The following is a 72,089-nucleotide window of genomic DNA, read 5'->3' as shown; positions in this document are numbered from 1 at the left end:
TATAACTTTTTTCTTATAAAAACAAGCTACTAACATGTTTTCAGGTCAAATCACACTGTTAAACAGATTAAACTCAAACTATGTAATAAATAAATAAGCCAGATCCAGACTTATACTAAAGCTAATAATAATAATAATAATAATAATTAATTCATAATGTTTCTTCCCTATTCACACTCTTTATAATGAAAAGTCTTCTGGACAAAGAAAGGAAGCACATAAAAATTAGGTTGTCTCTGACCATCAACCGCTGTACATTTTGCATAAATTGTGTATGAAAAGTGAGTTAGTGACAATGATAAGCACTCATCCAAACTATACCCTTTTTTTCAAAATGAACTCAAGAAAGTCAAAAGGTAACGCGTCAATGGTTGTATATTTTGAACAGTGTTCAATTATTAATAAATCTTACAAATATAATGTATATTCTTAATTCAAGTCTCTCATAAATTTAATTTATGTATATTTAGTTAAACTTGTATTAATTTTATTTATTTATTAAATACTTAAAAGTTATAATTTTTAATTAAATATTTATTATTTAACTGTGTTTGTTAAATAGATAATATAAGTGTTATTTTGTTTCACAATCTTATTTATTTATTTTTGAACATTAAAAAATGTAAAATTTTATAATTAATATAAAATGATAATATAATTAATGTAAAATAATAAATCTATTTTATTGTTTTTATTGTAAATATGTGGAATAAAAAGGATATATCATCTCACATGCATTAACGATATTATAATAACGTAAAAATCATAAAAATTACTTTATTAATTAACGATACTATTATTTTATATTAACTATTAAAAAAATTAAATAAAATAATAAGATAAGATAATAGTCACATAACTTAATTAAAAAAATAATAAAGATTTATTTAAAAAAATTATATTTTTTAAATACTTAATATAATAAAATAAATCAAGCTTAAAATATAAGCAAAATCCGTATATAATAAGCTTAAAATATATTTTTGTTTTTCTTTAATATTTTATTTAAATTGAATGAGGATATGTGAGAGTGGAAAATTATGGAGAAAACAAAAGAAAGAAACTGATATTATTTGGATTAAAAATAAAGTGAAAAGTGATGCACAGGCTCTTACATCCCACATTTTTATTTTCGAACAGAATATTGAACCAATCACAGTGGACAAATTTCAAAGTGGTCCAAGTTTAAGTTCAACTATTGTAGCCTAATTCTTGGTCTTATATGTTATGCAATGTCTTTTAGCATATCTCAGTTTTCTTCCCACTCATAGTGGGCTTACTGAATTACTTCACCCACTTGGGTAAAACCATTGAAGCCCGAGAGGAACATTCCAAGTTTTTATAACATGAGAATTGAATTCGAACAAACAAGCACATTTCCAAATCAGACAACAGATATATGTTTTCATTTCATAATCTTAAAGAGGTGCCTAACATTGTTTTTCCTTTACACTTGTAGTTCATTTCTATGATTATGGAGGATGGATCTTCCAATACTATAACATCTTTTCATTATGTCTACTTTACAGTAAAATTGCATTTATTTTGTGTTAAAATGTTTATATACATTACAAATATACTTTCGTGCTTTTGTTATTTTAAGATACCAATGGTATTTTCCCCCTTATTGTATTGAAGATAAAAAATACAACAAAAATATACTTTTAAAATATAACATGATAGTCAACGTATTGTAACATTCTCCATAACTTGATATTCTTAATATATATCACTACAAGAAAATTATCAAATAAAAACTAATTTTAAAGACAAAAAATAATTAGTCACTAAATTAACTAAATTAGATACTATTTTAAAGATTTTAAAAATATTGGTATTTAAAATAGTTTATATTATTAATAAATAGTTTCTAAATTGATATCTAATTAGTTACCAGAATTTTAGTTAACATGTGAAGAGAGAGCTAAACCCTACAAAATTCACAAAATTAGCTAGGATCAAACCCTAGCTTAAACTTGTCAACATGAGACGATCTAACCCTTGCTAAACCCTCATAAACTCACAAAATTAGTGATGACCAAGCCATAGGTTACACTTAATTAACAACATGAGATGGTCTAGTCCATGCTAAACCTACCAAACTCACAAAATTAGCGAGGACCAAACCTTAACTTAAACCTGTCAACATGAGATGGTCTAGTCCACTCTAAACCCTACCAAACTCACAAAATTAGTAAGGGCCAAGTTCTAGCTTTTCTTTTTCTTGGAGCTAGCTTCTCCACCCTTTAAGGTAGTGTCAACCTGACTCTAGCTTTCCTCTTCACATGTTGCATGTTGTCAAATTAAGGTTGTCTTGACCGAATCTTTTAGTTATCGCTCCCTCTTGGTCTCTAATATTGTGTTTCCTTATAGTGCTTGAACAATTCTTTTTAACAAGATGTAATGTATAATACTCAAAGAAAACTTTTATTTAGAAAGTTACCAAGTTCTTTTCAAAAGTATTGATATGTGTTCTTATGAGAAAACTTGAAGACTTTTCTTTTTATAACGATTTGAAATAGTTTTATGGTTACTTATTAATATAGTTGATTATGTTTAAATTTAATCGATTATTATGTCATTCATGTCACCCATAAACAATTTTAAATCAAGATAATTGATTATTTGTGAAAATATTTTTCACATAACATAATCAATTATTTGCGAAACTTTTGAATTTTTTTTTACTAGAAGAGTAGATTTTTATTTGGGATAATCGATTATAAAATAGTTTATGAAGTTAATCGATTATTATATTAAAAAGGATAAAAAAATAGCTTTTCAATGCAAATTTAATTTTAAGATTATTTTAAAAATTGATTAATACTTTATATTTTGATCATACTAAGATAAGAAATAAGAAATAATAGAATAATAAAAAAAATGAATGCATAATCAAAATCATCATTAAATAAACACATTGATTTACTATCACTTTTAACTTAAACACTTGTCAAAAACACATATTAAACACCTCTACTAGACTCAAAATCAAATATACTCACTCCCATAATATTACACAAGAAAACATTATATCTCCTTAGATAATAGTTCACAACAAAACAAAACCAGGCAACTTCTTATACTTACTATATAGCAAGTTGTAGTGTAGAAACATGAAAAGTAATGAAATATATATATCTCATTTACTTAAGGATTCTACTATTTAATATACACTATATATCTCTTCTAGATTTATTACTACCTATATAATTCTCTTTCCTCATTAATCACATTTAATAAAATTTTAAATAACAAATTTGACCATTTAAAAATCCATTCAATAATATCATTATATACCTTTTTATAAAATTAATGCATGTAATATGAAAAGGTAAAAATAAATTAGTATATAGATTGTCACAACTATTTTACTGTAGTATTTACTACATATTTATCTCTTATAGTTTGAAATATGCTATAGAATTTGTTATTAGGAATATCTAGAATCGAATAAATTTAACAAAAAAAATAAAAGTTTAATTTTCTTTGAATTTAGTTTTTCTTAAGGTTATTTTATAATTTTATAGTTTACTTACAATATATTTATACCTATTAAAAAAATATAACAAATTTATTTGTATTTTAATTTTCAACTATAAGATTAGGTAATTTCTTTAAAAATACGAGAAAAAAAATTGAAATTATGATTATAACAAAATCATAAAAAAATAATTCATAATATGTGTCTCTACTTGACAATTGTTTTATTATAAAATATTTAACAATTTATGATGACACAAATTGTGATTCTAATACTATAAGAAAATCATCAAATAAAAACCAATACTTAGAGATCAAAATAATTAATTGCAATAGTAACTAAATTAGAAACTATTTTATAAACTAAAAAAAAAAGTTTCTAAATTAGTTTATATTATTGTGAAATAGTTTATAAATTAGTATCTAATTAGCTACCAAGGTTTTAACTACCAATTATTTAGATTCTAAATTTGCTAGTATAAATCTTAATTGTTAATTAGATACCAATTTAGAAACTATTACACAATAATATAAACTAATTTAAAAACAAAAAAAATAATTTAAAATGGTCTCTAATTTAATTACTTTTGCAACTAATTATTGTAGTATATTTAAATATTGGTTTATTGGCTTGTAGTGTAAATCAAAAACATAAAACATTAGTTTGGTTTGATCTATATTTTATATTAAACTTAAACTGAAGCCAACTGAATCGCATTTTATTTTTATATTCAGTTAGAAAGAGTATTTAATAAAAAAAATCCAAACTTTATCTTTTAAATAAAAACCTATATAGAAACACACAATTAACTAAAAGTATTGAAAACACAACATTTTTTCCTTAAGAACTTAAAAGTTCAATCTGTACGATTAGAGGGTATTTGATCTTTATCACAAAATATTGGTGTAAAATACAGTAATCTTTTCATTAATAATTTTTATTGTTTTATTATAATTTGTTCATTTGACTTCCTTAACAAGACAAGTAATGCAATGTAATAAAGCTAACTACTATGTGTTACCTCTAAACTTCATAACAAAAAGTTTTATGAGAGTTTGTAATAAAACAAATGTCTGTGAATTAAGAAAAATGTTGAATATTTGTGTATATAAGTACAACTGTTCCAGGTTCAACATTCATGATGTAATGAGTGTTTATTAAGTGATGAGTAATTATGTTGTTATTGAGGTTTTGCGAAACTAAATATTTTATTATTATTTTTTTATTCTTAAGTAACACAGCTTAATTGTTTGAAAAACAATATCTCATAGACTTTTTTTTATATATTATACTGATCTCCTTTCATTGTTTGAGAAATATTAGACTGAATTGTTGTAAATGTGGAAAAAAAAGTGTGTAATTTTGTGCAACCTCGAAAATGTTAGTGTAGTTTACTAAGCAAGGTAAAGAGTAAGACAGTCATATCTATGATTTAAAGTTACTTAAATGTTTATTATATTCAAAATAAGATACTCGATTTTATTTTAAAGTATGCAATGTATTTCAAAACTATTTTTTGATATAAATATATTTTTTAATGTTATTAATTTTGTAACATCCCTAATTTTACCTATACATAATAAAATAACAATAAAATAAGAAATATTTAATTAACATATGAATATATATAACTATTTCATAACTATATCTTAAAAATATATCATTCTTCATAGGGATTTTAATATTTACACAAAAGTTTACAAACAAAACATTCAACATAAAACATATGTTCCTCTGGCACTGAAGAGCTCTATCACCTGCAACTTCATCTCCTCCTATATAAATTAACACTCATCACAGATTATAGAAAACAAACACAAGACAAAGCACATGGTAAGCTAGCTATTTTTAAAATTTCAAATATAACACTTTAAATATCAACATAAACCATCAATATTCACACATTTTCACAAGTTCATCAAGGTTTTATCACGTTCATCATCCACATTACTCATGTCATATTTCTACTGATTCACATACTCAGACACTTGACTCTACTTTCGAAAGACTCGTGTATTGAAATTAGCATCCAGAGACCTGCACATGTTATACTACTGCTGTGAAACCCACACAACCATGCACATAATTATCTCAATATCTCATCATCTTCATATGTCAGGGTAAATCCATTTGATATGCTCTGATAAATTCTTTCAAATCTCAGACTCAGCCAAATGGACCTCCTTCGACTCTCACCAACTGAATAACTTCATCTATGTGATTTCATTCTATCTGTAGAATAGGATCGTCTCATTCACAGGAGACTCACAAATTAATACACCATAATAATAATCTCAACATGGTATGAAATACTACGTCTTGATCACACTTTAACCTCATTACATGCATCATTTAACATATCAATGCACCACTCAATCACATCATATTTAAACTTTCTAAACAATCCAAATATATCTCAAACTTTACTTAAACACATAATTAATTCCAAAGATAAGCTCTTTAAATCAATCATCATCTACAATCACACAACCACTTCTCATCAAACATCTCACTTAAGTAATTCAACAAAATATTAAAAAAAACAGTTCAACTCATTTATATTATCATTCAAACACTTTCAATTCTCAATCACAAACACTTTCAACAAATTATTCACCTTAAAATCAATATAAAAGATTCAAAATCAACCATTCCAGTCAATATATTACTTTACTGTTCAAAAGAGACAATCCTACCAGCAAAAACAATTGGAATTGGTAACCACGTCATCCCCACATCCAGAATCTTCTAACCTAGGGTTTCATTGAAAATAATAAGACTAGTTTCCCTTACCTCACTAAGAGCTTCAAAAGCTTAAAGGTAATTAACCTGCACCACAGATTCCTAATCAAAATCTAACTATATAACTAGGACCGTTAACAGAGATTAACCTTAAAGCTGACAAAAATGAACTTACTCTGTTTAAAATTTTGATCGGACAATCTTGTAGAGTATTGCCAGGAGTCCCAGACTCCGATCGTCAAACTGATAACTGAGGTTTAGAATCATAGAGAGAAAGAGAGAAAAGGAAAAGGGTACAAAAAGAGGTCAGAATCTTGGGAAGAAGGGAGAGGAAAGGAAAAGAAAACTTTTAGAGGGATGGTGGTTCTTTTAAAATGAAACCTGAATAACTGAATTTTCTATTTATATACTCTTTTTATTTTTTTATTTTAATAATAAAGATGTCACTTAAAATGTACCCCTGCTACTTTAAAGTTATTTTCTATATCCTTACAAATTTCGTGTTTTATTTCTAAAAAATATTTAAATTTTAGAAAATATCTTGTAAAGACTTCTAAAATTGGAGAATATTTGTTTAAGCAAATTTTGTCCCACACTTCTTTTTCATTTATAGTCAAGAGATAAATGATTATAAATAAACATCTTACTAAAATTGAACTTGGATTTTTTAAAGTTATTTTCTATTGTATTTTTAGTATAATTTTCATTAGAAAATAAAAAGATCAATTTTTAGAAATGATACAAATTAAACACTTACTATGACTTCTTAAATTAAAGGTGTCTAGAATTTTCAGACTCCAACCTTTTTTTTCAAAACCTCTAATTTTGGTTATACCTCTAAGATACGTAACCTAGAATTTTAATTAAACTCTGAACCCTAAATTTTAATTAGAATTTGTAAATAATGAAAAAAAACTGTAATTCCGTAAAGCTATAACACCAAGACATTTTTTTAAATAAAAGTGGGCCCTAAGGCCCAGATATCTTTGATCTGATAAAACCCAAACTCTTGATGAGGTTATTCCAAAAGATAACAGACAAGGGTTTAAAAGTGATGATAAAATCCAAATTATAAATAAGGGCTAAAGTACAGGTTCCAGTTCCAAAATTCCTAAAATATTAAATACGTTTCTAATTCCTTTTTATATAATTTTTTGCTTTTAGAAATTAAAATATAATTTTAAATTTCATCTAAAGTTTAAAAATATTTTTAAAAATATGGCTAGTAATAATAATAAATAACAAACTTATGTGAATAAATTAATTTAAAAGCATTATTATTTTTTCAAAATCTGATCTTTAACTCATACATAAAATAATTATATTTGTAATATAAGCTATGCATATTAAATTTACATCTATTTCTTGTTATAGATTAAAATTAAAGTAATATAATTTCTTTGAAATACACTCATGTTTAGGTCTTACAAAACAAAAACAGTAAAGATAATATAAATTTATAATTTAATGATTAAATTGATAAAATATGGAGATATTAATGGTATAATAGTTGGTAAAAATGATACTGTATAATTTGATAATTCAAAAAATTTATTTAGAAGTTAATTAAAAATTTCAAATATAGCAGATCATATATTTTTTCTATATGTTTTCAATAATATTCGAACGCTCAATAAATATTAATTTGACATTTTTTTCCTTTTACCTTTTTATCTATATCATGAATTTCAAGTAATTTCTTTTTGCCCTCCCCTCTTGATGATTATTCTTGTATAGGTTTTATGATGAAGGGATAGTTTGACCAACGAACCACTGTAACGTTTCTCGAAAACATCATCAGTTCACTTTATAATATCATCAATTCTTAAAGTCTATGCAGGCAATGATTTATGCTCTTCCTGTCCTCTTCAATTTTGCCACTGTTGTCAAACCAATAATATATATATATATATATATTATGACATTTTCTGTTGTTTTGACAGAAAATGAATACTCAAATTAAAATTTTAATTTTTTGATAATATATAAAATTAGAATATTTGAATGTTATTTCAATTCGTATATAAAATTTCTTTTAGGCTGATTTGTCTCTCACCTCCTATGTAGATTCCTACACCTTGTAAAGGTTTTATAAAATTAAGTAGTAATTATTTATATATTAATAAAAATAATTAAATATAAATTAAATTTATTAAAAAATAATTATTAATTATTATATTAATTAAATTAATATTATTTTAGAAATTAAAAAAATATTAATATTTAAAATATTTTTTATAATAATAAATAATTTTTAAATTAATATTTAATTAATTAATAATGTTTTAGTTACTAAATTGTAGATTTTAAAACTAGTAGTTAAAATTTAGTAGTAGGAAATTAGATATCAATTTAAAATTTATTTATTAATAATAAAAACTATTCTATATTAATAATATTTTAATTTTTAAAATAATATTTAATTTAGTTAATATAATAATTAATTAATTTTTATTTAATAATTTTTGGTAAGTCACATTTGTAGTTGGGATAGTACTTAAACCATCTCATTTTATAGTGCTATTGGTAACTGGTTTGTTCCATTGTTGCACTGTTTCAGAAGCTGGTTTGAGGTTATATTTCTCTCCATTGAGATATTTGAATACAGTGTTAACACACATAAGCTGTTCTTAATTGCGAATTTACCGAAAATGATTAGACAGACATAAGAGTCAGCAGAATATAATAAAATGTGAGATTAGCTGATATCCATTGAGCTAGTGGGAGGTTGATTACATACATGCAATATTCATCACTATATATCAAGTTCACTCTGCCTACACTAATCATGTTAGTATAGAACTATATCTTTTTATTTCCCTTCTTAAATGCCTTCTAAGAATCGGTAGGTAAGATGTCATTCTATTCAACACAATAACATCATACTACTTTAATATCTTTACACTATTAATATACATATCACTCTATTATTCAGTCACAAAGTATATATACGTACTCTGAATGTATAAATATTTTTTGTCTAAATAATTTTACAATACTGTTTCTGTTTATTTTATCATATCACCTATCTTACCATTTATTTTCTATTTCTTTTATCTCTCTCCTGAATTTTAGTGCAAGAATAATTTTTCAATGAATTTTTCTGGGCCAAGTTGACGGGAAGAAAAGGCATTAAGCATGCCTGGTGTACACAGCACAACTAGTCACATGATCTGTTTGTAGCAACCAACGAATACTAAAAAAATGTTGAATGAAATGATAAAGTAGTATCCTTAGTTCTACACAATGACGGCAAATAGTACAAGTCTTCACCGACTTTGATTTGAACATCCCATCACGTGGATTAGGTTCCCAACAGAGAACGGATAACTAATGGTCCGTTTGTCTCTAAAGATAACAAAGACAAAGAAAGTGATAAAGGAAAGTATTAAAGAGAAAGTCGAAAAAACAGAAGAAAAAAATATAGAAAATTATAAAAAACGATGCATTTACATTCTTTTAAATTTTCTTTTATAATGTGAAGAGATTTGTGAAAAAAAGTTAGCTTTTTTAAAATTAATTATGTATAAATTGATTATATATAAAAAAATATATTTTCATATAAATATAAAGATAATGCTTAATATATATTTTTATATTATAATACAATAATAAATAAAAAATAATTTAAAATTCAATTATTAATATGTATCTTTATTATTATTTATCAATTTTTAATTTATTTTAATTTTAATTTTAAATTTTTTACATTAAATTTTTTATAATTATTTTAAATTTATTATATCTATCAAGTCACTTACAAACTTTCACACAACCATCACATTACTCACAAATTTCAATAAACTTTATTCACAAATCTACACTAAGATACTCCCATCCAAACAACCTCATTTTTCTATCAAATTACTTCAAATCCACTATTTCAAATCTCCTCTCTAATTCAAACACACTATAACAGAAAAAAAAAACAAACACATCTCTACCCAATTTATATAACTTTATCACATGATTACAAGATAAGATATTTGATATAATTAATAAAGAGATAAAATAGTTATAAAAATGAGTAAAAATAATTAAAACGTGATAAAATAGGGTGAATGGTAGTGTGCTTTGGTAGGTTCTAAACTAACACAGTAATGGTGGCGTTTTTGTTTATGGGCTTGTAGTTGCTAATGCAAGCCCATTGGGAAGTTGCAGAAATATTGTTTGAGGAATTGACTCTAAGCACGTTGGACTAAACATTAGTTGATAATTAGTTTAAGGAATTTAAGCGTTGATAAAGTAAAAACGGACCACGAACAGGGTAGCTGTGTAGGTAGGTGAAGTGTCACTGTCTGATGCCACTAACTATACCATTTTGGAGGTTTATCACAGCGCAGAATGGGGATGTCGCTTTTGGCTGAAACTGCGAGACAAGGAACAAAGAAAACTACTCATTTGCCAACGAACCCTACCTGAGTGGGCCTATTATAATAGAATAAAATTCCACACTCAATACTTATAATAATAATATATATTGTATGCCTAGGAGAGCAAGCAAGGAACTGAAGTCCATCACACAAGTACATTCTTGTGGGTTACTTCACTCTCCTCGGATTACACAAAGTGTTCCATGAATCTGTTGATGTAGCTGCAGGAGTGAATTTAGATTCAACCAACTATTTCTTCATGCAAGAAAGCATGTAAAAACATCACGATAGGTCCAAGAGAAGAGGAGAAAAAAAATATAATTGGAGTTTGGTATGGTTATTAAGGGTATGGTTTTCACTCTACCTTCTTCAGTCTGTAAAAAGTCCAATCGGGGGTTTGCTGAACTTTGGAATACTACTTTTGCAACATTTGAATTAATGAAGCTAGCGTGGTTGTAACAGAATATATTTAATGAGAATGACCAAAAGGGGAAGCTGAGGAAAGTTAGGGTCTGCAAGCTGCACAAAAATGCGTCTATCTATATATATATGTATGATGATATATATACGTTATTATACAGAGAAAGAGAGAGTGGTGTGTGATATCCATATATATATAAATGCGTACAAAAAATAGTTGGATGGGAAGAGTCAAAAGTAGTTTGTTGAGGATTTTGAGGGACTGTTGATGTCAAATTTAGGGTGTGGGTTATGATGATGAAAATGGTGGGTTGCTTAGGTTACGTGGAAGGTGAATGAGAGAGAAAAGGTGTTGTGGTTTTCATATATAGACAGTTGAAGGAAATGGATGTTTGGCTGTGCAAGTTTGCATTCACTGTTTGAAAGCTATTTCAAACCCTTCTATTCCTGCTTCTCCCCACACTCGCACCACGCATAAGAGATAGATGATGTAGAACTGCTACCATCATTTTAACGGTCTATTTCTCTGTTGTTGTGGCACATATTTTGCTTTGAATCAAGCAACAATATAATATATTACCTTCTTATGATTCCTTTAACAAACAGCTTCTGTGAAAGACGTGGTGCATAAATTAAAGTTAACTTTTACAACATGTCGCACGATAGTACGTTCTACCTTATTAACATGACATTTACAACATTCAACCAGAAAGTTTATTTGATTGAATGGTTGTCGGATTAATTATTCGAGTTGTGCTATAATTAAGTAATAGCTAAAAATATTAGTGTACGATATAAATAAATAGTTTTGCAGTGTAAATTGGAATGACAGCTAACAAAGTATCACGAGAAATCCTCCTATACTATATCTGTTAAATCATCACTGCGATGTGGAATAAATACACAACAGGAGTAAATATTAATTAAGACTATTTGGGGAAACCAAGCTTTGTCGCGTTATCATCTTTAATTAACTCCATGCCCTTTTTATGGTTGTTTAAGAATGCATTTCATTCATGAGAGTTCAACCTTCTAGGGCTCTATTGTAGTCATTTCAAATCTGAGAGACCACCTCAACTTCATTTCCAATTTCTTCTTTATTAAAACTTTGCTTAGCTATAATATACAGTTCACACCCTTTAATTTAGACGGGTCATCTTTACATATGCAATTGGTTTGATCTGATTATCTTCGCTGAGCAGCAAAATAAGAAAAAAATCTACTTATTCAAGATTGCATACACCAAGAAATGTTTTTGAGTTGAAGAGTCTTCAGGTGGTATGCAAGAATGCTATTGGTGAAACGGGTCAATTTTTTTTGCTTTGACAGAATGATCTTCATGAAAAGTCGCGTAAGGCTACAAAAAGGATTAATTTATGATTACAATTAAGAGTTTGCAGGATTAATACTGTATGACTGGGATAATTAATACTGCTGGACTTGTTCTTACTTGTGACCAGGCATAAGCTTTTACTAGTTAGTTATGTGCAGCATTTCAATTCGTAATAATGACAGCAAGACCAAAATCATTTTTCTCCGATTTTTTTATTGAAAACAATTGCCTGTAGCTAGGATTTCTATTAAATATTTATTTTCCCTTTACAGTTACCATTTTTCTTCGTCAAAATCAACTGCTAATTTTCATACCAGACACGTCCAAACAATAGTTTTTATTATGAGGGAATTACAACCATCCCTTCCAACATGTAGTAAAGTTTTAGTAGCAACTGTGTAGTCCTCAACTTAGTAATTTTATTATTAATGAAAATCTTTAGCTTAAATAACATACACTTTTTTTTTATCAACAAAGAATAGATTAAACTGATAATCAAAATTATATGCTGGGGAAAATGGTGAATGGCCTTTCCGAAACTCAAACCTGATATGTAAGACAATCTGAAAAGTGCATTTATTCGGCTCTATATCATATCCTTTGAGGGTTGAACTAATCCCTGAGTGTTTGAGATGAAACCTATATGTTGCTATTGAAGTGTTCCATTGTTTATACTTAGTTGAATTATTAGAAAGAAGACAATTTGGTTTTAAGATACCATTCATCAGTTGGATGGATAGACCTACCAATTTCAACTCTGTGTGGTAATTTTATCTTCAAAACACAAACATGATGTTCACAGACAAACTGTATTCATATTTTGATGGGAAGATAAGTGTTTGATTTCGTGGGGTATGAAATCTCAATCGGTTAAGAAACACATTAGAATAATAGTTACTTCACTATATGTTTCAATGTTTTATTTGACTTGCCATCTGCATGGAATTGGAGAATGAAAAACTAAGGCAGACGGTTTGGAAGTACTTTTCTTGATGCTATACTTACACGCCATTTCAATTAATCCTTAGGATTAAAAACTGATTTTGACACCTCTCTCACTCTCTCTCACTGATTAAAATCACTACTAATTAATAACAGACATTTTCACAAAATTGTAGTCCTGTTTACCAGGTTTTGCTGTATCTTTGATATAATCAATTAATTAAATAATTAGAGTATCGTTAAACTAGTTAACCTCGCGTGTTTTGCTTTCAAAACAATTTTTTCAAATAATCTTACATCATAGGGAGATTAATTCTCTTCGAGATAGCTATTTGGACTTGAAACGATTATTAGACATTGTCTTAATAACCTAAGTATTTTGCAGATAATAAGGAATCCAATTAATGTGCGGATTTAAATCAACTACGCAAAGCATTCCATTTCCCTCTTCTTCTTTTCGTTGGCCTTCACGTGCGTTTTTAATTACGGGACTACTTTATTGATAAGTCCTCTCTGCAACTCAAAAAAATGGAAACATATTCTTTCCATTTATGGCTGTACTTTAGAGAATGAAAAAAGAGAATTAATGGACGCATCAGAATAGGTTTTAATCTCTCAACTTGCTTGTTCTCCTACAACATAAAAATGGTTACCAAAATTAATTTACTCCTCCAAGATCAGATTTATTGAGGTTAATTACAAGAATTTAATATCAGTTTGTGAAACCTAACGGTGAAAAACTTGAACCAACTCAAAAAGAAACCTAGTGAATAGCCTTCTTAATGTAAAATTCCTGCAATACTATATATGAGCATAAGCAACGCCCCTCTCTCAAAATGGTTGCTGTCACACCTCTTCCATTTTTTTCCAATATTTGGATTGAAATTTTTTAATGTTCTTATACGACACGGCGTGCAGAATTCATATTAAGAGACCCTTTGAACAATTAATCGTGAAGAAAGACGAGAAAAATGAAAATTTATATATTACAGTGTAATGTTAAGGGAATTTTGGAGAACGAATCAACTATATATATATATTAGGCAGAACGAATTTAAATATTACAGGGAAGACCAAAGTTAAATTTTTTCTACGGGTTCACATGCAAAATCGTATCATAACTTCATCTTTTTGGATGTTTTTATAAAACGTGTTTTATTTTACATAATTGATTATCTTTGCTTGAAGAAAATTGCTTACTTACCAATATGACGAAAGAGGTATTTTAAAGAGTTTGGTTGAACTTATATAACATACACTCATTTTAAGTTATTTTTTTTATTTTATTTGATTAAAATTTGGTTAAATGATTTATATAAGATTTTGCTTGCTTACGTGGTACTTGTCTCTTTTTTTACATGTATAAAAATGGCTTATTATACACAGAATGAATTTAAATATTATATTCTTATCTAAATATTATAGAGGAACAATTATGTTAAATCTTTTTAGGGGTTCATATATACAACATAACTTTTTATATGAGGTCAAACCAAATTCGTGATTAGAAACATACAAAAACAAAACAAAATAAAGATACTTAAAATCTATTATAAAAAAACTCTAAACTAATAAAAAATAAAATAATGAAATCACTTAAAATCTAGTCTTTCATCAATTTCAAAATAAGTATTCTTATCTCTATAATAATTTCTTTCATGATTGAGAAACTTCAAACTTCATATCTTCACATTATATCTTCACAGCTCTTCATGTATTTTCTCTATCTTCTTCCAAGAGACCATGAAACAATTTGATGAGAAGAAAATTCTTTTAATTTTTGTATAATGTGTATGAGTTTTATCCTGCCAGATTGATTGCATATTTACTAAGTATATATTAAAAGAAAATTGCTCACCTACCAATATGAGGTATTTAAAAGAGTTTAATTCAACCTATTATTACCGTACACATGTTGTGATTTTTTTATTTTATTTTATTAAACTTTGTTTACCTTAATTCAATAAATTTCATTATTTAATTTATAAGTATACTCTTGTTTAATATAAACTTCTCAACTAAACATCTAAATTCTAACCACCCTAAATAAGCATGTGTGTGTCTTTTTCGATGTTAATTTTTAGACTAAAAGTTAAATAATATTTTTAGTTTTACCTTACATTTAAAAAGTTTCATTGAGTCTTCTGTAATATCTCTTAGAAAAAAAATTAGTTCTTCTGTTACTTTTAAAACTAGTTATCAATCCATTGACTTGGTATTTCTTATCATATACCATTAAATTGGTCAAATTAGTGTAAGAAAAACCTAACGGACTCGTATAATTTTATTCCAACATAGAAATTTAAAGGCGTTAAAGTATTTTAATTTAAAATACTAAATTAAAACTTAAAATATAAATAAGAGGAAAAAAATATATTTAACATAAGTTTTCAGAACTTTTCTTTTCAATTGATAGTTTAAATTTTAATGCGTCTTAATTGATAGTTAAACTTTACTTCATTTTATAAATATCTTACTTAAACTATTTTTTCAATTAATTTTACATTTTATCTCTCCTTTTACAAATAAATACATTAATTATAATTTTATCTCATGTAATCCTTAAAATTTATCCTTTACAAATTGTATCTCATTAATTGGGACCAAACCACATATATATATATATAGTAAAGAAAAAATTTCAATCTTTTATTTATTAAATCCCTAGAATTGATTTGTTTTATATTTATATTAGATCACTTTCCCAAACATTATTAGAATATACTAGATTCAGAAATAAGGAAACAAAGACCTTTTTTTCTGAACTCATATTTGGTATATTCAAGATATGAGAAAATAAACTGTAACAAAAAAAGGATTAAAGAGTGATAGGTTTATAATGCAAATAATTTGATTCTAACACAATAAAATAATATTTATAGATTTTTTTTTTAAGAACCATTAGAATGTAGTTTAAGTTCAAGTTATTTATTATAAAAAAAAATATGAAATGTAATAAGGATTAACTAAAAAGAATTTGAAGTTCATAATTCTATTATGAAAATGAGGTAAAATTTAATAATAAAAATAAAGTTTTAGATATCTATTTATAAAAAAAATTAAGAGATTAGAATACTCTTTTCTTTTTTATATTTTTTAATAGAAGTACAAAATCAACATATTAGTAACAATAAGTGGATAATATTTTAGGATAGACACAGATATTGAAGTGATCCGGTTGAAGACACAAAAAAGGCTGTGTTGTTTGTATCACCATTTATGATAGAAAGAATTTTTTTGGAAGGATTTTATTTTGCATTATAATATATAATTTGTTTAAGAATGATAAATTGTCCAACAACTTAGTGTATCGATATTGCTTAGAAACTGCTTCATTTTATGAAGGTCGCAATTACCTGATGTGGGAAATCAACCACAGTCTTCGATCGAGGAGAGACGTCCCTTTAATAAGAACTATACGATAACCAAACAAGTGGATTTGATTATTAACGTGGTGCGATGGTTTATATAATAATTGAGGGAATTCGAAAAGGATCGAACGGCAATAGGCATTTCATTTCTTTCTTTTTTTTCTTTTTGTTTTCTTTTTCTTGTTAAAAGCAAAGAGGAATTTGATAAGGTCTCTATTTAAGTACATGTTCACAGGGCACAATCTGTCGTGTGAAGACAACAAAAGTGACTTACCATCCACAACCCTAAACCAACCCCTCCCTCCTCCACTTATATATCTTCTTTCAGACTTCTCTTTTCTGTGCTTGATGTTCAAGATTTCTCGCCGCTAGCTGCTGCACCACAATATCTCTACCCTCAACCTCCATCCACAGTAACAGTATCTCTTCCTCATTCCATGGAGGATTCTTCAGCAGGTGAAGACCCTAAGACTTGTCCCCGTGGCCACTGGAGACCTGCTGAGGATGAAAAGCTTAGACAACTTGTTGAACAATATGGTGCTCAAAACTGGAATTCAATTGCTGAGAAGCTCCAAGGAAGATCAGGTATATATATATATATATATATATATATATATATATATATATATATATATATATATATATATAAACATATATCTTTATGATTCATGTGTATATATCAATCTCTCGTAGGTCGGATTAATTCTTAGCAAGTTAATCAAAAATCTTAGTGGAACAGTGGAAGATCTAATTCAAGGGTTTCTTATTAATTATAGCTTGAATTAATACTATTGCACCGAGCTAGAGCCAACTAGATTAACTCCTTAAGCACTTTATATTAACATCTATATACATATTTATAGATAAAAATTGTTAATTCTCTGCTTAAAAATTGTGCATGTCTCTGTGTCAGCTGTGATTAATAAACCTTAATTATATGATCATATTTTGGTTCCTTAGGGAAAAGTTGCAGATTAAGGTGGTTCAATCAGCTTGACCCAAGAATCAACAGAAGACCGTTCACAGAAGAGGAAGAAGAGAGGTTACTCGCAGCTCATCGAATTCACGGGAACAAGTGGGCCCTCATAGCGAGGCTTTTTCCTGGTCGAACTGATAATGCTGTGAAGAACCACTGGCACGTTATAATGGCAAGAAAGCAGAGGGAACAATCGAAGTTATGTGGGAAAAGAAGTTTCCAAGATGTTTACAACGATTCCAACACGTTCCTCGAGAAGAGGACACCACAATCTCATCAAGACCTATTGTTTAGTACGAGATTTGGATTGGAGAATGGAAGATTCTTTGACTTTCGGAGCCTCGATAATAATAAGGATAATAACAATAATAATAATAGGATAGTTGCAGATACTACTCCCTCTAGTTCTCTGGCGTCTTGGAATTTTGCTTCTGTGCCAACAACCACAAACGGTTCTGCAGTAGTGGATAGGAAAGGAGGGAGAGACTATTTCAACGGTTCTTCTTGCTCTTCTAGTGTTTATCTCTCAGAATGTTCCAGAAGCTCAGATAGATCGTTTCTCAGAATTTATCCAAATCCTGCCTTCTCTCTTCCCAACTACAAGAGGGTTGTTCCAACAAGTCCTTTTAGTTTCCTTGGTTCTGATAATGATGGAAGGATAAAGAGGGACCTTTTGATGAGTTTTTGCGATAATAACTCATCCACATTCACCAAGTTGAAGGCTTCCACAGAGAAAGATCACCAACAACAAACAACTGAAGATGAGACCATTATCGAACCCAAAGAAGTTCCTTTCATTGATTTTCTTGGTGTGGGTGTCTCTTCATCATAATGACCAATCAAGGGTTTAATTATTTAACTTGGTATGATACTTTTATGATTGTAGTTTAATTAGCTTTCTAGTTTTCACCCTTCATTATGAATTCTAGCATTTAGCAAATAGCAATTCTAGTTTATAGTTTTGCAGAAGGCCATCGTAATTATGATGAGGCCTATCATCATCAGGTTGTGTTTAGAGTGAAAATTTTCCAACTTTTTTTGTTTATAAAACTTTAATGTTATTTCCTTGTCCCCGTCTGAAAAATAAAGCTTTGAGTGTTGATGTGATCTGGTTAAGGGCAGTGATTAGTGTGAGGCACACGTTTGCTGCGCGTGGTTTGGGGTTGAGCTCTATGAATAGACATAGTAAGCGCATAAGGTATTCAAAATTTGCAGAGATTGATCACTGCAATGTCTTGTCTCTTTTTATGTAATGGCAACTTCGATTCAAAGCTCACGAAGAATAAAAGTAGTGGCAGATGCAGCTATCTTTTATGCCACACACATACATACATTTATATATATATATATATATATATATATATATATATATGCTAATTGCAAGATTGTGATCAAGTGTAGGTGTATCTTCTTAATGAATACAATGCATGCATTAACTCTTCCTTGGTCAACAATTCACGAGATTGATGATGATACCTGAATCTTAGTCATTGCTGCTTGTGTTTATTGTAGAATCTTATATAGGAAAGTAAGTTGGTAATGAGATTAAATTTTGTGTATCAAAAGCTCTTTTATGCTTTATTTGTAATTCTGTTTTCTTTTTTTATGATAACCACTGATAATAGTTAGGATAATTATAACTACATTAAATTAATGGTTTTAAATTATATCACTATTTATTTATTTATTTATTTATTATGACTTATAAACATGCAATAGTTGAAAATTAATTCATAAATAACTCATTATATTTTGAATATACATTGCTGCTAGATAAATTCATATATATATATATATATATATTTTGAATATACATTGCTGTACATAAATTGTTTTTATAGATATTTATGGAAGATTTATTTATTGGAGATTCTATATTTTTTATCAGCATCTAGATTCTATAAATCAAATCGATTTATTAGATTTAAACTCATTTTATATAATATGATGTTAGAGTTACTATTTAATCATCACAAGTATCTAATTTCATGAAAGATATTAATGTTTATAGGCTAAAAAAATTAAGATAACATCTATCATATTTATTACAAGATTATTATGCATTACTATTGTCTAGTTTTTCTTCTCATGAGATAAAGAATAAAACTTATCTAATATTCATGATTCAATAGTTGATTAAGAATGTGGCTATTTAAGAATTTTAATAAATTTGAATAAAAATAAAAATATAAGTATAAATGGTTGTTAATTTGGTGGACAGCAAATAAGTGATACAATGTGTCCTCAGGACATGCAACAACCCAAATATTTTTTTCCTATTCTTGACATTCTTATTCTGACGTAAAATGGTCACTGAAATCAAACAATGACGTCATAACTATAAATTTGGACACACGCCAATAAAATATAAGGCAGAGGAGGAGTATGAATTGAAAAATGATGTGTTTAGGCCATGAATAATGCATAAAATATGTTTTTAGTGTGTGTATTATTAAGAGGTTTAAATCAAATTATTTCAAAATGTCAATAAATTTTTGCTTTATTGCAAAACGTGCAAGCTATATATTGATATCCATTTCACTACTAAATTGGTGCAAAATAATACATAGAAGGAAAATGGTGTGTGCCAGAATATGTTATTTCGTTTGTTACATACCTTTATATAAGGTAATTCTTGAACTAACAAATTGGTTAACTATGTTTTTATTTACGATTAAAATTTTATTTGGTGGGACTCACTTCCTATACTTTCATAAGAATTGAATTCTTAAAAGTAATTTCTGAGTTTCATTTTTTCTTCATCTTTGTATTTTTTTTATTTCATTATGAGTTTAGTTTTAATCTCCGCATAATTTTTATTTATTTTTTTATTTATAATATTGATTTACCTTTCCTCATCAGTCTTAAAAAAATGCACAGGTGTGACATATATCAGCAAAAATAAACATCCTTGCTAATGTCAACAATAAATCATTATATAACAAATTGAAAATAATGAAAGATAGGAAAACTTAAATTAGAAGGTTTGGAAACTAAAGAAAATGCTGTAGAGCTGGTAAATTTAAATGATACAGCTTTCAGAAAAATATAGCAAACTAATAACTTCACTCAATTTCAACATGAATTCATATGCGTTTTAATTAATGTTATTTCTTTAAATGATAATAACTGTAATTTTGATCACCCCTTGTGCCATGAGTGAATTGTATAATAACAAAATTAAAATATTTAATGCATAAACAAAATGGATACATTTTGTATGATATATAAATATAAGAAAATATAGGTATATTTTAATTTAATTATACATCATCATATATGATAAGTGTTGGGTTTTATTATAATTACTTGATATAAACGATCACTTTTAGTACATATTTTTAACAGTACATAATTATTAAATTTTATAAGTATAAAATTACATACTTTGATGTAAGAGAGTATATATATATATGATCATTCAATTTAATCAAAGTTATTCATTTAATCTCTACTCTTTTACCCAATTTTTTTAAATAGTTCATATACTATATATAAGAACGTGGATATAAATTATAGGCAAGGGTGATAAGTTGTGGCAAGGAGGGGAGTGAAATAGTAATTTGCAGTGGGTATGGAAGATAGGATGGAGGAGGAGCTTGTTCGATCAGGAAAAATACCAAGAACAAGATATGAGAAGGTTGATGGGAAGCAAGAGTATCAACGAGGAAGAGGAGGATCAGTGGGTGTAGAAGGTTAGTGATATAACAAAGTGTACAGTCAAATCAACATATATCATAAAAGACGATGAGCAGGGGGAGGAGTATTTGTGTATGAGGGGTTTTGGAGGATAAAGGCTCAATCATCAGCTCATTTGACTGCATGAAGGGTGTTGGAGGATAAAATAGCAACTAAAGCAAATTTGGCGAAGAGAGATATTTTAGTGGAGAATAGCATATGTTGTTTGTGTAGGGAGGAAGAGGAAACAATGTCACATATTTTTGTACTTGTAGGGTAGTTTGGCTGGTGTGGGCGAAATGCTATGAATGGGTGGGGGTGGTCTCGATCGTTCATGATGATTCTAAAAAGCACTCACCAAGTTTAGGTTGACCAAGGAAAGTGAACTCGTCAATAACATATGATTTTGTGTATGGATAACAGTCGTTGAAGAATTTTGGAAACAAAGGAATGAGAAGATTTTTAGAAATGGTACTATAGATCATGGTGAAATCTTCATGATAGTTCAGCTGAAAGTTTGGTCATGGATAATTGCAAAAGTTAGACTAGCATGTGTTTTTTTTATTCTGATTGGTGTCTCGAACCACTAGTGTGCATAAGGTCTGTTGTTAAAAAATTAGGTTAGTAAGTATCTGATGATATTTTTCAGGCTGTGTGAGTGGTTTAGAAGATTTTGTATCAGGATTGAGGTATTCCTGAAATATCTCAATTTTCTTTTTCTAATAAAAAAAGAAGAACGTGAATATAAATGAACATGAATAGTATACGTATTTTTATAAGTGTTTTGATAGCATTGAGGACACGATCTAACTTTGATGAAATTATGAAACCCAAATTATCTAAAACCTTTTTCTTTATAAAAAAAAATATAGTTTCAGCTAAATCATAAATAAAAATACTATGAGGCATTTTTTTTGGATGATCCAGTTCTATTACAAAAGAGAAATTATAGGTTGTGTTCTCTCTCCATAAGATATATTAATCAGTATTTTCTTTTCTTATTTCATGTAGCCATTACCGAAAAAGAATTCCCCTTACCATCAATTACTCGCTTTTTATTTTTATTTATATTCCTGATTTTCTTAGCCTTATATATTAATTTTTAAATTAATTTTTTATCATAAGTTTAAAATAAAATTTACATATTAAAATATATCCGTTTTTAATAAATTTTAATTATAATATAATTTATATATTAAAAAAATTATTTCTTATGATTTTAATTATATAAAAGTAAAAAAAAATATTTGTATAATGTACAAGCTAAAATACGAGCAACAGTATATTCTCAAACTCAAATGAAAAATCACTAAGCCCCTAAAAAGTAACGTTTAAATTAATATTATTAACGAATCTTAAAGGAAAAAAAAAGACAAGCCAGTCATACGCAATCCCACTGATCCATTTTTTTTTTCCTTGTGATGAAGGTAGGGTTGAACTTGTAACTAACATTCTTAATATTAACTCATTTAAAATGTGAGGAATTGAATATGTGTCCATTATTAACCAACTACGAGTAAGACCGCTGCAAATTTAGTTTGTTCGTAGCTCACATCTATAAATGCAAGAGATCATTCAATCTACTTCATATTGTTCTTATGCCCAACAAAATCCTTCTCAATTTAAATTTTTCAAAAATATGAAGTCGAGTTAGAACACGTGACATAATATATTAGATCAAATATATTTTTAATTCCTTTAAATGTATAAATTTACTTTTACTTTTTCTTTTAAATATTGGTTTTATCTATATATGTCCCATCTCACCTTTGTATAGTTGTTGATGTAACATGTTACTTTAGTAGTAAACAATGACAGCGACCACATTTAAAAAAATATAAATTTTAACAATCTCTTTTTGAAAAAAAATCAAATAAAATTGAACTCTAGGTTTAAGGAAAAAAAAGTTAAAATATATTATAGATGGTATTACATTTTTGAAATATTTATTCTTGCATAAAAAGTGTGTCATTGTTCTAGAAGTGTAGAAGAACATGAAGTAAAAGAGGTCCTGAATTTCAGTTAAAGGTTAAAATAGGTAGTGGCGGTAGTTGGGAAGTGCAAAATTAAATAAAGGTTGGTTTGTATGAATGAGGTAGAATTCAGCGTCAAAATCAAAGTATCACACGTGTACACTAATGTAATTCCAATCCCAGCTTTTTCCTTCTGCTTTAACCTATAATTAAATGTTTTTTTTTATCAACAACCTATAATTAAATGTATAAATAAGTTTTATAGTATTAACGTTTTTCTTTAAATTGCAGCATTGGTTACATCATAGCTTCTAGTCACACCCACTATCTTAGACATATTTACCTATATAATTTGTCAATTTGGAAACACATCCAATCTTCAATCTTACAACACTTACAAAAATTAATTTTTTAAACTACTTTTAGCACACTCAAGTTATAATATATGTTAAATTCATTTGATGGTAGATAAACATTTATTTTTTTATAAACTTGTTAACTATTATTATGCAACTTGACATATGATATATGATGATACTTCAAGTAAAAATAATCATTTGTCATTACGGGAAAAGATATTATTAAAAAAAAATACAGAAAAATATGGAGGGTTAAACCAAAATCCATATATTAAAAAAAAGGATATGTAGATAGCCTATACCTATTTATAAAGAATTCTAAGAACAAACTAGATGAAAGTCTATTATACCAATGAAAAAATTTCCTATGAATAGATCCTAAACTAGTCAGTTTATTCGTACACGCATTCCCTTCACGAAAAATATGATTAACCCTAAACCTGATTTTCCTACAATAATTAAGACTAGTGTTCCATTAAAGCATCAATGGAACATTAGTCATGGTAGCAAAAGCAGCACAAACCAAGGTATAATCACATTCAAGCTATACATTAGTAAGACCCATTTTTTGAGCTTCATCCATAGTATAACTCCATAAAAACTCATTAATCAAAGAAGTCTGCACTTCTTGAAAATCAGAGAAACCACCAATAAAGTCTCTAATACTCCCACGAAAAATACCTCCACAAGTAGAAAGACTCAGATAACCCCTAGCAGCCCCATCAATGTTAATTTTAACCCAGCCTGACGAAGGGAACTTCCATCTAACGGGAAGAGGAAGAATAACTTTACCATTCCAAGAATTAATACCAAAAAACTTAATGACATTGAAATCTACCATATCATTTCTCATTGAAGCTTTTGATGAATTTCCCACTAGACAAGTTAAATCTTTAATGAATGAAATAGCCGTAGAAAAATCAATCTTATCGTGAAATCTAACATAATTCCTCATACGCCATATCATCCAAATAGAAAAAGTTACTACAACAAGCTTAATCAATTTAACCAAAGGACTACCATCACTCTTAATAAAAGCAAAAAGATCATCCTTATTAGAGAAATGAGAAGTAAGAAAAATCTTTCGAACCCAACTCCAAATACATAAAGCATTAGAACATTAAAAAAATAAATGCTGAATAAATTTTTCATGCATTTCACAAAGCGTACACATAAAACATATATGCAAACCTTTTTAAAATAGTATTAGCATTACAAGAGTTTTTGTAGAAGTTATAATTGAGAGATATTGAAGATGTGTTGGTTTTGAGGCTTGTTTGAATGAAAATCATAGCTTCATAAATGTTTTTATTAAAAAGTAGACTTTAAGTAACTTAACCTTATAAAATCAGCAGCTTATAAGGTGAGGTTTACATCCACTTATATACTATGTCTTAATTTCTAGTCGATGTGAGATCTCCAACACATCTCCTTCACGCTGAGGCTACCAATCTCGTGCATGATATTATATATTATGAGTGATCCAATAACGATTTGATAGTGGGTGGTCTGATAAACCCAACAAACTCTCGCTAGATAGACTCGAAATAACTCTAATATCATATTAAGAAGTAGACTTTAAGCCTAACTCAACCCTATAAAACTAACTTATAAGGTGAAGTTTGCACCCACTTATATACTATAAAATGTCTTAATCTCTAGTTGATGTGAGATTTCCAACAGTTTTATCACATATTTAGAGTTAAACACTAAAATTTGTCCCCTATGTCTAGAACACTTGGAAACCGTCTAACACTTATTCCTATCTTATGACATAGTATTTAAAGTTTAGACTAATTGTGATAAGTGGATAAAGGTAAAAAATAAAAATAAAAAACTGAATTTTTTATTGAAAAGTCTTTGGATTGCAATAATCTGGAGCCTCTGGAAAATATAAACAATGTAGTTTTTAAGGATGGGAGGTAGGAGCAGAGGATATGTGATAGATAACTAAAACTGGTAATTTGCTATGGAAATGTGGGAAATGTTTTCTTTTTGCAAGGATAATGCATGGAGGCATGATGATACCCGAGAAGGAATATGCAACCTACTTGGATGTTGTACAACACGCTAAATGAAACACATGCACGGCTTTAAAAGATCAGAAGATGGATGTTATACGTAACAGCAGCTGGGAGTTGCAACTGGGGACGGTGGAGGTTTAGTGATGAAGTGAGGTTTCTGTGGGTTGATTGGAGTCGCACTGTGTACACCTTTTACATTTCGATTAACTATATAAAAAAAAGTTAGAGTTAAAGAACTTAGAATGGATATAATATTGTTTTGAATACAGTTTTTTGCAAATAAAAACAAATAGATAATTAGATTTAATTTATGTGTTTTTTAATGTAAATAATAAAGCTTTTATGGATAATTTCAATAAGCTATATACAACAATTTGTTTCAATAATTGTCATCGGTTACAATCTTTATTAAACCTACATCACTATTTGTCACTTTTTCAAAATAACATGTATTAATTATAATTTGTTTATACTCCAAATCTTTATGTAAAACAAGCATTAAAAAAATACATTACTTCGACACTTATTGTACAAAAGAATTTTTTATGTATAGAGATATTGTATCGATACTTACTTAATCCATTATTTCGGTACCTCCTTCTAGTTATATTCCACTCACAGTTTTTGATAAAAGATTATGTTGATTTCTTGAAGTGTCATATTAGTCAAAATATTTACCTTCAATTAATCCTTATTTTCAATACATCTTTTTAATTAATTATTTTGTCAATAATAAATGGCTCCGATTTTGAACTTTTGAAAAAAAATATTTTAGTGAATATATCACCTTTTATCAATCATATTATTAACTGGCATATTTATAAGTCATTTTACTATTTAATTTATCTCAACTTTCATGTAACTAAATCAAATCATGCATTTCATTTAAGGCATAAACTTCTATCAATTTATAAATTTTTTCTATTTTTTTTTTCATTTTTTATATTCCTCAAACCATTGTCTCTTATTTAGTCTTTGTAATTTCTTTCTTTATTTTTTTCAAGTCACTACAAGAAAACGCTCTAATAGCTCTGTTAAATTTGCGTCGATCAAGAGTGGATGCGAGCTGCATTGGTCAAACCCACGCAAATTCCACACAAAAATGATGTTACGTGGGCCAACCCATTGAGGACGAAAAAAAAGTGAAAAATAATAATTATTATTATTTTGCGTCGGTTAGACCGATGCTAGAAACAAAAATAATTTGAATTATGCATCTGCTGTAACCGACGCTACATGTCAAAAAAAATATTATTTGATGCGTCGGCCACATTTTAATTTTTTTTATTATGTGTATAGATTTATTTATTGTAAATTTATTGAATTTATAATATTGTAATAAATATATTAGTTTCGAATAATTTATTTTGTAGTAAAGTTAAAATTTTGATATTAGTTAATTAAATAAAATTTATTTAGTTGATTAAAGTGTTTAATATTAAAAATATTTAAAAATATTATTTTAAAAAGTTAAGAAATAATTTAAAAAAAAAGAAAAATAATAATAGAGTAAAGAAATAATTGAAAAAATAGTAAAAATAATAGTTGAAATTTTTTTTATAAAATATAAATTTATGTGTAATATTTTTTAATTATATTCGTAATGAAAATTTAAGTTAAAAATTAAACCTAAAAATCGTAGATTTGTGTTGGTCTAACCGATGTAAATTTGTTATCCGTTTTGTTTTGTGTCGGCCACAGTCGACACAAAGCAACTTTCCATTTTGTGTTGTTTTTGCGTCGGGTAAGTCGACGCAAAATCTTTAATATAAAGCAAAATTTTGCTCTCTCACATCACTTTCTCCCAAATTAAAAACATGAATCTAAGTTTTATCTCTTCTCTCACTTCATTCTCGAGTCCCAAGCCCCGGTGTCTCAGCCTCCGCCCCTGTGAGTCTCGCCCCTAGTGCCTCTGCCTCTGCTCCCACTACATTTGCCGGCCATTCCCGCCCCCACACTGCCTCTGCCACCGCAGTCCCGCCGTTGGTCTTCTCTACATTTTTCTCTTTCTTTATTTTTTTAGAAATTTATTGTTAAGTTTTTTAATTCTTTATTTTAAGTCCTCCACTGCCGCTGCACCCCATCGCACTTCCAGCTTGAACTCCAACTTCCATTTTCTCTTCCACCTAAAATGTGAAAGGTAATTTTAAATATTTCAAAATTTGTTTATGAGGTTTTGATTCATTATTTATTTTTTTGTTTATGTTGATTATGATTTTATCTGAATGATCAATGATTTATTTTATTTTGTTTATGATTTTATGTGAATGGTGAATGTTTTATTTTATCTTGTTTATGTTGTTTATGATTTTATCTGAATGATGAATGGTTTATTTTATCATTTGAAGGGAAAGCAAACAGAGAGGAAATGGTTATTATATTTTTTCTCGCTTCCAGTTTTACGTGGGCTAGACCCATGTAATATTCTTTTTAACATAGTTTGCGTCAATGACACAAAGTCTAATATTATTTCGTTCCTCTTTATGTTGGACGACGATATTTGCGTCTATTTTACGTCGGCATGGCTCACTAAATTTGCATCGCTTTTGCTGACTAACGCAAAATAAACTTTGTTTCCACACTTTTCTCGTCGAATTCATGGTCGATGGAAATCTGACGTTTTTTCATCCATTTTCATTCGTTTGCATTCATTTTTTGCTGAAGAAAAAAGTGGTTTTTCTTGTAGTGAGTTTTCATCCTTTGCAATGTCAACTCCTTCTACATAGACCAAACACACTTCTTCATCAATGAAGAACACTTATGCATCCTCACTGAATCGTTTTCCTCCTCCAATCCTCAAAGATGATATTTTAGATTTTAATGGTACCATGTTCACCCCTCTTTTAAGCTTGGAAGAAGAGACAAAGAAAATAAATCCCTTACTCTTGTTTAGACACCCAATATATTTTCTTAGACCACAAGGTCTCACCCCTTTTGAACTCTTTCAAATAGTCATTCCCTTGTATAAAAAGGCATGCCTTTAATTCATAGTTTAAAATTTAGGATTTATTTTGTGTATATCCAGCAAGCAAAATGGTCAACTAGAAGAAATAACTCAATGATAAGTAAAATTCTATTCACTCTTAAAAGTGTCTAACATAATTTTCTTAAATAGTAATTCAGAGTAAAATTGACTATTTTTAGACTAAATTCATATATCTAGATAAAACAAGACCATATTAGAACCGTTGCTTAAATCTGGTTTTTAAATACATTTTGTTCTCATCTTGATCTTGATCTTGATAATCTCCAGAGATTCTAGACCTTATTAATGACAATGCAAATGAATAATTGCAATGTGTTGAAGTTTGGAAGGACTATACGATCTTATCTGTCACACCCATTAGACAGTCTCCCTAAAGTGTCCATTGCTGGAAAAGTAGCTCTGAAGAGAAAGATTCCAATTTGGTTATCCTTTGCGAAGATTTCTGAATGAAGAATTATGTCAATTTGAAGATTGAAAAGTTTGATTATTTAAAGACTCGACACTCCTTATGTTTAAAGCCATGGGACAATCTTTTTGAAGTGTCTACTGATAGAGGGATGCTCAGTTCTCGAAAAGGAAGATACTAGTTCAATGATTTTATTACATTCTAAGAAAGCACAAACCAAAACCAATTCAATATTACAGGAGGATATTCTCTCAATTTTTGTAATTAAAACTCCTTTGCAAAACATGTTAAAAACAAAGCAAATATCCTTCAAATATATTATCCAAGTAAATCTTTTACAATACCCTCGCAAAAGCGTTGGGCTTAATAATTATAATTAATATGCAAATCTGAATCGAATTTGGAAACAATACATTGAAAAGAGAAGCGAGAACGAGATATGAAATTATTGGGAAAGAGAATATATGCTTAATAAGTTGAAACAGAGAAAAGAAACATTTGATAATTGTTAACAAATATCTTGATATAAATTCGAATTTGTGAAAAAAAAAAGATTATAAAGAAAATTAGAGGAAGAAGAGGGAGGCAAAGAGTCGTGCGACACACTTTAGACTTAGTTTTATTCCCTTTTTGTAATTTTCTTGTTTTCATCTTCCGCATGAAAGACTAAACCTTTTGAATTGATTCCCTTATAATTTCTCAATGAATTTTGAGGTTCTATACAATTTAAATTTTTGTTCTTCAACACCTAACTGTAGTAGACAATTTGGTCATTTTGAGTTTTAATTTTTGTTTTAAAAGTTGTTTTTGAAGCATGTTGACGATTCAATTTTGTCTTTAATTGAAACTCTTGATTTAATTTGCATTATTATGAAAAATATCTTGGATGCATGATTCAAGAGGTAAAAGATTATAAGCCTTATGAGTAGACCATGAACAAGTAGGGTATTTAATGAATTAGTGGATACATGTTTCATGAATTAGATTCCATCATTTTGGCTAACTCATGTTTGATCCATTCGATCATATTGGATGATTGAATGAATAATACATATTTATAAACCAAGGAAGAATCATTGCTAAAAGAACTTGAGAATCAACCTGCTTTCTTTACTTTTTTTATAATCGTCTATTAATAATTTCTGACGAACAAACTCAATCCCTTTTTTACTTTATTATTATTGCTAATTTTTATTGATTGCAGATAAGTTTTGAATTCTATTTCACTGAATTCATAATTAAATTCATTGTGATACAACTTTGAGTCATTTTGACCATATCTAAACTATAATCACTTTGGTGCTAGTTGGATTAACACTATTGTTAAACTGTCTTTGCATTGGAACTATAATTTCTTTTAATTTGATAGTCTAATGACTACTATCATTAAATATGGTAGGAAAAACCTACGGTAGTCAGGGATGAAAATTGTATTTTGGACCTCATCCAACTATTTTATTTTGATATATCTTCCTTTAATATGTCAATGTTGTCAGTATTTTCTAATTTGTGGAATCAAGACCTACATGTTTTAGAATTACCACATAGTTCATTGGCTACTACATAGTACTCAGTAAACTCATGAGATATTTGATGTCACATTCAACTCAAAACCTTAAAACGAGTTTGTAAGTTTTTCTCCTTAGATATTGTTCTTCTTTCGTCAATGTGAGACTCTCAACTCTATACTTAATTCCTTAAAATTTGTCCTTCAAAGTGAGTCCTTCCCACACATTACAAACCCTTAAATATATTCAAGAACGATAAGTCATGAACTAATCCATATAAAATACATTACACCACTAACACGCTGAACATAATTAATTAATATGACTTAAATAAAGACCCCAAAGCAAAATTGAATTGGATTCGAAGAGCTTTCGACCAATTTTTTTAACATACAAACTATCTATTATATAAATATAATAAGATAAGAATTAAACTCCAAAAGTTATTGATTAAGAGTACATAACACACATTTAGTAGAAGTTGTTAATTAAAATCAAAACATTTCACTACAAGAAAAATTCAATTTATCTACGCACGAAATCCGTATGTAACAACAAGGTAAATCAACATTATCTACGGATACTTTGTCCGTGGGTAACGAAAACAACAGTTACCCACCAACTATAATCCGTAAGAAATGTTAAAATTATTTTTAAATTTTTAATTATTATTTGAATATAGTTTTTTATTTTCAATTATTATATATGCTATGACAATCATAACTAATGTTAGAACTAAAGTGAAGTATTTGAGACTCGAAACCAAGTCCCTTCAGAAATGTCCATAAAAGCTTTAACCATTACATAAGTCAAGTTTTATTATCATGTTATGATTATTATTATACTTATGAGTATGATTATCAATATTAATATAATTAATAAAATAAAAATTAATAACATTCTTCATATATTTAATATCATTATTATTATTAATATTATTAAATATTATTAATAATATTAAATATTATTAATATTTTTAAATATTATTAATATTTTTAAATATTATTAATATTTTTAAATATTATTAATATTATCAAATATTATTAAATATTTTTATTTTTATTAAATATTATTAATATTATAAATAATGCTAATTTTATATATATTTTTATTAATAGTATTTATATTATTAATGTTATTATTACTAATATTATTAATTTTGTTATATTACTAATATTATTAATACTATTATTATTATTATTATTATTAATATAATAGTAATTATATTATTTAAATTATTATATTAATATTATTAATTTTATAATATTAATAATATGTATAAATTAGTTATGGTTATTATTATTTATGAATATTAATTATGATTTTATAATTCTTCATATTATATTAATATTTTTAATATTATGTATATAATTATTATGATAATAGTTGGTAGGTAATAGAGATCCGTAGGTGATAGTTTGTAGGTAATAGAGATTCGTGGTAATAGTTGGTAGGTAATAAATATCCGTAAATAAAAGTTGACAGGTAATAAGATTCGTGGATAATAGTTGGTAGATAATGCTGAATTTACCTATGAATTCAGAATTTGTGGGTAATATCCGTAGATAATATTATTCGTAGGTAATGTTGAATTTATTTACGGATTCAGATCCTTATGTAAAAATCCAGAGATAATACTATTTTTTTTTTTATGTTTCTTAATATGTACACTACAAGAAAACACTCTATTACTTTTCTCATCTCTTCTTTATATCTTATTATTTTTCTTATTTTTTTTTCTTCTTCATTTCATCTCCAAATGTGCCTTCACCGTCGCTGCTCCACCTTTTCCGCCACTTCAATCAAATAGAACTGACATCTAGCTTAAAGAATGCAAACAATTTAATGGGTATAAGCTCCAATCAGAATAAATATAGAAAAGCTAAAATTAGATATTTTCCTCTTATTTTGCATTTATGCTAAATGAAAATTTCTTTTACATCAATCTTCCATTCTTTAAACACAACTTCATTTCTTTGGTTACATAAGCTTCATAAGACAAATGATGAACCCAAATTACATCTCTAAGATCTACTAATTGGCCAGTATGTAGGTAAATTGTAAATTGTTGAACTAGTAAGTCATTAATTAAACCACATCATAATATATCTCTATTAAAAGTTGAAAATTTCACACCCTACCTTAAAAAAATATAAATTAATATAACTCCATTGACATTATATATGAATCTCTAAACAAATAAAACAAGATCTAAACAAAAACTACAAACTCATAAGTTCCAACCTCCTATGACATCCATGAGAACAAACAACAAACTCACTCACTTGACAAGCTAAAAAGAAAAAGTTTTAAACACATACAACATTGTAATGCCATTTCCTGTTCGATAACCTCAGAAATATTTATTATATATTATTATATATATCTAAATATTATTAGCTTATATATTTGACTTAATTAAGCAAGAGCAAGGGGTGTCAATTTTTTTGGCCACCGGCCTGCATCTCATTATAAAGTATGATCTCATTTCTTTCATTTGTCGATGTATATTTCTTGCTTTTTGACATAGTTAAAGGAACTAATAAGGACATAAATATTTTAACACTAACTAATGAAATTGTGGACCTAATTAACCGAAAGCACTTGGGTACCACCATTGCACACATCACCCATCTCTAATTCCATTTAGATGGCTCATCATAATCATACAAATGGGCAAAGCAAAGAAAGAGAAGAACACCACAGAGATGAAAGAAAGAATAAGAGGCCAATACAAAATAACTGGTCTCTCTCAACCAACATTGCACCAGTGCCTCCAATGGTCTTCTTCCACTCTTTTAATTTTTCTATGAAGGGATCTCTTGCTTTGTTCCAAAGTATCTTTTTTCTTTTTTCTTCCCAAAGATTAGATGGACTTACATTGAAATCATCACCGTTAAATACTGGAACTTAAATGTTTTTTATCAATAAAATTTATCAATCAAACATATAACTCAGCCAGTTAGATTTTTTTTTAACTTTTCGTTAATTGATTTGGGAACCGTAGTATCACCAAATATTTAAAAATGTTTTTATTTTTTAAATAAAAAATTAAGAATTCAGTTTCCAATATGAACTTTCTGTCAAGCAATCAGATAACATTTATAAAAATGAAAGAACTTAACATACATTACATTTTGTGATAAAATTTCATCATAAAAGTCTTTTAACAAATTTTATTCATAGACAGAAAACCCTGACATTGATTGTAGATAAAGTAATTTAAAACCAATGTTTTTAAATTAATTGACTAAAATTTAAAATGAGTGAAATCTATATTATGAGTAATCAATTAGGATGTACACAGAGTTTAATATCTGATTAAATTTTAATTCAAAATAAAAAAATTTGTTGAAATGGCATTTGAGTTGAGGATGCAATTCTATATCTTGATGTTGAATTTTCGAATGCTGAGGTGTTTAGGGTTTAGGTGAATGTACTCTGTCAACTAGGGGTAATTTATTTTAAAATTTTGTTAAATTTTACTTTAAAATATCCATGCTAAAAATAGTTAATGTGTTCTTATAATGATACAGTAATACTATAATACAAATACAAATGAATTTATTAAAATAAACTAATATAAATATATTTATACGGTAGAGACCGAACGGTCTCAGGACATCTCAGTATATAATATCGACTGATCACTATGTGTAAAATGTATTAAGGTAACAAGATATTAACATATTAAATTGTATGGAAATTAGAGGTCCAAAAGTTAAAAGGTCCATCATAGATGCAACAGTCAAGATAAAATTTACGTTATTATTATAATATTAATTACACCTAAATACTGTTGAATACGGTCTTTTGACTATGATGAGTTATTTTTTTTTTGTTTTTATCAAAATGAGGTCCGTTTAAAAAAAATTACAAATTTAGGCAAGTCGTGCCTAATTGGGACGACTTCATATGCAGAAGTCGTCCCAATTAGGCATGACTTCTGCCATGTCATACTAAAGTCGTGCCAACTTGGTACGACTTCTGCCCTGTCGTATTGAAGTCGTGTCAACTTGGCACGACTTCTGCCCTGTCATATTGAAGTCGTGCCAACTTGACACGACTTCTGCCACGTCATAATTTTTTATTTTATTTTTAATTTTATTGTTTATATATTAGGTAGTAAGTTATGTAATGTTAAAAATTAATTTCTTCTCATCATTACGTGTTCTGTAAAATCATTACTTCTCAAGCTATTTATTTTGCAAATTCACAACAATAATTCTCTATTTATTTTCCAAATACAATAATTTTTCATTTATCTATTTATTTACAAATTCAATAACAATTTCCTTAATTTTTTAATTAATCAAATAATCAAGTTATTGTAATACATTACCGTAAAAAATGATCCATACACGATTATCCAAATTTTTGTTCCTTAAAACTAACACTCTTAGAAAATTATGTATCAAATTAATTTTTAACATTACATAACTTACTACCCAATATATAAACAATAAAATTTAAAAAAATAAAAATATGACGGGGCAGAAGTCGTGTCAAGTTGGCACGACTTCTATATGACAAGGTAGAAGTCGTGTCAAGTTGGCACGACTTCAGTATGACATGGCAGAAGTCATGCCTAATTTGAACGATTTCTGCATATGAAGTTGTGCCGAATTGGCACGACTTGCCTAAATTTGTAATTTTTTTTTAAACGGACCCAATTTTGGTAAAAACAAAAAAAATAATCCCATCATGGTCAAAAAACCGTTGAATACTCACTTGAACGTTAGATAACTTTTTGCATGTGTACTCTTGATCGAGAGTCAAAATCCAAACATTAGGAAAGGAAGAGTAGGAAAGAAAAGTACGATCAAAGAAAAAGAATCAATTGTTCACCCGGTAGTTGGTAGTTTTAGTGTCCAAGTCCCTCATACAACAACAATTTCAAATAATTTTTACAAATGTTTTAAAAAAATTCTGATAAACAATGTTTAATATCAAATCTTATAACTAAATATTTTATTATTATTATTATTATTTGTACTTAAAATATAAAACTTATTTTTTTTAAGGAATTAATCCTTTTTATTAAAAAAATCTAAGTTTAGAACCAAATTTTAGGAAAACATTACAGCCTAACACATGGACTAAATAAATACTGTTTGTAAGCTTTCGAGGATCAATAAGAGGTATATATCAATTGAAATTATTAGGATGGTTTCATAGTTGCTCTCACCGTGCTTCCTGTAGCAAATTTGTTAACTAAGCTTGATTACCTATTCTAAATTATTGTTAAGCCTTTGATTGGATTCATCTATAGTAAACCAGAGAATATATTCTATTATAAAAATGTTAAAATAATCTGTTAAGGTCCTTCTGGAAGTCCAAAGGGGCAGGAACACCAGAATATAGCTGCATGTTTACATGAAAGAACAAAGAACTTCTCACTCGTTCATTCATCCTAGTCGATATAATTTGGAAGTATTAGGAATTTACAATCAGTGTAAAGTTGAGAGTTAATGAGAAAAACATATCAGGAAATTCAAATATTTCAATGGAAGAACCCAAAATGAAGGAGAAAGATTTATGAGCGGTTGGCACAAGTGGTGTCCAATCAAAGCTTTGGGCTACACCAACTTTTCAGCCAAATTATGCAGTCAACATTCCAATTCCTACTTTAATTGCTTTAATCATTTCTTCCTATCTAAAACCTTCTGCATAATCTCCTCCGTTAAGCCTCCAAAAATCACGCCACTGGTTTTCCAAGTAAATTGTGTCCATCTTTTCTAGAGTGTTCTCCACCAGATACAACAGCCACTATTATTTTTCTTTTGTCTCTTTCATACTAAATATTTATCACTTGCTTATCTACAAAAAATTGTTTGCTACATAAAAAATAAAAATACTGTTATTTTGTATTTAACTGATTACTGTTCAATACCATCTCTAATCCTAATTATTTTAATAAACATATGCAATAGTTTTTTAATTATAAGAAGTAGAAAGTCACTTTTCAGTAGATACAACCTTTTCTAAACCGTTCAGAATCTCAAACTTGATGCCGAAAGACTAATTAGGTAGCTTTGAATTGAGTTTAAGTTTCATGGAACGACAAAATAAGGTGAGAGTAAAGTTCCTTTGAATGTGTTTGGGATATGAGGATGGAGTAAAACAAATACACACTTAAACTGCGACACATAAACCAGTTTGAAGATGTATCATTCATTGACAGGATCCATCAATAACTTGTGACCCTTAATTTGTCTTTTTTCTTTTAAATTACACAGTTGATGGTTATTATTAACCTACTTATTCATTCCGTCCATACCTCTCTCTCTTTTCTGAAAATCGAACCTTACATTTTTTGATCCAACTCCACTGATATCTTATTCACTACTAAAAAAATATTAAATAAAAACAAATTTTAAAAAAATATATTATTTTTTTTTATATTAAATAAATTAAATATTATTTTAAAAATTAAAAAAATTATTGATATCTAAATTAGTTTCTTCTATTGATAAATAGTTTATAAATTGGTACCTAATTAATTATTTAGATTTTAAAATTGGTATTTAAAACATTGATATCTAATTAAATACCAATTTAAAAATTATTTATTAATAATAAAAACTAATTTAGATACTAATAATTTTTTTTAAATAAATAGTATTTAATTTTATCAATAAAAAATTATTTTTTTTTTTAAAATTGATTTCTGTTTAATAATTTTTTTTTAATGTTTGGTTTTATTTATTCAAACTCTTCCCTTTCCTATAGTGAATTTTAGTTAAACAACATTATACAATTTTAAGAAAGTATAGGATTTTTCTATAGGGTTTTTATGTAAATTTTTAGAAAGTATTAATTAAACAATCTTACAAAATACGAATTTTTTTTAATAACGAAAGACTCCATTGTCAAAGTTGAAAAGTGTTGCTGAGTAAAATTAAAAGAATAATAAAAAGACAAATCACAGTATGATTGATAAATATAGCAAATAACCTATAACAGAAAAACATCCACATTACTTTATTTCACCTATTATATTTACTAGACCCCACTTCATCATGCAGTTGAACTGTTATCATGCTTTACCTCTTAGTTGCATCCACTTTAATCAACAGATTATTAAATTGACTGTGATTATTAAAGAAAAGTGATTTATATGTCCCCATGTATAAATAAAACAACTTAATGGCCCCTAATGTCACACAACCAATTCCATTATTAAAGGGATAAGCATCAACCCAACCTTGCAAGCCAACACAACTAAATTTAGTTTAATTTCCTGTTGTCAAGCTCTGCAATTTACAAGAATGTTTCAGGGAAGAGGCAGTGCATTATCTTTGGTTTTGGTCACTGTGATTTCTCTACTGTGTCTGTTGGTTCTTGTAGAACGTGCTAATGCAGCAACTTACACAGTTGGAGGACCTGGAGGATGGACCTTCAACACTGATACTTGGCCCAGTGGAAAAAGGTTCAGAGCTGGTGATGTCCTAAGTAAGTAAATTTAACTACCACTCCCCTCACTGGAGAAAGCTAGTTTTAACTTATTTATCAAATCTTACTTATGTTATAGAATTTTAACAAATTTTTTACAAAATAGTAAGACTTAGAAAATGTAATATTCTTACTCTCATCTCACTTTGTTAACTTTGTCAAAGTTGTTAAAAAAAAATATACATGCTCAATGTGGTAATTGTTGCAGTCTTCAACTATGACTCAACGAACCACAATGTGGTTGCTGTTGACAAGAGTGGATACAACAGCTGCAAAACACCAGCGGGTGCAAAAGTGTTCAGATCAGGGAAGGATCAAATCAAGCTAGCAAGAGGACAGAACTACTTCATATGCAACTATCCTGGTCACTGTGAATCTGGGATGAAGGTTTCCATGAATGCAGTGTGATAATGTTGAACACTTCTTGAATTGAAGTAGTTAATTATCAATTAGCTTGCATTACTAAATGTTAGTGTGATGTTTGTATATGTTAATCACAATTTGTGAAGCAAGTAAAGAGTGAGCTGTGATGTTTGTATATGTTAATCACAATTTGTGAAGCAAGTAAAGAGTGAGCTGGCTTTGTTGATGGTTCAGTTTGGTATGTTTGTGTGGTGAGAGTATAATAATGGTGCATTAGTCACGGACTCTTCTTACTAAACATTGGTTCTGCATATTTAAAATTACTCAAGTCTGAGAGCCAATTATCTGAGTCAGTGTGTCAGTGTCACAGTGTTTGGTTGTATTTTAAAAAAATTGTTTCCTCAATAAATTAAATTTGCTACATCCTCCACTAACCAAGAATGACGCAATTTTTTTTTTTGTTAGAGTTAGCTTTGAGATTTTTAATAGCATATATATATATATGGACAACTATTATATATAAAACTGTTATGAGTGATCATAAATCTACCCTAAACCATTTTACTCAAAGCATGGCGAATTGTTGCTGGTAAATTAGTATTTTCCTTAGCATGTTCTAGATGGATCTCAATCGGTTTCAACCCTCATACTCATAAATTAAATTCACTAACTTATTTCTTAATTATTAATTTAGGTTTGTCCATAAATAGTCACTCTAATATAAAAGATCCAGTAATGGCAAGTTTGTAGTCAATCAACCAAAACTGTTATATGTAGACGTGTTGTATTATATGATTTATGTACTAAACAATCAAAATTAATGAACATTTTGATATTTTAATTGAGTCATTCTATTCAATTTTGTTATGTTTTATCTTGCTAACAGCTTCTTCCTGCACCCTCCGTATCTTCTCCCACCTATATAAATTTTTGTATTTTCAAAAATATCCCTCTATAATATTTTGGATTACATAATTCAAAAGTCTTTATTTAAATTCGTAATTAGCTTCTAGATTACATAATCCAGAAGTTTTTTTTAAGATGCATGATTAGTTTCTGGATTACATAATCCAGAAGGTTTTTTTAGCTTTCGGATTATGTAATTCAGAAGTCTTTTTACAAATACGTATCCGGATTACATAATCCGGAAGCTACTCTATGAGGTGACACAAAAAAGATAAAAATTTATTTTCACATTTTATATGGAGTGTTAGAAGAACATATGGAGGTGCAGGAAGAAAGAGTCTGCCAACAGTAATGTGCTATTTGAATGGGCCAAGGTCACAAAATGAAAGGAGACGGCAGGGCCTCATATTTTGGGTTAAGCAAACTCTTTCTATACTCAACCTTTTTGAATCTGCCCATTTTTAAATTTCCAAAAATATCCTTTTCAGTAAATGAAAATCCAGAATTAAAAATAAGACATTTCAGAAAAGCAGATTGAAAAGAAATTATTGTGTTCCAGTTTTAAAATAAAATTCCAAAATCAAAATTACATCGAAAACAATTCTACAATACAACATATTTGTTCTGGAAAAAAAATCTAAAAACATATTTCAAAAAAAGAGATCCAAAATGTATTTTTATATGTACAACTATTTTATATAAGGATATTTTTGTCTTTTTAGACTGAAATCTGGTGCAACTATACCGTGTAGGAAGTAATTGCCTTTGGGTTAACACAACTGCGACTCAAATAAACTAAGCCCATGATGTGATAGGAAAGGACATAAAAAGAGAATGAACCCTGATATTCACACATCTTGTTTAATATTTTTTACATTTGTTTTACAGAAGTATCTTGACGGGAATTAAATAATAACAGTCAATATTAGCTTTGTTTATTTATTCTATATTTAATTTATTTTTTATTCGTACAAATGAATAAAAAAAAAGTTAAATTTCAATTTTGGGTCTTTATTTTAAGTTTGCTCTCTTCTTTTTTTACTATTGTAATTTTCATATTTTTAAGAAAATATTACCTTTCATATGGTTTTTAATTTTCATATTTTTAATTTTAATTATTTTGTATTCAATTGAACTCTGGACGTAATATAATTATTTAAGGTTCCATCAAGGAATGGTTTAATTTCTTAAGATATAAAATAAAAATGATGAACATATTTAAAATTAAGGATTAAATAAAATAAAAAATTTCTCATCTATAATATGTACAATGAAAATAAATTCTAATTACATCAATGGATATATAAAAAAATATGAGAAAAACAAAGTTGTGGCAGAGAAAACACCTATAGTACCTAATTGGAAGATGATACAGAGATAAAAGAGTACGAACAAGGTCAGAAAGAAATTTTTACATAAAAGGTTTACAGAGGTATAAATGGGAGACAAGAGAAAAAGTGAAAGGGATGACAGAAGATTAAAAGAGATAAGAGAAGGGAAACAAAACAATTGCCTCTACTGTTAAGGTTATGTTAAGGAGATAATTAAATTTTAGCATGTTTGACATCAACCTCGATATAAGGTTAAGCTTAAGTTAAGGAGCTAATTAAATTTTAGCTTGTTTTACATCAATCTCGATATCATACTAGAAAAAGAACATAAAATTGTTAGGTGGAGTGAAGATTGGAAGAAAACAATTAGAGTATGTATGTTAAAATGTGTTGATGATATCCTCCTTAACTTTGAAAGGAGTTTTGGGATGCTTTGAGGTGATATCGGGATTCAAGGTTAATTTTTACAAAAACAAATTCAAAGGGACCGAGGCAAACAAAATTTAAATACAAATGAAATTTAAATATACCAATTTGTTGCTAGTTTAAATTGCTCAAACATGTCAATTCCCTTTACATACTTAGGAATCGTAACTCAAAGAGGGCACAAACATGATATTATGTACTCGATAAGATTAGGAAGAAACTAACTCGATGGAAGGGTAAATATTTAACTTTTGTTGAGAATGTTTGTATGATAAAATCTGTAATTTCAGTTCTTCCTTTATTCTTTTTATCCTTCTTTAAATACAACATTGGTAGTAAATGAAATTAGGAAAATCCAAAAACAATTTGTGGGATTGGACCAGTACAGAAAAAAAATCTCTAGAGTGAACCTACATACAATATGAAAATCAAAAGAATTAGGTGGATTAAAATTAAGAAATGTCTAGAGTTTTGATGAAGCCTTGTTAGCAAAATGGAAGTGGAGATTCGCAACAGAGCAAAAAGGTATTTTGAAAGATAATTTACAAGATAAAGCTAAGTATGGAGATTAGAGGAATTTAAAATGTACACAATAATCTAAATATGAATCAATATAGTGGAGAAACGTGAAGAAAGTTTGTGGTGATGTAGAAGGACAAATCTGGTTTGACAATAAGATCAAATGAAGACTTGGAATAGGAAATAATATTAGATCTTGGATAGATAGGTGAAATAATGACATAAGTTTGGCAGAAAAATATCTCAGTCAATACAATAACTCCAATTTTAAGATGACTAGTGTAGTTGAACTGGGAAAATAGTACAACAATAAATAGGAATGGGAGTGCACCTGGATAAGGGACTAGTTTCGATAGGAATTACCGCATGGAACTATTCATGATGGACCTTAGAAATGTTAAGCCAAAATTAACTAAGTAAGATAAATGAGTCCGAAAAGAGGGAAAATCATGAAAATTTTATGGGAAATCAGCGTATAATATCCCGCACTATAACACAAACATCGAGATAGATAAGTTTTTCACATTAATTTGGAAAAGAGATGCAATTTCAAATGCAAAATATTATGTATGGAGACGACGTAAGAACAAAATTGCTACCAAAGAAAATATGGAAAAAAAATGGGTGTTCAATTAGTCTCAAACTTATGCCAATGGTGTCCGGAAGAGATAAAGTCCTCACGAAATTTGAATATAAAATTAGTTCAAGATGTGGAATCTATGTTACAAGTGGATAGGATCAAAACAACCTCACATAATTCTATTCTGATGCACTTCTACCAATTCAAATTTATAGGATTGACTAAAAGGCAAAATCTGATATGAAAAACTATGTGGTTAACAGTGATGAAAGAAATCTGGGACCATAGAAACAACTTGATATTTAAGAGTGTTATGCATTATGAGAATGAGATTTTTTGGACTTGCACAACTTAAAGGGTGAGCATAGATTAAAAATCTCAATAGAAAAACCTATTGTTCATATGTTAACTGGTGTATATGTCAGGAATCTTGTTTATCTAGTATAAAAGTGTTATACAGATACATGTCCTGGAACGGCGTGTTACTATGGCCAAAACATGTCTATAGGAGAAAAAACTAGTAACATGCTAATAAAAAATTTCTAAATTAAAATTCTCAAGCAGGTAGCTATATGGCCCAATGGTTAAGTTTTGACTAAAATTTGATATACATAATTTACAGTTAGTCATGAGGTTATATTTTCCCTAAGGCAATGGACCCCTAATACAAATGAGACAGTAGTTATGTGAAATCTACATGAACACACATATCAATTTATCCTATGTTTTTTAACATTATAGCAAAGCTTCTAGTATGATAATTGTTTAATGTGTACGAAAACAGGTATGCTTGAATTACCAACAATGACAAATTTCATACTCAACTTTGGAGTGAACTGAAATATAAAATGTTGGGAAGGCAACATGACATTTTCGTAACTATTGACTTTCTACTTGAAAACAAAGTTTACTTCATACTTAGTAATATTTTAAAAAGAGAGAATTATGGGGATGTAAGGAATGTGAGCTAAGTAGGAAGTTTGGTATGATAAGGTTAGAGTTATATTAGCTACCAACATGTAATTGGGTATGAGGTTGTAGTGCTAATATAGTTTTGGTTGACTTTTTGGTGTGAGATTTAGAGTAAGGGCTATAATTTTATCAAGATCCAAGGTAAATGCCAACAAGCCTACATAATATAACAACATTTGTTCTTTTTTTTAAAAAAAGAGTTTGACTATCCATAGTATTTATAATTTATTGATTTTTTTTCTGATTAAGAAAACTCGTTTTCAAATTAATATTACTATTCGACACCCATATTCTTTTTCTTTTTTCAATGGAAATAGGTTAAGCTACTCACACTAAGGTAACCGAGATCAAAATAAGTCATCATATAAATTTATAGAAAGTGAAAGGAACACTTTCATAACAATATATATATATATATATATATATATATATATATATATAATATCATAGTGTGCAAGAACTCTTATTGAGTGTTTCACCATAAATCTATATAATTTAAATTATTAGTATATAATTTAAATTATTAGTGAAAATATGATATGAGTTGGATTGACACTAAACAAGATACACAACATTTAAGGAGGCTTAAGGTCATTTCAATGGAGGATAATGCCATCCAAATGAAAAACCAAACTCATATAAACAATGAGTGTCATGTCCTTAACACAAACATATGGCGGAATTGAAAGGAAAACAAGAACAACTTCAAGAACATGAATAGAACACAATTGAAAACATGTAATTACTAAAACTGGGCAGAATTGAATATAGGAAACAAATCTATCGATTAAAATCAACCAAAGAACACAATGAACCGATTAGAAACTCAAGAACAAAACTAAACGGTACAAATTGAAGAACAAGACTTAATAAGTAAAACTACCGAATGAAAACAGCAAAGAATGAAAGGAATGTGACTTAGATGGTTGAAGACCGGCTGAAATGGAATTGGAGAATGATCACGCCACTTGGTGATGGAGTTCCAAGATGAGTGAAGGAAAGTCGCCACGTGTATCTCTCCAAAAGCACACAAGATGAGACTATTGTAAGGAGATCAAAATCTCACAAATGCTCTCTCAAAATGAGTAGAGTTTCTTTATATCAATTATCCAAATCTTAATTTTACAAGAGCACACACCTCTATTTATAGCCTAAGAGGTGCTGAAATGTAAAGTTAATCAAATTCAAATTTTCCTCTAATGACACTAAATTTCGGCGCCAACTAGAGCATGAAGAAGGTGTGACCTCCTTTCTAGTTTTGGCACCTCCTATAATACACCTACACCCCCCCCCCTAAGTCACATGGACAATGTGACTTTATTTTATACATTCACACCTATTTATTTAATATCCACACCACCTATAACTATACAAGAGTAACAAGAAGAGTCATCATTTGATGCTCTTTTCCTAACGCTCTAGCCACGCTCCTAGTGATCATTTAGGCTTGGGCCCCTTCTTGGGCTTGGGCTTGAGCTTCCTCTACTTGGTTTCCATCAAAACATAAAGATGTTTGTTAATCTTAAGAATTTATACATATCATCACAAACTAGTTAAAACATTATGTTAAGTATATTACTTTAAGTGACACCACAAAAAAAAAGTTGATTTACCAACGAATCAAATTCGTAGGTAACAACAAAAATCTTTAGGTAAATCAACATTACTCATGAAAAAATAAATGTAGTCCATAGATAATTTACCTACAAAATATGAATCTATGGGTAACAGCAGTTCGTAGGTAATACCCACGAACACCAGTAGGTAATACCCACGAACTAGCAGATATTGAAGCCTAAAATGGATGGATACAATTGAAGAGCTTCACAAGCCAAACGAGCTTGAAACTTAACTGGCTATAACAAATATCATATTTAGTGTTAGAAAATGAAATATGTGTTTTTAATGTGTTACTACTTAAGAACTCAATAAATAAAAAGTTATAATAGGAGTCCATTGGAAACACACATACTAAAAAGAATATATTTTTTATTTCTTAGCAAGCTCCACCATATAAAAAGGTCATATTCGAGTTAATTTGGTCTTCTTTCACAATAATTGTCTATTTGCACATAATTAACAATTAACACATAACAATTTATAAATTACTTATCAAATTTATGGTTCCTAATAGTCCATCACATGAAGGAACAATTCACACAAATTAATTTAACCTATTCAGTCAAGTCATGAGCATATTAGGTTTTCAAAAGCCCAATTTCTTAGTCCAAATTGACTCTACATCCCCTATTGTAGGAACCACCAACTTTTCTACATTTAGAGAAGACAATAACGTCTTTGTGCAAGAGACCAACAATTGAAATATCCCTAATGGAACACAAGCTTATGCTATAAACAACAATGACAACTATAACAAAAATCACTAGCATAAGAAGACAATTAGTTTAATAATTTGTTCAAGCAAGTTAGATTAAGTTATACCTGATGTCTTATCCAAAATCACTAACTCTCGATGATGAATCACGAATCCCTAAATACATAAGGTGAAAAACAAAATTAAATTTCCACAAATGTTATATTTAATGCAAAAATAAATTTATCTATATCTTCTCCTCTTGCAATTCAAGAACTGATGTACAAAGGATAAAAATTAACAACCAACACAACTACTTATATCAATATATTTCTCAATACTGTATAAATGAAACCTTTGTATGTCTTCTTTGAATCGTCTATGCTTACGGCCAACACAACGGAGTTATTCGTTCGACATTTGTCAACGATAATGCAATCTGAAGCACTAGACAATAATGGGGCTTCAATGTACTTGCTTTGTAGAGCTCTCAATTAGGTTTTTCACTAAATTTTCGAAGTCGAGATTCGAGATTTAAGTTTACATTTACGAACACTAGATTAAGGATTTTTGTTTCACATATTAAAATCAAAAATTGGGGATTTCAATGTAGATTTTGAAACACACTAGATTTAGGTTGCAAATTTTAGAACGAAAGAGAGATTGAAAACATATTTTCCAAACAGAGAAATAACATGAACTTTAAAGTTTCATAAGTTCCATTGTTTGAGTTTTAGTTACATTTTAGAACTTAGAAAGTGTTTGAATTTCAATTTCTCACATCCTCACAGTTTGAATTTGGATTTGAGAACCATCATTGACAAAATATAAGTTAGAGTGTAGAGTGTTTCATTCTATTAAGCAAAAGAATGTTTCAGTAGAGTAATTCATCACTATGTTACTATAGTGAAAATCAATTCAAACATAATATTTTTTCTTTTATTTTTTAAAATATTTTATTTTACCTATAGATTAAGCATGACATCCACGGTAGAAAAAATTTCTACCACCTAACCGTCGTAGGTAATGTGCCCAAAACTTCAACTTTTTTTTTGAATTAATAACATTACAAGTTCTTGAGTAATTATCCATGAAAAAACAACTTTTTCTTGTGTGAATTTATTTCATGTAATTTCATTCATGGCAACTTCACATAACATACCAATCCAATTTCAATCACTACAATATAACATATCATAACGTCACCTTCTTAAAAAAACCTTCTTATATTAGTTAATTACTGCAATATAACATATCATAACGTCATCTTCTTAAAAAAACTTTCTTATATTAGTTACTTGAATATATCAATGAATTAGACTTCAAGAAAATGTCGCTGGAATAAAATTAGGTACCTAATTTTATTATAAGCGATTGTTTCATTTTCACTTAAAGCCGCAAATATCAAAATAATACCACTTTCTAATTTGTTTATTAATATCGTTTTAAGTATTTTACCTTATAATATACAGCATTTTTATAGGTGATATTTATTACTATTTTTAATTTATAGTGATTTTATATCTTCTATATTTAGTTTTTTTTAACTAGTAATATATAATTAAAATCAATAATAATTGAATTAATAATTTAAAATAATATTTTAATATTATTAATATTTTTGAAGCATAATTCCCATTAAACGAAACGAAGGGTAGAATCCTTTATAGACAATTTAAATATGCAACTGAGTCTTATAAATGACAAAGTGGCTTTGCTGTCTCAATCTACTGAAATTTAGCTATTGTCACTGATTCGTTCCGAATTAAAATTAGAGATTAAAAAAAGAAGGAAGGAGAGAAAAAAAATTAATAATTTAAAATATTATTCACACCGTCAAAGTATCCATCACAATTTTTTTTTTATGAGCAAAAGGAAGTATTCATTACCATATCATTTTAATTTAAACATTTTTCGAAAATGGTTGTTTTAAGCTAAACAATGTTGCTAAGAAAATAAAAACACAATTAATTTTTAATTTTTAAGTGTATTATAAGTATTTCTTGCCTAAATTTAGATTTAACTCAATTCTGGGTCTAACTCAATTTAATAGAGCATTTTATAAGATGAAAATGGTGTGAAACTTGAATTTATAAGTGTTGCATCTTATGATAGACAATAAGCGGTTTAGAAAGGTGACGCATATTATTATATTTAATTTATAATGATTATATACATTTTAATTTATAATGATTATATACATAACTTATACTAATTTTTAATTAGTTAGTGCATTGCATATGCTATTAGTTTTATTATTTCAAGTCGTGTAGAATAATATATACATACATTGTTAACTAGTAATCTATATTTTAATTTTGGTTATAATTCTTATATATTTATATTTACCACGTTCTTGCATTTTATTTAACCTTGTTATCATGCCTAGAATAAATAAAATTGGTATTACAAGATTTATTTTATAAAATTGTAATTTATTTTTTTGTAAATATTATTATATCACATTATTTTTAAGATTTTTACAATTTTTTTAAAATACAAAAGACTTACATTCTCACTAATGTTTTATTTTATCATTGACACAAAAATATATTTTTAAAATAGATTTTTTTTTTATTCTTATAATTTCGATTTTTTTTTTACATGTCAACATATTCCAATGATTAGGTCTTATAAAATTTAGATTTAATCTTATAATTTATAAGTAAAGATGCTTTAATGAATGTAAGAAGCATCTGAATTAAGAAGTAAATATTATAAAACTTCTATATTAAAGTGTTGACGTATCACAACAAATTTCAGATCTTAAATTTTTAATACGACACTTAATAAAAAATAAAAATTATTTTTTATTACGTAATAAAAAAATTAGATAAAAATATATATAAGATCTTAAAAATATATAATTTATCTTCTCTCGTGTTCAACACACATAGCAGGTTGAAGAACATTTTACACGTTCTCCACCATGTCTTGGTCAAACAATTTTACCAAGAACCCTGGCCAGCCAAGTCAATTTCTGGTACTAAAAGATCATTTAAACTACCTATGATTATTCTTTCTCTTAAATCTTTATATTATATATTATATTGTTATAAACTATATTAAAGAATAATTAAAATTTATTTATGGTACAAAAGATATTAATTTATTCTTTATTTCTATAATTATAATAAAAAATTATATAAAAAAATTCAATTTTAAGAAAATTATTATATTTGTTTTTTCTAAATTGTATTGAATACTAGAATTATTATAGATAAAAAAATATTTTTTAAATTAAACACTTCATCATATATAATAAGTGTAATGAGTGTATTCAATATGTAAATTGGACATAAACATACCATTTAAAAAAGCGTGATTAACTTTTTAACTTATAATTTACAAAATATTGGTGAGAATAAATATCTAAATACAAATATGAGTAATAGGATTTAATTTTGATGAATTTTTATCCTTCCAATTAATTAAAGAACCCTCACAAACATAATTTTTAAAGGAATAAAACCAAATAATTTTTAATTACATTATGAATTATTATATTGAATTAGATTGTTTTGGTACAAACAAAGAACATATCAAAGCCGTAAAAGAGGGTTGTAAAAATGCAGGACGTTTGGTGGTTGATAGAGTCGATGAAGAAGAACAAAAACCAAAGCGATATTTATTATTAAGAAAGAAATATTATTTATTATTATTCTCATTCGTAGTCTTCGTCACGGCTTGGCCGTAACGTTAACGATTATACAATAATTCTTTAATTAGTCTTCGCCGTCCATTATGGACAAAATAAAGCTATTAAGGGAAACCACCTCCATCTTCACTACATTTACCAACATGCCATTCGTCACTATCCTTTTTTTTTTATCAGCTTCTTCACTATCCTTGGCAAATGCATTTTTTATGCTTGCTTTTCTAAAGATGTCTCTTCATTGAAAATATCTCAAAATAAAAAAAAAATCACATAAAATTATAAAAAGGATTCATTAATCAAATTTTAAATTTACCTATTTTTAAAGTTTAAATTAAAATTAAATTAATATGATAAACAAAATATTTATCTATATATAGTGCATTCAATAATAAGAATCTTTAATTTTTTAAATAAGCATTAAACTAGATATATGTTTTTAATATAACATATGTTTTCATTTTCATTTGATAATTTATACTTTTATTTTCTTAATTCAAACCGTTAGAAAGAAACCCTTTTAACCTTCTTTTAATTAAAAATTTGTACATGGAAGATCCTGATTAAAATTATGCTTCTAGTGAACTTTTTACCATATATATACATGTTATTTAATTCTTCAAATCTAATTGGGAAACATAAACTGTTCCTTTTTTATTCATGTATTTTTAAAAGTTCTTTCATGCAAAGCTTTGGATAAGTTTTGAGCTAAAATGTTATTTAATTAAAATATTATTTATGATTTAATCTGGTTTGAAATAAAAAATTCAAACTATCTAATTCAAATTAATAAAATGTGTTTAAAGTTGAATTGGATATATAATCCAGTTTTATTATCGAATCAATCTTAAATTCATACATTTGCTTTGAATTGTCTTCTAAATCTAATTCAAAATATTGGGTTTTTCATTGGTTGGATTTTTTATTTTTTAATTGAATGTGCACCTGAGTGATTATTATACCGATAAAAGAAAAATATCGTTGACTTTAGTTTAATCGAACATTCAAGGCTAACGTGGGTGGAGAGCAACCGGGTCTAATATCAAGCTTGGGCAGATTCTGTTGGCAAAGCATTTCCTCATATATTCTGAACCCATATCTCCCCCACCAAACCCAAACCAAAAGCAAAACTCCATTGGAGAAAAAAGAGAGTTATGGACAGAGAACAAGAGGAGATGCAGTTCCTGGGGTTCTGTGGCGTCTACAGAGAATCCTACAATATCATATTTGCATGCAGAAAGATCTTCAGCAAGATCACCCTAACTCTAATCCTTCCTCTCTCCTTCATCTTCCTCATCCACATCGAAGTCTCCAACATCCTCTTCAGCAAGATCATTAAAAATTCACAACAAATGATGGAAACCCCACAAGACACACCCCAGTACCACAACCTCTCCAACATGCTCTCTTCCGAATGGGCCACCTTGATGCTCTTCAAGCTCTTCTACTTCACCTTCCTCCTCATCTTCTCCCTCCTCTCCACCTCAGCAGTCGTATACACCGTCGCCTCAATTTACACCGAAAGAGAGCTCACTTTCTCCAAGGTCATGACCGTCGTTCCCAAGGTTTGGAAGAGACTCATGGTAACCTTTTTGTGCACCTTCGGGGCCCTTTTCGTCTACAACGTCATGGCAGTGTTTGTTTTCATCATATGGGCACTTACAGTCGGGGGAAGGAGTGGTGGAGTTGGGATTTTTGTGGTACTGACGTTCTTCTATTTCGCCGGGTTTGTCTACTTAACCGTGGTTTGGAATCTGGCTAGTGTTGTGACGGTGTTGGAAGAGTCGTGTGGGGTTGGAGCCATGGTGAAGAGCAACGAGTTGATAAGGGGGAAGATGGGTTTATCCGTACTCATATTCTTGAAGCTCGTGGTTTCCTTTGGGTTGATACAATTTCTGTTCAAGAAAACGGTGGTGCATGGGTGGAGGCTAGGGTCTGTAGACAGAACACTTTATGGGATCGTGTGTTTGGTGCTGTTCTCTCAGTTGTACCTGTTCCAACTTGTGATCCAAACGGTGCTCTATTTCGTTTGCAAGTCCTACCACCATCAGAATATTGATAAATCTGTTTTGTCAGATCACCTTGAAGTGTATCACGGAGAGTATGAGCCTTTGAAGGTCAAAGATGTTCAGATGGAAGAGTGCCATGTCTGATAGCTGCTGCATTATTATGTGTATATCTGCTATATATACTTTAATTTCTGGTGCCATAACAAATATCTTCCCTTGTTGTCAAATTAAATCAAGCAGATATGTCAGATTGAATGAATCGATCCACAACATTAATTATCTCCAGCCTGTGCCTTAATTAATCTCCTTTTGCGATGTCTGTTAATAAATTCTTGTGACGGTCTTAATTTCTAACCAATAAATATATATATATATGTATGTATATATACACAAGATATCTAAAATATTAATACCGAAAAACACTCACTTAATAATTTTATTTACTATAATAATAATAATAATAATATTTTAAATTTTTTAAAAAATATTGATGTTTATTGTAACAAGATATCAAAGTCTTTATCATAAAAGAGAAAATAATATAGTGTGCAAAATCTCTTAAGACAAGTTGTAGTGATATGTGGTAATAATTAATTTGTCTCCACGTGAGCGTGGTGTGCAGAGAAGTGGAAGGAGAAAGACTTTTGTTTATGTTAGAAAAAGTAAAAGTCGTTGCATGTATTAAAGTTTTGGATATTATTTGGTATAAAATTCTAAGCTTCCATCATTCCAACCCAAGACAATTATATCAAAATAAAAATAAGAGAGATCATCTTATATTTAATTAACAGTGAAGAAATAAATAAAGAGAATTGTAACAAATCAATTTGAAACATGAAATCGATTCGTATAATAACAAAAGGAAAAAACATTTCATTAATTTATATTTTCATACGGCCAGCTTTAAAAGCATAATAAATATAGTCTTGTCATAATCTAATATAAATTTGCAGTAATAATATCAAGGACTAACAAATTTCAGTAACTTTAAGAATTTATTAACATTTTATAATTAACTATTACTATAATACTTGACAATTTTGGTTAACGGATAATGGATTTCATTCAATTTTACTTAAAGGCCAAAGAAATTCTCAATGGATTCTCGTTTTTAAATACACTACAACAAAAATAATTAATAGCAACTTAATTTAAAAATAAAAATAAATAATCATTATGATTAAATTAGATATTATTTTTAAAACTAAAAAAATTAGTATCTAAAGTGTTTTTTATTATTATAAAAATTTATAAAATAGTTTTTAAATTGGTATCTAAATTAGTTATCAAAGTTTTAGCTATTAATATTTTACATTTTAAATTAGTCTCTAAAAGACTATTAATTATTGTTTGTTCTTCCATTTATATCTAGTTTTATAAATATTGTATAGAGTAGTATAGGCTTTATTTTAGACTTGTATTTGGGTAATTTTCTTGGGCCATATTTTGGGCCAATTTTAACGGGTCATGTATTGAGTCAATTAGAATAAGGTGTAAATAGAAAAACAAAGAGTCTAACTATTGTTGCAATTGAGCCTCCTTAGATTCAATGCAACTCTAAACCATCTAGGGTGCACAAACAAATTATTCTAGAATTTTTGTTTTGAAATCCATTCTAGTGTTATTCTTAGGTTTCCATTTTGTGTGCTTACAATTTTTCCAGCTTTATTTCTTTTTTTGTGTCTTCAAATTACTCTTTGAAGTTGTCAAATGAATTCCATTTAAGTTTAGCAATTTTTAATTGGGTTTTTTCTTTATTTTTTACTTATTGGGTTCCTTAAGTGAATTTCATCTTGAGTAGAATTTTGATTTTGAAATTGGGAAGCTAATTTTTATCCTTGGTGATTCAGTGCTCAAACCATGCTTATTTGGAAATGGCAACAATTAAGGTTCAAGAATAAAAAAAATACCAAGTGAAGGAAGAATTTGACAAGTGAAGAAAAAAAAATTGTAATAGGATTTAGTATCGCGAAACCTTTGAGTTTTTAATTTCTTGCTTTCTTTTGTTGTTTGGGAAAATGATCTCAAAACATTACCATTAAGAACATTGTAATAGTTAACTCACGCATTAAAAAGTGAGAGTGCGCCAAGAGGCTCTAAGTATCACTTGCACTCTCACTTAGGACACAACTAGTTTATTTTCTGTTTTTCTTCTTGTTTTTCTTTAATTCCTTCTTCCTTCGTTTTTTACTTTTGATTTTAAATATTAGAAGAAAGTTCCAAGGGAGGAAGAGAACGTGATGACTTCTAAATAAGCTCATAAACCAAGATTTTTAAGGTCTAAATCGTTCTCTACTAAATAGACAAAGATTTTTTTCCAAATCGTTATCTATGAAGATTTATTAGATAATGATTTTGATAAAATCTTGTATGAAATCTTTCTCTTTGTTTGTGCTTGTGAATGGGAGTCCATCTAAGGAGTTTTTCTTTTCGAAGAGGGGCTTACGTTAAGGCAACCCTTTAGCACATTTTTTATTTCTGATTGTGGCAGAAGGTTTGATAGACGTGTCAAGGAAAGCAATAGAGAAGAACTTGGTCGAGAGTCTGGAGATCGGAGTTCAAAAGGTTAAGGTTAATATGCTCTAATATGCAGATGATACTTTCTTCTTTTGTGAAGCTAATCCTAAAAGTTTCTTTAACCTAAAAGTCATTTTTGAACTGCTTTGAGCTTGCTTCCAGTCTTAAGGTAAATTTCTTGATGAGTAGAATTGGTGGTGTGGGTGTTGATCATACTGTGGTTCAACATTTTGCAGCCATCCTTAACTGTAATGTGATGAAATCTCCTTTTAATTACCTGGGGATGCTTGTGGGGGTGTCATAAGAGAGGTGAGTTTTGGGCTGGAATTTTATATAAAATCAAAAGCAAATTGGGTAGATGGAAAGGCATATACCTCTCGTTGGATGAAAGGACCTGTTTGATAAAATCGGTTTTGTCTTCTATCTCGTTGTTTTATGTTTCTTTGTACAAGATGCCTCTTGTGGTGTGGAAGGAGATTGAGAAATTACAAAGAAGCTTTATGTGGAGTTGGGGTTCGAAAGGGAGGAAGGTCACTTGGGTTTCTTGGAAAAAGGTTTGTGAGCCACAGGATGTTGGTGGTCTTGGTATTTTGAACTTAAGGCTCTTCAACGTGGCCTTGCTGGGGAAATGGATTTGACGTCTGTGTTCTGAAAATGGTGGTCTGTGAAAGGAGATTCTTGAGTCTAAATATGGAGGTTGGAGGAGTTTGAAAGATCAAAGGATTAATAATAAGGATTCCCTGTGGAGGAAAGATCCGAAGGGGGTTTGGGGGATGGAGGATTGGGATAAAAAAAAATGATGATTGTTTTGAGTGCAAAATTGAGAATGAGAAGGATGTCTTGTTTTGGGAAGATACTTAGGGTAACGAAGACCTGAAGAGAAAATTCCCAAGAATGTTTTCATTGAGTCATAATAAATCTATTTTAATTTCGTCGTTTGAGGAGTGGGTTAATGGTTCTTGGGAGTGGAAGCTTGTTTGGAGGAGAGGTCTGTTTGAATGGGAGAAGAATCAAGAATTTCAACCTTTACAGGTGTTGCAAGGTTTGAATCCTGTGTCGGAATTCAATGATAGATGGATTTGGAAGGACGACAAGATTTTTGGGTACTTAGTAAAATTTGTTTACAAGATTTTAAAAGGTTCTTCTGAGAGGTCAATTTGCCCTTCTTTGATTTCCTGTGGAAGATTAAAGATTTGCCCTAAGCACAATTTACTGTTTGGAGGGTGCTGGTTAATTCGATTGTTTCTAAGGATAATTTGGAAAGATGAGGGATTGTTGTTGGTAGTAGTAACCTTTGTTGTTTTTGCGAAGTGGAAGTGGAGTCAACTCGATATTTTTTTTTGAATGTAGATTTGCTTGGCTGGTTTAGAACCTGTGCTACGCTTGGTTGGGGTTGGTGTCGGTTAATCTTCATGATCCTGTCTCACACTTATTACATTTTAAGTTGTTGAATGTACCTGTTATTGTCAATGAAGTGTGGGGATGTGTTTGGGTTGCAGTTGTTGGTGAAATTTGGAAGCATAGGAACAAATATATATATTTTAAAGGCAGAGTGATTGATCTTTATGAAGTTTTCTCCTTGGTGCAATTAAATGTATAGTCTCGCGTTACGTCTAAAATTGTCTCAACTAGCTTTTCTTATTCTGATTGGTGCCTTGATCCTATGACATGTATGTTTTTAATTAAGTAATTGAGAGTTTCCAGGTTTTTCTATTTAAATAGGTTGGATTTGTGGTGTTAGTTCGCTTTTGTATTTCTGTTAGTCTTGTCGGCTTGTTGACAAGTTGTAAAGGGAAATATGAGGAGTTGTTGGTTTGTTGTTCTGTATAAGGGTTGGATCACCCCTAAAGTGGTTCATATATTTATTCATTTTTGCTTGCTGATAAAAAAAACGATTTTGTATATCGTCATGTTTATTTGAATTTCTATAAAAACAATGATTTTTGTGTCAATCATGGTTTATATGTTGAATTTTTTAAAATTTTATAACATTTTGTAGAATGACTTGTAATTCCAAACCATTCTCTATAAATGTTGGAGGAAGGAGGAACTATGGAGTTTTTTTTATCGGTAAGGAACAATTAAATTAAACAGACTCATTTAAGGATGGTCAAACCCTCATACGGAGCAATAAAGACAAAGAGCACATTTCCACATATACAACAAAAACCCAAATGAAACCTCCTACTGCCTACCCCAACACTATCAATTAAAGAGAAACAAAAAAATTAAGGACCAATCTCACCATCCTTATAGTAACATTAAATCGAATGCATACATACCACCTATGGAGTGAATTATGCCTATGATGTTCATGCAATGTAGTTATGGTGTTATATGTTATGGCAATGGTTGAGTTCCAAAACTAGTCTCAATTGGACTTGAAAATATTTAATCTGTTTTTGTCAATGGAGGATCCAAAGCACTCTTGCAGTAAATCCAATTGTTTTTTTTTTGTCACCTTTGTAATTGTTGTACTCTTGAAAATATTTAATCTGATTTTGTCAGTGGAGGATCCTAAGCATTGTTGCAGTAAACCCAATTGTTTTTTTTTTCCACCTTTGTAACTATTGTACTATTAGATGGTCTTAAATGGATTTAAATGGATTGTAGTTAACTCTTAATAGGTTGTAGTTCTTTACATGCTTTTCTATGCTTTTCTCTATCTATTTTTGTTTGATGTAAATTTATTTTATAAAGGTTTAAATATTCACTATGTTTTATTTTATTTTATTTATTTATTATTGATAGAAAAAAAAATCTCAATTAATATTGTTTAAGAGTGTATTAGCACTACTGCAAAACTTGTGAAATCCTCTTCTTACAACTTTTCTAGGAAAAGATTTTGAAGACTGTGAAGAAACTTAAAAAAACTAAAACATATATTTTAACCAATTTTATACAGATTAAATTCTATTTTTAGTCATTTATTTAACTTATTTTTTCTGCTGAATTTATTCTTTGTTAAATATGTTTAAGATATGTAAAAAGTATATTATTTATTTATTCAAACGTTTATTTTATTGACATTCTATTTACTTTAAATTGTTATCGTATTATATCATTCTATTAATAGGTTTTTTTTGGAGGGAGGAGGAGACAACTTCACACATCATTGTTTCATGTAAGGAATCAAATAAAGTGCGGAATATGTTCTTTAGTTGGATGGGGACTAGTTCCGTGAATCACAATGAGTTGATTTATCATTTCGAACAATTCTCTTGCATATGTTTTAATCAAGAAGGAAATAGATTATGGAAAAGCCTTTGGGTCTCAGTAGTATGATGTATATGGAAACATAGAAACAAGATTATTTTTAACAAAGCAAAGATAGATGTAGAGGAAATTTTTACTTTGGCACAAGTACAATCATGGATATGGATGAAACATAAAGAAAGAAAAGTCAAATTCTCTTTTTCTGATTGGATTTTATCACTTTTAACCTATATTAAAATGGCAACAAAATAAGCGTATAAATATGTAACTAATCTATTTTCAATATTCAATGCATATATTCCTGGGTTGTAACAATAATTATAGAATGAATTACTTACGATCATTGTCATGGGCAGCATGTATTGTATCTTTGAATTAGTTGAGAGGTGAGGAAGGTAGTGTTTCTTGGTGCAGGTAAAGCTGGAGGAGAGCTGAGACTAACAAATGTCAGAGGAGAATGCAGAGAGAAAGAATTTGGAAGGTCTAGCGGCTGGTTTTTATGACTGATTTTGCTGCTAGCTGGGGGCGGATTGATGATGGTGACATTGTTAAGGTTTATGAGACTCTATCTGTGAAGCTAACACCAAAAGCATTTTCAATATTAAGGCGATATTGCAATTTTTTGAACTTGTCTCTGGGCTTTGTGAAAAGTAGGATTGGCGGAACGAGGTTGAGTCATGGTTCGCTTCGGAGTTTTGCAGATATCCTTAAGTGTGATGTAATGGGTTCTCCTTTTGTTTACTTGGGTTTGCCTGTTGGTGGGAGTCATAAACGCGATGACTTTTGGAATGGGGTGATTGAGAAGGTTAAGACTAGGCTTAGCAGGTGGAAAAGTAAGTGCTTGTCGTTGGCAGGGAGAGTGTGTTTGATCAAGTCTGTTCTTTCTTCCATCCCGTTATTCTTTATGTCACTGTTTAAATTGCCTTCCGGGATGGCAAACAAGTTGGTCAGGATTCAAAGGGATTTTCTTTAGGGTTGGGGATCTAAAGGAAGGAAGATCGTTTGGGCCTCCTGGGAGAAGGTTTGCAAACCTTGCGAACTTGGGGGCCTTGGTATAATTGATCTAAAGACTTTTAATGTGGCTTTGTTAGGCAAGTGGATATGGAGGTTGGGTTCGAATAAGGATGGTCTTTGGAAAGAGATTCTTGTCTCCAAATATGGTGGTTAGAGAAGTTTTAGAGAGGAAGAGAAAAGCAGTAGGTGCTCTCTTTGGTGGAAAGACTTAAAAAAGGTGTGGGTTTCGAAGGGGTGGGGTAGTAGTTTTGAAGACGGGATTAGTTGGAAAGTTGGTGATGGAAAGGATGTTCTTTTCTGGGAGGACTGCTGGCTAGGTCAAGATGCGCTGAAGAGAGTATTTCCGAGACTGTTCTCCATGTGTCCGATCAAAGATGCAAAGGTGGCTGAGATTGGGTCCTGGTCTGATGGCGTGTGGGTTTGGCATTTAGCATGGTGTAGGTCTTTGTTTGAATGGGAGAAACCTTTGGTGGATCAGTTATATCAGGCTTTACTTGAGGTTAGCTTGGTCCTGGGAGAAGCGGATAAGTGGGTTTGGAAGGCAGGGGGTCTTCAGACGTTTTCTGTTAGTTCTGCTTATTCTCTTCTTAGGAGGGATTGTGAGGTTGTTTTCTCCCCGACATACTGTAAGTTATGGAACTGTAAAGTCGTGCCTTCTACTTTAGTCACTGCCTAGAGGATGTTGGAGAATAAGATCGCTACTAGGGCCAATTTGGAAAGGCGAGGTGTGTTGGTTGGTAGCCTTTTGTGTTGTTTGTGTGGGAAGGAGGAAGAGTCTTACCGCCATTTGTTTTTCGATTGCAAATTTGCTTAGCGGGTTTGGTGCCTTTGCCTAGAGTGGTTGAGGGTGGCGTTTGTGTCCCATATTGATCCGGTGTTAAACTTTGCACAATTTAGGATGTGCCAGTCTTCAAAGTCGGTTAATGAAGTGTGGCGCACAATTTGGGTTGGGGTGGTGGGTGAAATTTGGATCCACAAGAATTTTATTATCTTCAACAGGGGAGTGGCTGATGTGTCTGAAGTGTGTGCACGGGTGCAAGCAAAGGTTTGGTCTTGGATTAATGTTAGATCTCGATCCGCTTTGTGTCCCTTTTCTAGTTGGTGTATGGTACCTTTGGAGTGTATGAGAATGGTTGTTTGATGTAGTTTAAGTCTATGTCCGGTTAGTGCTTGTGTTTGTTAGTTTGAGGATTTTAGCTAGTAGTTGGTTTGGTATCTCTTGTTTCCTTTGTATAAGGGTTGAACCACCCCTGAAGTGGCTTGCATTTATTAATTTATTATTGTCGATAAAAAAAAAATGAAACTCTATATGGTGAAAGAGTGGAAGGAAAACATCAGGCTCAAAGGAAAGATGCAATGTTACATTATCTTCTACCAGAGCGGCCCCAAGATCATGTTGTTGATATACAAACACTAAAAGATGCTGAATGGCAACTTTGTTGGAGCTGTGAACAATAGAGCTGAACCATAGGTGCTGGTCTTGGTGTTGTTGGTAAATTCTTTTCTAGTAAAAAATGCTTCTTTGGGTGCAGTTTTAGTAGGGATGTAGGTGCACATTTTTGTTATGCTGAAAGTGTATAGATGCTGTCATGGCAGCAATTATTCTGGTTTTTTGGCATTTATTTTGTGGGAAAATTTTGCCTAGAAGAAAGTATCTTGTTTTTTATATGGGTTGTGACACCTAACGTGTCCCGTTTTAATTAATTTTATTTTTTGTTGAAAAAAAATAAAAAAAATTCTATTAATAAATATTTTACTTCAAATTGTTATCACTTGGCTTTTAATTTAGCCCATTAATTATTAGTGGAATGTCATAAAATGCTAAAGATTGAAAATAATATTTTTAATTTAAAAAGGACTGGAAAAAAAATAAATTATATGTTTCACATAATACTGACAATAAAATAAAAACAACGTTTGTGATTTTAAAACAATAAAACAAAATTATAAAATAAAATTAAAACACACTTGTGTAAAAGAAAACATATTTAATCTTATTATCAAAACAAAATTTCGTGACCATGAGTGTATCGAATCACATACAGCACAAGGTTTATTTGTGTTGCCTATAATAATATATAATAGAAATTTTTATTTAGTTTACACAATATTTTTAATTATGTATAAATATAATATTTATTTCTATATATATTATGGGATTTTCTATTTAGTTTACACAATTTTAAAAAAATTATACTTAAATATAATTAGTTTTTTATATATAAGACATAATTTTTTGTGTTACTACTCTATTCAAATCTTATTTTCCAATATTTCTTACATCAAATAAATCGAAAAGACAATTTAAAATCTATTTTGAGAAGGTTATTTTTACAAAAAAAAATTGTAATATTAATGGTAGTTTCCGATGCAAATAGTAAACAAGTTTTCCATTTAATTTAAAATAATATGTAATAAAAAAAACAGATGATGCCAACAAAAAGGACATGCTGCACCTATAAAGGAAGGTTTGTTAGATCATACTTCTTATACGTGCTTTACTTTAAGGGAGAAATAAGTGTATTCATCTTAGTTTCCAATACAAACACTAAAAAACACTATAAATAGGTGTCTTTCATAGGAATATAAGCATCCTCATATCAAATCATATCATATATCCCTCTATTTCTTGTGTTAAGAAAGATGGCTTACATCAATGCTGCATTCCGTTCATCAAGAGAATATGAAGTCTATTTCTTTGTGAAGAATAAGTATGTGCGGGTGCAATACACTCCCGGAAAAACAGATGATAAGATTTTGACTAATCTGCATTTAATTAGTAGTGGTTTTCCATCACTTGCAGCAACGTTCTTTGCAGAACCTGGAATGGACTGTTCCTTTGACACTGAAGCGAGTAAAGCATATGTGTTCTCAACCAAATATTGTGCCTACATAGACTATGCTCCAGCTACAACAAATGACAAGATTCTCTCAGGTCCTTCCACAATTGCTGAAATGTTTCCTGGCCTAAAAAACACAGTGTTTGAGAATGGCATAGATTCTGCATTCAGATCAAACAAAGGAAAAGAAGTTTACTTATTCAAGGGCAATCAGTATACTCGCATAGCCTATGATTCCAAGCAGCTTGTTGGCAACATTCGTAACATTGTTGATGGATTTCCTGTTTTGAAAGATACGATCTTTGAAAATGGAATTGATGCGTGTTTTGCTTCCCATATCGAATCTGAAGCTTATCTTTTCAAAGGAGAGAATTATGTACGTATCAAATTTGACTCAGATGGATATGATGACATTCTTCTGGGTGATGTGACGCCTATCCTTGATGGTTGGCGATGTCTTAGAGGCATTTTTCCTGTAAACTAAAGAAGGGCTCACTCTCATGTTCACCATCATCATCAACCACCTTATCTTCAGACCATGGTCTCATAATATGCTACAAAATAAGGCTTTCATAGCCAAAGTTTAAGTTTATTTCTTTCTCTTTAATGTAACATTAGGATTGGATATGATCTTTCCTTTCCTGATGTAACAATTCTCCATGTTTCTCTTTCCTTTCCTCTACGTCCATCTTTTTCTTTCCTATTTTCATAATTTTAATAATAAATAAAACTTTATGGTTGAGTTTAATACAATTAGATTTATTCTATTGCATAAATATTATTTTTATGACTTTGTTGATAATTATTGTCAAAACTTAAATTTAGTATAAATGCCTTTAATATTTGTTACAACTCGGAAGCCTCAATAATCATATTCTATAACTTTTGATGTTTAAAATGTTAAAATAAATAAACTAGCTTTTCAAGATGTACAAATATTTTTCTCAAAAACATAATTTATGAAAGATAATTGCGATTGAATTGAATAAAATCATTATGAATCATAAACTCTCTTTCTAAATATGTAACACAAATTCCTACTCAGTCAACCAGAGTGGAGGTTAGTAATGTTGCATGGGTGAGTTAGTGATGGCCTTAGATGCAGGGGAGACCGGGTAATCGTACAATACCATGATGATCGAAGAAAAAAATTATTGTGTGATGATAGTGTTGTGTAATGGTGTGATTATTCTTAGGACCTACTCTAGTTATGCGAAATTATGTCTTATAGTATAGAAGGCTAATTGGTGGAATAACTACTGTCAAACAATAAGGAAGAACACATGGTTGTAAAAAGTGTTAGGCTTAAGCTAGAGAAATCATGTCTTTAGATGTTTATGTTTGTAATATTTTTTTAATGGATCAACCATCAAGGGCTGCTTAAGGTCTTCAAGGTTGGATGAAAATATTGGTTTGGGTCTATGTATTTTGTTGATTGTGTTTGGTTTTAATGATGGAAGGTTGTTGCTGTTTTTTCTTATGCAATCTTTCTTTTTGCTATTGTAAGAGTTCTTATTAAGATTCTCTCATTTTTGCTATAGTTTTTGTGTAAAAGTTGAGGTATCCTTGAAATATCTTTATTTATTTATTTATTTTTCTGTATTGATAAAAAAACAAAATCCTGTTCAGAATTTAAACTTGAAATAACCTATTAAACTTGACTATTTTTTTTTCTGAGCTTAGTTAAACAAATAAATAAATTACATCAATACTAACTTCTCCAAATTATACATACATTACCTTCTTTTAAGCTCTTTTCTTTTAAGTATTAATGTGATCATCCGTTCCTATTTGAAGAATAATATTGTGTTCAAAAAAATTAAAACAAGTTTCACAGTAACATTAATCTTTACATTGAAGTGTCAGCCTAACTGAGATGTTAAGTTGCATAGTGATGCCTAACATGAAAACTTTTATAAAAAAACATTATTTTTTACATAAAAAACACTCATACAAAGTTATCTTTTATTGGAGGTGTTCATTTCACATATGTTCATGCCTACAGAATATTGATTGGAAAACTTATGTATCTCACTAATAACCCACTTGATATAACATTTTTTGTGTGTAACAACTTTCTTAATTTCTTTCTAAGCCTGCAATTGTTCACTATAATGCAACAGTTAGAATTCTCAAATATACTAAAGCAACTTCGAGTCTTGGTTTATTTTTCTCTTACAACACTTATGCTCATTTAAAAGTCTTTTGTGATAGTGATTGGGACACCTGTAGTGATTCAAGAAAATCAGTGACGGGTTTTAGTGTGTATCTTGAAAATTTCCTCGTATCCTGAAAATAAAATAAAAACAATGAACAATATCAAAAAGTTCCTCTGCAACTGAATACGGGGAAATGGTCATTGTTACATGTGAAATTCAATGTCTAACTTATCTTCTTCAATATTTCAAAGTTCCTTTTGAGTAATCATCTCTTTTATACCATGACAATGAATCAACAAGATATATTGCAGCAAATCCAGTGTTTCACGAGCGTACGAAACACATAGAAATATATTGTCACATTGTTAGGACCAAATTGAAGAAGGATCTCATACATTTGTTTATCATTTCTACCACATAGCAATTGACTGACATTTATATCAAAGTCTTAAGTCCTCAATATTTCAAAAGTATTTGTTTCAAACTGGGTTGCTCTCCAGCTTGAGGTGGTAACAAAGGATATCGATACAAGACTTCTAGAAAGAAACTAATAGTAATTTTGTCTTTTCTAATTCTTAATTGTTTCTCTTTATACATATGTCTAACCTTTATTTTGTCTTTTCTTATTCTAGCATTTATTGGATCTTTATTTTACATTTTGTCTCTTTAGCTAGACCTAAAATGAGGGTACTCTTTGTCTATATACTCAGACTATCTGCTTTGATTTAAGCAAGGAAAAGAAAATAGAAAAAATATTCTTTCTCGTATCATTTGTCTTTCTTCTTCTCTTTTGTTAATCTCATTTCTTTTTTTTATAATATATTATTTTCTAATATTTAATATTAAGCACTTCTAGCATATGGATCTAGACCAATAACACTATAAGAAATTGTCCATTTAAATATTGATTATTACATACGAATCTGAATCCGTTGTAAAGTGAGCATTACATGCAGATATTTACATACGAATTTAATTAAGTATGTAAATAGACATTACATACGGATTTTTTCGTATGTAAACCAAAAGTGATTACATATGGATATTTACATACGAATTTTTTCGTATATAAGCCAAAAGTGATTACATACGGATATTTACATATAAATTTTTTCGTATGTAAGCCAAAAGTGATTACATGCGGATATTTACATACAAATTTTTTCAAATGTAAACCAAAACTGATTACATACAGATTTAATCGATATGTAAGTTTGGCGCTATGAAATGAGAATAATTACACACGAATTGTATCCATATAAAAAATATTACATACAAAATATTTTTAATAATTATAATATTAATATTTTTATTAATATAAATAATAACAAATATTAATATTATTGATAATACTAATATTAATAATAATAATAATAAATATAATATGACAAAAGAATTTGTTATAATAATGTAGTGGTTAAAACTCCTTTACTCACTCATGATATTTGTTCCGCCTCCACTCTAACCTACACCGCCTATTAAAATATTGCGTTTAACATCATTCGAAAAACATATGTTAGCTGAAAAATAATATTGACTTAAAAAAAAAATATTTTCAATGACGAAAAAAAAGATAACCGCAATTCACCTGAACTCGACGCTCCAACCTCAACCAAGTCAGTCAAGTAAAAAAAATGTAAATTTTTATTTTTGAATAAAATTTTAAAATTTGTAAGTACTTAAATTATTTTAAATATTTTTTATCCAGATAATATTTTTTATGAAAAAATATTTCAATTTCTTTAATAAAAATAAATAATCATCTAAAAATATATTATTAGCAAATGAAACCAATCAAGCAATTTATATCTTCTTCAATAATTTTTTTATAAAAGTAATTTATTAATAGAAACACTTTGAAACAAATCTATAGCCCAAACCTAGTAGCACAACCATCATAAAAAATAATATTTTCTAATTATTACAATAAATATTTAATTATTATATTATAATATTATAAATAGATGTTTAAACTAAATAAAATTATCATCTGATTATATATTAAAATACAATTATCTTTATATTAAGTTATATAAAAGGACATTCTAAAATAGATATTTTTAATAAAGTAATATTTTTACAATTTAATTTATTTAAAATAATATGTTAACTAAAATTAAATTAATTTTTTTATAAATTTTAAAATCTACAATTAAAAAATATGAAAAGATTCAATTATTTCATTATTATATATTATCTCTCAATTATAAATTATCTTATTGAAAAAAATAGTAAAAAGTTATACTTTTTGTAAAAAAAATTGTTTTTATTAAATTTAAATAAATGTATAATATATATATATAATTAAATTTGTTAACTTATAATTATATTTACAAATATTTGTATTATAAATTATATATAAATAAAATAAGGAAAGTAAATATTACTTTATTAATTAAAAAACAATAAATGACATGTATATGAATAACTTTATTAAATTAAATTGCATCAAAGATATATATATATATAATATATACATATATAATATATATATACATATATATAATATATATATATACATATATATAATATATATATATACATATATATATAATATATACATATATATACATATATAATATATATATATATATAATATATACATATATATACTACAAGAAAATCATGAAATAAAAATTAATTTTAGAGACAAAAAATAATTAGTTATTATAGTGACTAAAGCAAGAATATTTTAGAGACTAATTTTGTTTTGTTTTTTATTTAATTTCTATTATGGTAAAATGGTTTTTAAATTGCTATCTAATTAAAAACTAATAATTTTGCTACCAAATTTAGAATCTAATCTAAATAAGTGATAGTTAAAACATTAGCTAATTAGATACCAATTTAGAAACTATTTAACAATAATATAAACTAATTTAGAAATCAGTTTTTTTTTTCCTAAAATAATCTCTAATTTAGTTACTATTGCAACTAATTATTTTTTGTCTCTAAATTTTATTAAATTTATATATATATATATATATATATATATATATTAAATTTTATTGTCATATTTCCTTTTCAATATATTATATATATATATATTAAATTTTATTGTCGTCTTTCCTTTTCAATATATATTATATATATATGTATTAAATTTTATTGTTATATTTCCTTTTTTAGTATCTATGACACATAATATATACATATGTATATATATGTCAAGTTATTAAGTTTAGTTTAAATATACTTTATATAGCGACTCCGATTAAAAGTTATACATTGAATAAACTTATATTTTAATTATTAGATTAAATAAATACAATAATTACTATTAAATAAATATTTATTTATATATCTATAAAATATCAAATTAGTAATATTAAATTCTATCTAAATATTTATATAATAAATATAAATAATGTAAACATTTAATTATTTGTTAAATATAACCAACCTATTAAATTTGAGATATTTTTGAAAATGGTAGAATGAAGGTTGAAAGTGGTAGAATGTTTTCTTGGGGGCTGCATCTAATTTCTTAAACTGAAAAGGTAGTGCAATTCCATTTAAATTAGTACCATTCAATTTAAATATTTTAGAACACATTGATTTTAATTATGGCTGTGTAAGGTATGATTTTTATTAAGCTTTGATTCTCTATGAGAATGAGAACTGGAGTAAACCGTTGTACTCAATATAACTTTTTAAGAAAGGAATAAATTAGAGAAAGAAGGACAATAAAAGGAAATTGGTACAGAAATATGAAAGGAAAATCCATAATTTATATACTAATAATTATAATTATAGTGATAATAATAATAATAATAATAATAATAATAATAAAAACATGAAATACTTTATTATGTATCAGCTTTTACATTCTACATATTTATCTCTTTTAGGGACACTGCTGATAAAATGAAGCATAACCACATAGGTTTCCCTAATCCATCACACACAAACATAACTACCTATTAGGGAACTTATTTTTGTAAGAGTTTGAGACCAGCAAAGTTGGTTTCAGGTAAGTCTCTAGCACTTGTAGTCATACGGATGTCATCAGCTATACGCCGCGCATCAAAAGCAATGCCATCTAATCCCCTTCTTGAAAATCCAGCGCAGTAGAGACCATTTTCTCCCTTCCAGTGATTTGGAAAACCTGGTTTAGGCATTCCATTACCATTGAACAGTCCTTCATAATCCTGTGTTTCAACAAGTCACAGAAAAACCAGTTAGGGCCAATCTCAGACACATTCAAAAATCAACACTTGAACTTGTTCAGACTAAAGCAATTATGAGACTGTTTTATATGAACCTTAAGCCAATTCAGCACAGTGCTATTGTATCCAGTAGCAAAGATGATGATGTCAAATTCTCCATCTTTTCCATCCTCAAACTCAACCATCTTGCCCTCATTGATTCTTGAAATAGTTGAAAAAACCTGAACACAAAAGGAGATGACCAAAATCAATGTAAGGAGTTAATTAACACTAAAGAAAAGGTGGTTGAAGAAATAACCTATTATATCACTAACTACCTTTATTTCGCCTCTCTTGATCAAAGGAACACAACCAACATCAATGGTAGGGGTAGTACCACCCTTTTTCTTCAAAAGGAAGGGTCCATCCTTTGGCCTCACCAAACCATACTTAGACATGTCTCCGTACTTCATCTTGCTCATAAGCATCATAAGCTTGTCCACATTCTCCATTTTTAAGTATTTCAGCAAGGTCATTCCCAGGAACACCATTTCTTTAGTGAAAAAGTGAACCTAAACACACAGAGACATGTCAGATAAATAGATCATTCTGAAGTTTCTGTTAAAGCTTACCCTAACCTTTGAACTTCCAGATTGCCTAATTTTTTTAACTAACAAAGAAACATAGATGGCGGCCAACAAAGCGAAATAGATAACATGATACATATATGTGGGGGTAATAAATAATATCAAAGCAAAATAGCCATCTTAATTTTTAGAATATATGTGGGGGGTATTGAAAAAGGTATCATCTTTTATAAATTGTGTCTTGTTATAGAATCCACCTAAAGGGTTTGTATATAGAGGAATGACTTACAGGGCCTCTAATAACAATGGAAGTATTAGCACCCCAATTTGAGAGATCATAAGCGATCTCCATGCCTGAATTACCACAGCCAACAACAAGGACATTTTTACCATACATGTCCCTTCCATTGAAATACTTGCTGCAATGCAGGTATTCTCCTTCAAACCCTTCAAGCCCTTCAACCCTAGGCACATACCCTTCATTATTCTCCCCACATGCAACTACCAGAAACTCAGCCACGTAAACCTCAACAGCATCCTCCTTAGATGCTGTGTCCTTGACAACAATCCTCCATTTTCCATTTATGTCATCAAGATATGCAGATTCTACACTCCGATTATAACGGATGGAAATCTTGAAACGGCTGACATAGTTATCCAAGTAACGCAGGAAGTGAATCCTGGGGACAAAGGTGGGGAAATCAGAAGGAAAGGGCATGTGAGGGAGGCTGCAGAAATCTTTGCCTAAGTGGAGCTTCAAGCGGTCATATGTCCTTTTCCTCCAAAGAGATGCATGACAATCATCTCTTTCGAGGACAAGGTTGGGGATGGATAGTTTGTTGAGACATGCAGAGGTTGCAAGGCCAGCAGGGCCTGCTCCCACAATCACAACAGGGACTTCAATCTCCATGATCGGATGGTTTTGGCTTTGGTTTGAAATTGGTTTGTGTGTGGATTTCACCTCTTGCTGGGGTTCTGCTTTTATAGGCTTGGCTATTCATGACATTACTTATTTGGCAGTGATGATGAGTTGCCAACTTGCCAACCATGAGAGTGACGAACCCAGTTTTAGTTTTCCTTATTTTTTTACTTTCATTTTTATATTTTGGTCAATACAGTCAATTAGATAGTTCAAGAAAAGCAATAAAATTAAATTTTTCAGTTACTTTTTCTCAAGAATAGATTTTTTTTTGTCTGGCATTTCGCATTTGGCATCTATACAGAAGGATTCAGCTATATCTAGGCGTCACCAAACAAAGACTTATCTTACTTTAACCTTTAACCGTCACCTTTTATTAGTTTTTAGTTTTTAACTATTTTTTATTCAGCCATTCTCAATTTTTTCTCAAAAAAAAATAAATAAATTACACTAACATTAGATAAAAAAATTCTCTAATATTACCTCTCTTCCGTTTATTCTTAGTTATTGGGTCAAAATATTATCGATAAAAATATTATTTTTTTAAAACAGTTAATTTATGTTAGAAAAAAAAGTGAATGACTAATTATATATATATATATATATATTAAGTTTTATTTCTTATATCTATAAAATTTGTTTCTAATTTCTAAAAAATCACTGTTAATTATATTAAAGGATAAACATTGTTTCTTACATTAATTATAAATGTATAGATAATACAGAATTATGATTAAAATTTAATATGTAAAGATTATCATTCCCTCACCTTTAGAATATAATTAATAAATTTGACTTTTTAATTTCAAAATAAGTAATGTGGTTTATAATTTTTCAAAATAAATAAATATTTAATAAATGAAGCAAATTTACTTAATTTTGTTACTAGTTGATAAGAGCATCCGGGTTTTTTTACCATGATGTGGTTATTTTTTTTTTTTTACCAAAATGGGATCCGTTTAAAAAAAAATACAAATTTAGGCAAGTCGTGCCAATTCGGCACGACTTCATATACATAAATCGTTCCAATTAGGCACGACTTCTGCCCTGTCATACTGAAATCGTGCCAACTTGGAACGATTTCTGCATATGAAGTCGTGCAGAATTGGCACGACTTGCCTAAATTTGTAATTTTTTTTTAAAAACAATATATGTATTTGGAAGATAATATAAATAAAAAATATTTTTCATTAAAATCCTAAACCATCTCTTAATACAACAATTAGATTTTTTTTTCATTATTAAAATCCTAAACCATCTCTTATTATAACAAATGTATGTATTGTAGCAACTCATTGAAAAAAATAAGAGAAGACAAAAAGTTGTAGAAACTTATGAAAGGTAATTGCACAAGATTGTAAAATTGTTAAATAAGATTGCACAAGTAATATATATATATATATATATATATATATATAATAAAATTACAATTAGTGAAAGCTACAAATAGAAATATTAACCATCCTATAAACGGACCATTAATGCAATAATAACGATATAATAGTTTAAAGGTAATAAAATCAAAAATTAATAATAATAAAATTAAAATTAATAACCAATATTTTACTTCAAAGTTTTTGGGACAGTATCTTTTATAATACGACTAAGTTTTTGGGACAGTATCTTTTATAATACGACTAAGGAGTAGATTTAAAAAAAAAATATTTACAGTATCTTTTATAATACGACTAAGGAGTAGATTTAAAAAAATAAATTTATTTATATATTATTTTTCGAATTGAAATAATATTTGTTATTCAAGTACAGTTTTACTTCACTACAGACTTATAATTATTTTTCATATATATAATATAAATTTATTATAGAATAACAAAATTCAATAAAAAAAACTCAAATATTTATGAAAAAAAAATTATATTTATTAATTTTATTTGTTTATAAAACCTTTAAAAGGCACCAAAAACAAATAGTAGTGTATTTACGTATTTTTCACTGCAAACCAAAATGTTTGCTAAGTAAAGATCATTAGTAAAATTGTCTCGTAAAATACTTAACAAAATCTCATATAAGTTAAAATTTTTTATATTAATTAATTTATGTATTTATCAACATTTTTATATTTATATTTATTTATTAAACCCGTAATGGATATTTTATCACGCACATTAACATCATATTAAGAGTTACACTAATGTTATATAATACTTTGTTTGAATATTTAAAGAAAAGAATGATATTATATTTTATTGAAAAAAATGTTAAGTATTTAAAATATGGATCAAAGTTATTTCAAGAAATATCACTACAAACAAATCATTAAGTAAAAATCAATTTTAGAGACAAAAAATAATTAATTACTATATTAATTAAATTAAATATTATATTATAGACTAAAAATATGATTGATATGTAAAATAATTTTTAAATTAGTATATAAGTAGATGTCAAGTTTTAAGTATCAACTTTTGAATCTAGTGTAATTATTAGTAATTAAAACATTGATAACTAAATTAGATACAAATTTAGTAATTAATTTATAAATTTTATTAATAATAGAAATTACTTTAATACTAATAATATTTTTTGTCTATAAAATAATATTTAATTTAGTTAATATAGTGACTAATTATTTTTAGTATCTAAAATTAATTTTTATTTAATAATTTTAATGTAGTATATCTTCAAGTTCACAATCATTTATCATATATTAAAACTTACTATAACAAATATTATTGTAAAAATTATAGTTGACAAAATCTAAATTATTTGGATAAAAAACTTCCAATACATAATAAATCTTAAATATGAATTTCTAGATCTCTTTGTTTTGTTAAATAGTTTCCTATTAAAAAAAAGTAATTTCTATAGGAAAAATGCTTTGAGTGGATTCTAAAATCTAGCATACCAAAATTCTTTCTAAACTGAAATTTGACGAGTTATGCAGCCTGCATGCAAAACTTTCCCGCTATTTAGGGAGAACGACCATCTTGTATAGTTCACTAGCTCCCTTCTGCGTTACTCTCAGACACAAACATACATGCTGGTCTTTTTTTTAGTTTTTTTAGGGTTATTTAGATATCATAATCTAATGGAAAAAGGTTCGAAAATTCCTAAAATGGTACACGTTATTTATTCATTCTTTTTGTACACTAAAAAAAACATGCTGATTTTTTTTTTATTCAGATTTTTTTTAAAGATTGACACATAGGTCTTAAAGCAATTAAACAAACTGAAATATATATCCAAAATGGTAATCTGACGTAGGGCTTTGGATAATGGTTTAAATATTTGTTCAGTTAAATGGTATCTGATAGCCTTGAACTACTGAGTATCAAATCAGTGAGAACACACAGTATTCTCGTTTTTTATCTTTTAAAAACTACTCTAATTAATGTCAGCTGATTTTGCTAGCTTTAACATGGAACCTTACAACCACGTGTTTCTGATGCTCGTTGGATTGTTATGTATCTTGTGGATGGGATTTTGTTCGATATTCATGAAGTTTCACAGGTTTTCTTGTGTGGGGGTACTTGTTGATGAGGATGGGTTTTTGGTAATTGGTGTTTGGGGTCTTAATTATTCTAAGAATTATACATATATATCATTATTTTTTTAATAAAATT

General features: G+C 28.5%; 6 protein-coding genes across 7 annotated transcripts; 5 read left to right on the top strand and 1 right to left on the bottom strand.

Annotated features, from left to right (window-relative positions):
• The first annotated feature begins 16,806 nt into the window (after positions 1 to 16,806).
• Positions 16,807 to 18,709, top strand: LOC137823080 (transcription factor LAF1-like). Its single transcript, XM_068628193.1, has 2 exons — positions 16,807 to 17,250; positions 17,626 to 18,709. The coding sequence occupies exons 1-2, from the start codon at positions 17,103 to 17,105 to the stop codon at positions 18,471 to 18,473; spliced, it is 996 nt and encodes a 331-aa protein (XP_068484294.1). The 5' UTR covers positions 16,807 to 17,102; the 3' UTR covers positions 18,474 to 18,709.
• A 19,032-nt stretch (positions 18,710 to 37,741) lies between these two features.
• Positions 37,742 to 38,814, top strand: LOC137821918 (basic blue protein-like). Of its 2 annotated transcripts, XR_011082899.1 has the most exons (3): positions 37,745 to 38,030; positions 38,239 to 38,502; positions 38,555 to 38,814. XR_011082899.1 is itself a non-coding variant. In XM_068626722.1 (2 exons), the coding sequence occupies exons 1-2, from the start codon at positions 37,847 to 37,849 to the stop codon at positions 38,436 to 38,438; spliced, it is 384 nt and encodes a 127-aa protein (XP_068482823.1). In that variant the 5' UTR covers positions 37,742 to 37,846; the 3' UTR covers positions 38,439 to 38,814. The 2 variants fall into 2 exon arrangements, 1 of the variants encoding a protein (XP_068482823.1); XM_068626722.1 differs by having other exon boundaries at positions 37,742 to 38,030; positions 38,239 to 38,814.
• Positions 38,815 to 50,020: 11,206 nt separating this feature from the next.
• Positions 50,021 to 51,390, top strand: LOC137820969 (uncharacterized). The gene has a single exon (XM_068625331.1). The coding sequence runs from the start codon at positions 50,251 to 50,253 to the stop codon at positions 51,247 to 51,249; it is 999 nt and encodes a 332-aa protein (XP_068481432.1). The 5' UTR covers positions 50,021 to 50,250; the 3' UTR covers positions 51,250 to 51,390.
• Positions 51,391 to 57,337: 5,947 nt separating this feature from the next.
• LOC137822292 (uncharacterized) lies at positions 57,338 to 58,528 on the top strand. The gene is made up of 3 exons (XM_068627178.1): positions 57,338 to 57,671; positions 57,790 to 57,890; positions 58,007 to 58,528. Exons 1-3 carry the CDS (start codon positions 57,338 to 57,340, stop codon positions 58,526 to 58,528), a joined length of 957 nt encoding a protein of 318 aa, XP_068483279.1.
• Positions 58,529 to 60,435: 1,907 nt separating this feature from the next.
• LOC137821611 (albumin-2-like) lies at positions 60,436 to 61,445 on the top strand. The gene has a single exon (XM_068626292.1). The coding sequence runs from the start codon at positions 60,496 to 60,498 to the stop codon at positions 61,174 to 61,176; it is 681 nt and encodes a 226-aa protein (XP_068482393.1). The 5' UTR covers positions 60,436 to 60,495; the 3' UTR covers positions 61,177 to 61,445.
• Positions 61,446 to 66,637: 5,192 nt separating this feature from the next.
• LOC137821504 (probable indole-3-pyruvate monooxygenase YUCCA10) lies at positions 66,638 to 68,536 on the bottom strand. Its single transcript, XM_068626126.1, has 4 exons — positions 67,876 to 68,536; positions 67,338 to 67,571; positions 67,116 to 67,241; positions 66,638 to 67,002 (listed from the first exon to the last, which is right to left on the bottom strand). Exons 1-4 carry the CDS (start codon positions 68,494 to 68,496, stop codon positions 66,784 to 66,786), a joined length of 1,200 nt encoding a protein of 399 aa, XP_068482227.1. The 5' UTR covers positions 68,497 to 68,536; the 3' UTR covers positions 66,638 to 66,783.
• Between the last annotated feature and the right edge of the window lie 3,553 nt (positions 68,537 to 72,089).

This window comes from Phaseolus vulgaris, chromosome 9 (assembly GCF_000499845.2).
Source record: "Phaseolus vulgaris cultivar G19833 chromosome 9, P. vulgaris v2.0, whole genome shotgun sequence".
Lineage (NCBI taxonomy): Eukaryota > Viridiplantae > Streptophyta > Magnoliopsida > Fabales > Fabaceae > Phaseolus > Phaseolus vulgaris.
The sequence above is the reverse complement of the archived record's forward strand: the minus strand, read 5'-3'. Positions and strand labels throughout refer to the sequence as shown.

Coding starts and splice junctions, on each gene's coding strand:
- LOC137821504 (XM_068626126.1), bottom strand. CDS start 68,496: ATGGAGATTGAAGTCCCTGTTGTGATTGTGGGAGCAGGCCCTGCTGGC. Junction 67,242..67,337: donor TCAAGAGAGGCGAAATAAAG/GTAGTTAGTGAT, acceptor TTTTGTGTTCAG/GTTTTTTCAACTATTTCAAG. Junction 67,003..67,115: donor CTGTGCTGAATTGGCTTAAG/GTTCATATAAAA, acceptor GTTGAAACACAG/GATTATGAAGGACTGTTCAA.
- LOC137822292 (XM_068627178.1), top strand. CDS start 57,338: ATGACTGATTTTGCTGCTAGCTGGGGGCGGATTGATGATGGTGACATT. Junction 57,672..57,789: donor TAGGCTTAGCAGGTGGAAAA/GTAAGTGCTTGT, acceptor CAAGTTGGTCAG/GATTCAAAGGGATTTTCTTT. Junction 57,891..58,006: donor TTGCGAACTTGGGGGCCTTG/GTATAATTGATC, acceptor TATGGTGGTTAG/AGAAGTTTTAGAGAGGAAGA.
- LOC137820969 (XM_068625331.1), top strand. CDS start 50,251: ATGGACAGAGAACAAGAGGAGATGCAGTTCCTGGGGTTCTGTGGCGTC.
- LOC137821611 (XM_068626292.1), top strand. CDS start 60,496: ATGGCTTACATCAATGCTGCATTCCGTTCATCAAGAGAATATGAAGTC.
- LOC137821918 (XM_068626722.1), top strand. CDS start 37,847: ATGTTTCAGGGAAGAGGCAGTGCATTATCTTTGGTTTTGGTCACTGTG. Junction 38,031..38,238: donor CAGAGCTGGTGATGTCCTAA/GTAAGTAAATTT, acceptor TAATTGTTGCAG/TCTTCAACTATGACTCAACG.
- LOC137823080 (XM_068628193.1), top strand. CDS start 17,103: ATGGAGGATTCTTCAGCAGGTGAAGACCCTAAGACTTGTCCCCGTGGC. Junction 17,251..17,625: donor GAAGCTCCAAGGAAGATCAG/GTATATATATAT, acceptor TTGGTTCCTTAG/GGAAAAGTTGCAGATTAAGG.